Here is a 72089-nt window from a genome sequence, read left to right on the forward strand (position 1 = left end):
AACAGGAAGTTTTCCTTAAAAACGGAATATGTAATTCCACATCAGCCTCCAGACACTCTCTGGATCCTCTTGGAAGAAGAGTTTTGAGCAGGTTGTTGAATAAGCCTAGGCCTCTGATACTATTTCTCTTCTCTCATTTGGGACCATAAAGAGTCCCCAAGTTCCTCCATGGTCTACTGCTTTATCTACTGCTCATGTCATCATTGAAAGCCTGAAGCCATAAATTATTTTTTCCCTAGAGAATATTAAGGTCCTGAGGCCAAAATTAAGATCACCTCTATGGGTTTTGCCCAGCAACAACTGGGCCATTTCTTGCTTGGGCCCCACAAGGAGCCATAGTGAGGGAATTTCAAACACCAGCTATACAAGGTCCAAGCTCTGCTTGATAAGAACAGAGAGCTTGGGTGGTGACCAAGACTCACAAATAGTGAGCTAGATCATTTGGTAATTTGGTGATTTTGTCTTTGTCTTTTGATTTTGATTTGGATTTGGAGTTTCCTTCTTTTGATTTATTTATTTACTTATTGATTGGTCTTTAATTTTGTTTTGTTACTGTTTTTTTCTTTTTCTTTTCTTTTTTTTTGTTTCATTATTTATTATTATATTATTATTTTATGTTGTTTTATTGTTTATTAAGCTAGCATCCTTAGTTGGTGTAGCTACTTAGGCTGGTAATAATAGTTGTCAGAATATTGGACAATTATTATTATGGTAATAATAATAAGTAATAATAATAATAAGCAGCTTCTCCATGAAGAGACCCTCAAATCACATTATAGGGTCCTGAGGGACAACAGACAGGATGGCTCTGCCCAGGTCAAACTAACCAGCCATCTCTCACCAGCACAGAGGTCACTTTGAAGGTCCTGCCAAAAGTCGAACAGAATTTCACTTGCCCTAAATTGCATATAATCACACCCAAACCAGAAATAATGGAGACCATAGGACACCCAATGAGATTGAGCTATTTCAAATTATTGAAATCATTGAAAATATCTACCTGGTGATGGAGAATGTAGGTAGGAGACGCTATGACACCACATCCTGAAGGCCAGGAGCATGCAGGAGGAGGAGACCTGGAGAGGGTTGAGGCAGGTCGCCTCTGCTGTGCCCGAATGCCGTAAGAAGGGCCTCATGCACAGAGATCTGAAGCTGGTGAACATTCTGGTGGATGCCAGAGGAAGCAATGAGTTCTATGACTTTGGCCTTTGGTAGATTCATGGCTGAGCAGAAAGTGGACACAACTGCAGCACTCTCCCATGCTGTGCCCAGAAATCTTCTGTTGGGAAGAACATGATGGCCCTGCAGTGGATGTCTGGAACCTTCGCCGTTGTTTTGTACTTCATGGTCACCAGGTGCCTCCCACTGGATGGGAGCATCATTTTTCAGCTGAAGAAGCAGGTCCTGCATGCAAGGGACAACATTCCCATTCACGTTTTCACCAAAGCACAAAGCCTCCTCAGATACTGACTGGGAACCCCATGCAGAAGCCCATAGTAGACCAAATCATGGGCACCCATGGCTGAGCCAGGGTGAAGAAAATTCATTGAGTCATTCTAGTGAGCTCCTCCCCAACCACCCAGCCCCCAGGATAATGACAATCAAGTTCAACATGGGCTACAACTCCTACAAGACTTGGGAATCTTTGGCAACCAGAAAATTTTGATGAGGCGATGGCACAAATATGATACCCCAGCACCAGACGACTCATGGGATGGGCTGCGTGCAGCCCAAGTGAAGCCTGTGTATCCAGAGGTTGGGACTAGCCATGCCATACAGATGTTCCCACTGTCCTTCCCCCTCCACGGAGGATTACCAGTGAGCCTTCCCTTTGCACCTTCTCCTTCTTGGCCTCTGAGCATCAGTGGAGAGGTCAAGCAGTCAAGGAAGAGAGGAACCAGAAGACCCAGCTTGCCTGCCATTCCTCTCTGCAGCCTGCTTGAGAAGAACCCCACCCCCAGAGCAGCCCCCCAGCATATCTCTGTGTCCCCATATCTACACTCCTAGTCCTTGGACAATCACACAGAGAGCAGCAAATCCTCCCAGGGCACATCAGAAGAAGGAAACTCGCTCTCTCCTGAGCAACCCCGTGGTGGGGCTACAGCCTGAATGTCTGACAACAGCAAGGGCTACGAGGTGGGGCTAGAAGATTAACTACCTGTGTTCTATGAATATGGGGCTGCCGGCTAGCCCCAAAGACAGACCCTTTGTTCAGGAACACAGTGGCCATGATGAGGGTAGGGCAGAAGTGCCCTGGATTCAAAAACCAAGTGGCTCCAATGAAAGCAGATACCTGAGACCCACTCGGGCCATGGGCAGTCAGAGGACCCTGGTCTCCACAGATCCTAACATGTGGCCTGGGCATCAGCCAGGTGTGGACTGCTTTGGGACTCTCCCCACTGACTGCTGTCAGGACGGCATCTGGAGCCACCTGGAGACCCTCAACCCTCACCTGGGAGAGACATCCGCAACGATTTTTCCTGGGACAGTTTCTTCTTCCCTGTTCTTCCCTGCCATTTTCCCAGTGCTTCTGGAATAGGAGTGATGGTTCTTAATAAATTTCTCTTTCTTACAAATTTCATAATAGAATTGATTCTCTAAAGATTCAGAGAGAGAGAGAGAGAGAGAGAGAGAGAGAGAGAGAGAGAGAGAGAGAGACTGACCTCAGGGTGAGGGTAGGAGCCCAGAAGCCACTAGCTACAAGGACTGGTCCACTGTGCCTCCCTCCCCTGCTCAGAGTAGATAAGAATTGGTTGCCTTGAGCCAGTGTAGACAGGGACCCACATAGAGCCAGTGTAGATGGACACTTGCTCACCTTGACCTGGTATAGACAAGACTCACTTCAAGCCAGAAGGAATCCTTCTCCCCGTCTTCAGGCTCCTTCCTGACCTCCTTCAATTTTTATGTTGATCAAAGGACACAGAATTTCAGTCAGATGGGAAGAAAAAACTCCAGGTATCTATTGTACAACAAGGTGACCAAAGTTCATAACAATGGATTCTATTCTTGAAAAATTCTTAGCTGTAGGTTTTAAATCTTCTCACAAACATGATAAGCATGTGCAGTAAATGCATGTTAATTAGCTCAAATCAGCCATTCCACAATGTATACATGCTTCAAAACATGTTGTACACAATAAATATATAAAAATTTTTATGTCAATTAGAACAATTTTTTAAATAAAATTAGACAAATAAAGCTAAAAAATATGTTATTAATCCCCATGATCCACTAAAACTGTAATCTCAGATGTCAAGAGTCTTTGTAGCTATAATTCAGCCACCTTTATTCAGCCCCCTTTTTCTACAGTTTTGGACACATTCCTTCTTGAACCTCTCTCCTGCCTGCAGTCCTGGGGTCTTCATTATCTTTGTTTCTTCTTCCCTTCCTGACCCTTCCACTTTGGTTCTTCCTGTGCCTCCTCTATTACTCAGGTTTTCTCCTTAGCCTTCCCTCTTAAAAAGAGAATCTGTTCACTTTTGTCTGCATTTTAACCTTCAGCTAAAGGATGGTGACTCCTAAAACCTAGCCCCTCCCATACATTTCCTATCATGTTCTATTCTACTTCCATCTCCACGAAACATCTCTGGGTCCTAACTCACCATCAGCCTCCCATAAAAAGGTCCTATCCTGAGATTCTCTGGACAAAGAAAATCAGAGTCATCTTTGATTCCTCCTCCAATGGTGAATGGAGTAACCAAATCTTTATAGGAAATAAAACGAAGAAATCGTCTTTCTCTTCCTACCATCACCACTTTGTTTAAATTTCCAGGCAAATGCAAAGTCTCCTGGTTAGTCTCTATAGCTCTACTTTTCCTCCCTGTACTTGCTGAGTTGCCCAGGCTAGCCTCAAACTTGTGATTCTCCTGCCTCAGACTCCCAAGTTGCTGGGATTATAGGCATGCACCACTACACCCAGCCAAAATTATTACTTTTAAATAACTCCCCTTTTCCAAAATCTTCAGTGGATCTCCTTGACTTACATAGTATTATATCCAAACTCCACATCTTTTCTCTCAAGGGCCTTATTCTAACATTCAGCTCACCTTCTCTCCAATGACTTCCTTCCAAATGCAGACTCTATTCCTCCACCCAGAATGCACTTTTCTGCTTTTAAGTGTTACCTACAGAGCTTCTTCCCAACTTCAAGCTAAAGAATGTCCTCCCCTCCCCATGCTGTGTGTCTGTCTCTTGCCTATTTCAGGTCCTCTCTGTTCAACCTTTACCTTGTGGCCCTTCATGTGCTAATCCTATTGTGATCATCAAGCACAAACATTTTTGCCCCCATACAAACTTGTCAATCATAGATAGATGACTCTTGTGACGTGAAAGCGTGAGTGAGAAGGGGTCCAAATACATGTAAAATACTTGAAGGGTGCCTCACCCATGCTGAGAGATCAGTCACAATCAGCTATTATTAGTATAACCGTTCTTATTATTGTTACTATTAGTACTATACTAATATCCTAGCATCATTCTTGAAATTAATATATTCTCAATAAACACAAACTCTATAAAATAATTTTCTTGCATGGATGCATTGCAAAGCAATTCATAAAGGTATAGAATGAAATGAGTTATCGTGGGCTTAATGATTATGTTTGAGAATAGATTTTGCATTGAAAGTTCTTTTATGAAAATCTTTATCCAGTTTGTGTATACATCCAAATTACAGTATATTTAGTCTCTTCTCAGGGATAACAGCCCTCCTCCTACCCATCTGTCATGTCAGGTTGCACTGAGCAAATGCTAATTTACCTTTTTGATATACCATTTGACAATTTCTAGTTTCAGATATCATACGCAAGGTTGCACATCAATGAACTAAATTTGAATCCATATTGTCAAGTGCATGTTTAGAATAAAATTATGTTGCATCTTTCATAAAAAAAAAACTTAAAAGTGAAGTTGTATATCAAATGAGCATATGCATGTAACTTGAATGCAGAAGATAAAAGCAAGGCACAAGAAGTCATTATTATCTTATTGGCTATGAAATTACTGAATCAACTCTGCTGATTTATGGAAGAAGATCTAAGCAGCTTCGGTTGAACTTTTGTCGTGCAGCTTCTGCATGCCCATTCCATTAATTCATTAAACAAAAAAGAGCATTCTTTTCATTCTCATCATCTCAGCTACCCATGTTAAATATGCTAAAAGCTAAACACAAGCAATAATATTCCTGTCATCTTTTTTTATCTGCCAACTCCTCAGAAATAATTAACCTATATTGAGAGAAGTAATTCTTCACTCAAAATGATTTTTTACCAATGCAAAGCAGCATGCAATAAAAATTCCTATAACCTGGCATTCGGTATAAAAATAGAAATGAACAAGCTCTAACAGCATTTTAGCTCAATACAAAAGAGAAAACGGCTTGTGTTTCATTTCATAGAATAAATACATTTTTTTAGGTTTGATAGATTTTTTTAAGATTTGTTTAAATTTTAGAGACTAATTTCTGTTATCTGGAATACTTGGGTATTTTCAAATTTTTGAATTGAGAATATTGATTTTTAAATATTTTTTTGTGTGTGTGGAGGGGGGTACTGGGGATTGAACCCAGGGCCTTCTGCATGCTAAGTAAAGTCTTCTACCACTGAGCTACATCCCCAGCTCTTTTTGCTGATTGATACAGGGTCTTGCTAAGTTACTCAGGTTGCCCTCAAACTGGCAATCCTGCCTCAGCCTCCTGAGTAACAGGAATTACGGATGCATACTACAGTGCCTGGCCAATTTTTAATATTTTGAAATCCAAAAAATATGTTGCTATCTCTGCCATCTAAAGTGAAAAATTAAGGTAAGGAGTCACAGATATGAGGAACAACTTCAACTGGTAAAAAACCCAAATGGGAATTTTTAAAAGTGCTATGTGAGAAGAGGGATTCAGTTTTCTGGGCACTGAGAGGCAAAACCAAGAACATCCTCAGTCTTTCATTTATGGATTGATTGACAGGAAGACTGATGGACAGAAATGGAAATAAAAACAACTATGATTAATATGAGTCCATAGGGACTAGGGTTGTAGCTCTGTGGTAAAGCACCTGCCGAGCACGTGTGAGGCATTGGGTTCGGTCCTCTGCAACACATAAAAATAAATAAATAAAATAAAGTTATTGTGCCCATCTATAACTAAAAATATTTTTAAAAAATATGGGTCTTGGTCTGGCATTGTGGTTTAGTAGTAGCATGCTTGTCTTGCATGTGTGGGGCACTGGGTTCAATCCTTAGCACCACATAAAAAAATAAATAAATAAAGGTATTGTGTCCATCTACAACTAAAAAAAAATGAGACCCTACAGTGTGGCAGCTCACATATAAGTCACCTTGGTTCATAAATTTTCCCAGCCCCTTTAGCATTTCATGAATCAAATAGAGGCAGATGAACATGACAATAATACAGCTCACGGCTCAGTCCCCCAAGCAGACTATAAGGTGCTTAGTTGCAGGTTTTCGCCCTTTGGTACATCTGTACAAAGCTTAGATCTGTTCCTCTGCCTACTATTGACTGCTCTTCCCTTTCTTCCTAACTCTGAAGCTTCAACCCTCTCTTACACTCACTCCCATGTAGCTACACTACGTTCTCTGTTTCCCCACAGGTGGAATCTGAAATTTAGTGTAGCCTTGTTTTTCTAAGAGGATCGCATTCATATCTGAATTAGGATTAATAATTGACTGTTATTTTCTGTTGTGCATTGGTTATAAAGTTGTATAAGTTCAAATGACCTTCCTCAGCTCTGTTTTTCCATTAAGTCATATTTTAGATACAAATTATAGCAGAAAAAAATGTTTGTATTATACTTTAGAGTTTCTCAACAAAGTACTTCATCCTCACCCTAAAAAACAAATTGCTTATGTTGAAGCTGTAATACATCATGGATTCCTCACCATGCATTTTCAAATCTTCCTTCTTCCCCACAGACTGATGTAGTCCTAGACTATGAAAAAAAATCATATATATATATATATATCACTAGGTTCTTCATAAATCTACTCAGGTGCCAGAGAGTGTTCATCAACAGGGTACTCATCAAAAGTTACTAATATCAAACATTATTTGATTTTAATTGGTGAAGTCACTGAAGCTTTTTATTCTACCAATAATCTGTGATTGACAGCATTCTACCTATCTAATTACAGCACTGTGACTCATCTCTTCTATTTCATTGCACAAGACTTCTTGGAAAAGAGAAAAGGTTTTGTTCACCTGTCGTCTCTCCTTTCAGTGCCTGCTCTTCGTTTCCCATATTGGTCTCCATCATGTGGACTTTAGGATGCTCGTCACCTGCCTGCTACTTGGTGACATATTTTTGCAAGTATTTCTGGCATATAACTGCACACTAAGCTTGCTCTTCTTTTCATGGAGGTTGCATACTTTAGCACTTTCCTCGACTGACCTCGTCCATCTGTCTAATATGCAATTAATTTTCTTCACTCACACACACAAAATAGGCATTAGTGGTAGTTTTTAATGCATCAAGATAATGCCTGGGACCAACTCAAGAGGTACTCCTTTAGCTGTTTTATCCTTTTTATTAAATTTGTTTCATTTTGTTGAGATGTAAACTTGAACTCTAAAGCCAAGCTTTGGAGTTCACAGCTTTTTCCACCATTAACTATGTGGTCAGATTATTTAACCTCCCTGGACCTGTTTCCTCATAGAATATGGGTATATTTAAGTAAGTAAGCATATATATGAAATACTCATCACATCATTTAGCACATAAGAATATATAATTGTGCAATGTCATCACAGTTCCTATTATCATCTCATATTTCTGTTTTTTATGACTCTCCATTCCTTGACATAATTACACTGTATATTCGTGGGTGTTGAGACATAAATGCAGTGTGCTTTCGAGTTTCACACCCCAGGACATAGCAAATCAAAGCAAACATCTTCAATCACACACACACGTGCACATGCACACACAAGTGCACATGAATCTGGTAAAACTGTTTTAAAATCCTCCTAGCCACTCTACCACTGAAATATTAACCCATAACTCAATGCAGTAGATGTAGTACCCTGGGATCTCACACGGTTGGCTTACTCTTCCAGAACAACTATATTATAAAAATATAAATATATTATAAATATATAAATATATTATATCTGTATTATGAGGAAATGTGAATTTGAACTACACTCTGTGACTGGTATGTGAAAATAAGACATTCTTAAAATAAGACATTCATTAAGACATTCATTAATTCACTAAGAAAATAAATAAATGCTTCTTTTCCATCCACAGTGCAAGGAGCCAAGTGCACAAAGATAACAAAAAAAGTCACCATTCTGACTGTCCCTGAGTTTGTAAATAGAGGAAATATCCGAAGAAAACAATGTAGCTTAAGAGCTAAAAAATAAATAATGCTAAACCTGTATGGGTGTGGTGCTCACCTGAAATCCCAGCAACCCAGGAGACTGAGGCAGGAGGATTGCAAGTTTGAAAATAGCCCTTTCAGTTTAATGAGCCCCTCAGAAACTTAGCAAGACCCCGTCTTAGAATGAAGAGGATAAAAAGGGCTAGGGTTATGGCTCAGTGGTAAAGCACTCCTGGGTTCAATCCCTGGTGCCAAATAAATAAATAATGCAATTTTAAAAATTTTGTTATTTGTTCTTTTTAGATATATATGACAGTAGAGTGTATTTTGACATATTACACGTACATGGAGTATAACTTATTCTAATTAGACCTAATTAGAACATGATGTTGAGTTTCACAAGTCTTGTATTCATAAATGAACATAGAAAAGTTATGTCCATTTCATTCTCCAAAGATGTCTATATTGAACTGCGGAGTCAAAGAAGGCCCTCAGAGGAAGAACAGCTGTCTCAACCAGGGACCTAAGGGGTTAATAGGAATTAGTGAATTCCAGGTAAGAAGGTTTCTAAAAAATTAACTACTGAGCCACATCCCACATCCACAGGTCCAGCCCCCTTTTTTTAAGTCAGGCCTTCACTAAATTGCTGAGGCTGGCTTTGAACTGGTGATCTTCTTGCCACAGCCTCCTGAGCTGCTAGGATTACAGGCATGCATCACCATGCCCAGTGACCACGGGAATTTTATTGTTTTCATCTATCCCTCAGAGCAGAAGATTTGTCTGGCCAGTGCACTTGATCTATCCATGCCCTAGTAATGTGAATATCCAGTGAGTGGTGTATAGTAGGAACCCTATAAATATTTGAATAACGAATCAATAAATTTCAGCAGCTCTGTTATTTTTCACATACAGCTTCCAACGAGGATCTCTGGTTGGATTAATCTGGCAATTAAACTTGAAGATTTGCAGCGGTGTCATTTATGCATGTCAAGGATCTACTGCAGAAATAATAGTACATGTCATCTGCGTGTTCATCTCAAAAGTTATGGCTTGCTCTGCAGTGTCATTAAGGGGCAAAGAGACAACAATGCTATGTTAAAAAAAAAAAAAGGATACTTGTATCTCTTGTCTTTCCATGAGCTTTATGAACCCCACAGATTCAGCTCTAAGAGTAGATGTGGTGTGGAAATAGGTGTGTCTAAATGCTTGGACACTAGTGTTCAGGGGCCCTTCTCAACTGTCATTCCATTCTATTCATAGAAAAAGTAAATAAAGGGCCCCCTACACTCCTAAATACTGGTCAGAAAAAAAATGGAGTTGAGTATTGGGTTCAATAATGCAACAATTTCAGCTTTATGTCTTGTATTGAGTGCTGTGATAAGCAGTTTAAAGTTTGATCTGGCTGTACCATTGTGAGATGCCTCAGCAACTTTACATGTGAAAATAGATGTTTTACAGTAGGAGTGACAATGTGATGGGCCTTGTGAAGACCCAGCATATGATGGGATTGAGCATCTGGAATTAATTATACTGTTTGGGACAGACGTGTGAAATTGTGGTGGAAAGCTGGAGTTTTGATGTTATATATTGTTTTTTATGTAATATATTCTGATCTGGTCTGCAATGACCATATTTGTCCAGAGTGACAAATCCAAAATACAAAACCAACACAGAGTTAGGCAATAAGAATATTTGGGTCTTCATAGATACTGAAATGTCACGTAGAAAACAAATTGTCTGTTAGAGAAGATGAGCACACGGAAGTCAGTACCAATCATGGTGCTGTCCAAGGACATTACTCTGTGGTAAGATATGGGCTGTGCTTATATTAACCCCCAATAATGGACTACTTGTGATATTTAGTATAAATGTACTGCACCTCTATTTTCAATGCACAAATTTTTCTTCCTTTTTTTTCTAAATAATTTCTCCAAAATAACTTGGGTAGAATGAATGGTGTAGATGTTACTTAAAGGGACCACAGTACTTCAGGCAATTTGCATAAATATTTTGAGCACAGTAGAGTGGCTTTCAAGTTTGTTTGCTTGTTTGATGACCTAGGGAATACGTAATTATTTCAGAGAGTGTGAGTTAATTTTGAAATAAGATGAATTTATATTCACTTTAATATTAAAATTTATATGTCTTCATGATCATTTAAAAATACCAAACCATGGAACAACCACCTCTAAAGAATATCAACTTTCACTGAAGCTTGACTGTTACCTTACATTCACTCAAGACAGAAATGTTGCCAGATTTCTGAGTCCTGAAGCCTCTCTGAGGAAGCACAATCAAATATTGAGTTGAAGCAAACCTAACCAACAGGAAAGTCAGGCGATCTGGGTTCTAAGAATCAGGAGGATACAAGGCCAGGGGGAAATTGTGAACCAACAAATTTATTTCTGTCATCTTTTTAAACTTCCCCTTTCAGAAACCTTCTCTCTCTGCCCAGACTACCACCACCCTCCATAAGATCCCCACTTATGTTATATCCCTTCAGGCAATACGCTGGACCCTCACCTTGTCTTCTTATCCTCCTATCTTCCAAAGCTTAGCTAATTTGGAGACTTCATTTCTATGTATTTTATGTATGCCTGATAGGCTATCTGACCCAGTAAAGGTCACAGAGTTGAAAACCCAGTTCAACCAGTTATGCACTGGGCAGTCCTGAGCAAGTTACATAAGCTCTATGATCCTCATCTGTGGTAACTGCTTTTTTTAGGAAAGAAAAAAGAGAAGGCAAGGGAAAAGCAGAGCGCTCAGTTGTTGTTGCATTAGGAAATGTAATCAACAAATCTAAATTGCAGAGTTAATGATTAAAATACCCAAAGAATATTTCCAGAAATATCTACACTTTCAAAGGACCCAAATCCAAAGGAAAAAACACAGGAGATTTTCTGCCATTGATAGAAGAATACCAAGGCTAATGACTTTTCCTGAGAACTTTTTCAACCCACATTTTAAGGACAGTGACCTACTTTTGCTTGGTATATGTGGTGCATACAGAAGGTGATTAACAAATAGAAACTGCTAGGTCATCAAATAGTTTCAAATCAATTGCCGAACCAGGATTTAGTTCAGATCTAAGCATGTACTAGGTGCTTTAATATTTGACTAAATGAAATTGACCGCTGACGTACATATTTTAGTGTGCAGTGGCCTTCTGAGTACATTCGGATACTTCCAATCCTGCCAGTACTTTTCATCTATGCTAAAATGCACATTTTCCTTAATTTCATGTCTCTGAAATCAGGATGCCTCCTACAGTACACTGCAATTAGTTAGCCTCTTTTCCTTTCTTCATGGTAACATAATCGATGCAATCTTAGATTCACTAAAACATAACATAAGGAACTCCAAACCATGAATCCTGACAAAAAGTCAAATAGTAAGTACACAATTTAATGACTCCAAGTGATCTACTTTGCTTCTTAGATGATTAGGTCTTTTTAAAAGACACATGAACAAGGTACATATGTAAAAGAGAGTTTGCTTCAGTCTACTCAAAGCACAATATTCAAATCTACTCCAGTAGATGAAGGTAACAGTCAAAGCTTCAGTGAGAGTTGGTATTCTTTAGAGGTGGTTGCTCCATGGTTTGGTATTTTTAAATGACCATTAAGACATATACATTTTAATATTAAAGTGAACATAAATTCATCTTATTTCAAAATTAACTCACAATCTCTGAAATAATTACATATTCCCTAGGTCATCAAAAAAATAAAAAACAAATTTGAAAACCACTCTCCTGCACTCAAAATATTTATGCAAATTGCCTGAAGTACTGTGGTCCCTTTAAGCAAAATCTACCATTCATTCTACCCAAGTTATTTTGGAGAAATTACTTTTAAAAAATGGAAGGAAAATTTGTGCATTGAAAATAGAGGTGCAGTGCATTTATACTAAATATCACAAGTAGTCCATTATTGGAGGTTAATATAAGCACAGCCTCATGGCTTACCACAGAGTAATGTCCTTGGACAGCACCATGATTGGTACTGACTTCCGTGTGCTCATCTTCTCTAACAGGCAATTTGTTTTCTACATGACATTTCAGTATCTATGAAGACTCAAATATTCTTATTGCCTAACTCTGTGTTGGTTTTGTATTTTGGATTTGTCACTCTGGACAAATATGGTCATTGCAGACCAGATCAGAATATATTACATAAATATATAACATCAAAACTCCAGCTTTCCACCACAATTTCACACGTCTGTCCCAAACAGTATAATTAATTCCAGATGCTCAATCCCATCATATGCTGGGTCTTCACAAGGCCCAACACATTGTCACTCCTACTGTACCATCTATTTTCACATGTGAAGTTGCTGAGGCATCTCACAATGGTACAGCCAGATCAAACCTTCAACTGCTTATCACAGCACTCAATACAAATGTCAAATGCAAAATAAAATCCTACACCCATTAAAACAAGGAGAAGCTGGTTATAGTAGCACATGCCTGCAGTTCCAGCTATTCAATTTTGAGGGAAGAGGATTGCTTGGGCCCAGGATGGTGCCAGCCTGGGCAACACAGTGAGACCCAGCTCCACTCCTACCCAAAAAACAAACAAAAACAAACAAACAAACAAACAACAACAACCAAAAAGAGTATTTTCTCTCCTTTTTTTTCCTCCTAGAGAAGACCATAGGCAACACTTATAAAATTGATAAAAATCAATTTTAGAATGTTTATATTGTAAAAAAGCAATGAAAACAACCCAAATACCCTAGGCCTGTGATCATTTATTAGAGATACATGATGCTTACTCACAAAGAGTTTAGAGCAGTTAAAACAAGTCCGGGGCAGTTCTAGATGAGAATGGGAGGAACTGGTACAAGCCCTAAATGACCCCTTCAGTGGTTCATCGCTTTCTGGGTTCAGCATTGTATCGGGCGCTGAGGACTCTACAGGAGGGAAGGTAAACTCCCAGCTAGAGTTTGGAAAAGACAGACAAGTGAAACCATAATAGCAAAGGAGTGCAAAAAATGATGGAGGATGAGAAGATAGTGAGGGACAAGGAAAAGTCCAAGGATCCCAGGAGAGGGGTCAGATGGACAAAGACTCGGGGACAATCAAGAACATGGCAAGTTCAAAGGAACAACAAAGTTTCACACACACACACACAATATAGCAAGTGAAGAATGAAGAAGTATTTTTAAAGAAGCATAGATAAGCCAGAAAATGAAGTTTGTTTGTTTATTAATAGACATCGCATTTCAGAGCATTTGTAGATTTGCAGCAAAATTGAACAGAAATGCAGTTTCCACAGATTCCCTGCATGCACAACCTCCCCTACTATCAACATCCCACACCAGAGGGGCATGTTTGCTACAATTCATGAACCTACTACATTGACACATCATAAGCACCAAAATCCACCATAAGCACCAAAATCCAACATTAGGTTTCCTGCTTGGTATTGTACATTCTGTGGGTTTGGACAAATGTCATGCATCCATTATTAGAGTATTTTATAGAGTATATTCACTTCCCCCAAATCCTCCATGCTCCATCTACTCTTTTCTGCCTCCACAAAACTCTGGCAACCACTGATCTTCTTACTGTTTCCAAAGTTCTGCTTTTTCTGGAGTGATCCTATAACTGGAGTCATATACTATGATGCTTTTTCAGGTTGTTTCTTTCACATAGTAATATGCTAAAACTTTGAGGATCTTTCATGCCCTTTCATGCTTGATGTCTCCTTACATTCTAAGGATGAATAATATCCTATTGTCTGACTATAGTCATGGAGAGCTTTGCCTTGATTTAATAAGAAAATCAAGCTGTTGTCTGGTCAACCTGTTGGATAGTCTTAATCTGCTGACAGAATGGTTAGCACTGTTGAGTGTTCAAGAAGACACATTAAATAAAAATTTAACATGGGTTCTCAATTTAGAGACAAAGATAATTATAAATTTGACAAGTTTAAGTGGAGAGATGGATCAGAATGCAGACTAAATAGGAAATGGGTCAGGGGCGAAGGAGTGGAAACAGTGAATATGCAAAACCCATTTGAGAAATTTGGCTCCAGAACAAAGGACAGAGGCTGGACTGTAATGTGAACTTAAAAGAGTTTTTTCACTTTTGTCTTTTTTGTTTTATAGACAGAAAAAATTGCATATATTTAAGGTATACAACATGATATTTTGATATACATATACTTTGTGAAATGATTGCCACCATCTAATCAACATATCACCTCATGTAGTTTTTTTTTAATTATGAGAACAGTTCAGATCCAGTGTCTTAGCAAATTTCAAGAACATAAAAAAGTATTATTAACTACAGTCACCATTCTGTGCACTAGATCTCCATAACTCATTCATCCTGTATAACTTATACCTTGTACCCTTTGTACCCCATTCCCAGGGGCTGGCAGCCATCACTCTACTCTTTGCTTCTGTGAGTTCAACTTTTTTAGATCAGTTATAAGTGAGAGCATGTGGTATGTGTCTTTCTGAGCCTGGCATACTTCATTTAGCCTGATGTCCTCCATGTTGTCCTATGCTATCAAAACTCACAGGATTTCCTTCTTTGGCTGAATAGTAACCCATTCTGTATGTGCATGCGTGCGTATGTGTGTGAGGTGCGTATGTGTGTATACCACATTTTCTTCACCCATTCATCTATTGATGGATGCTCAGGTAGATCCTTATCTTGATTATTGTGAATAATGCTGCCTTGAAGAAGGGAATACAGATATCGCTCCAAGATATCAGTTTCATTTTCTTTGGATATATACCCAGAAGTGGGATTACTGGATCATATGGTACTTCTATTTTTAATATTTTGAGAAGCATCCATACTATTTTCCATAATGCCATGCGAATTTGCATTTCCATCAACAGTGTTCAAGGGTTCTCTTCCCCCCCCCACCCGCACCACATTTTTTTATTTTTGATATCACTCATTCTAACAGGTATGAGGTGTGGTATGTCACTATAGTTTTGATTTACATTTTCCCAATGAAGAGTAATGTTGAGCATCTTTTTCATATAACTACTGGCCATGTGTATTGTATGTCTTCTTTTGAGCAGTATCTATTCAGGTCTTTTCTCCATTTTTTAATCAGGTTCATTGGGTTTTCCTGCTATTGATGTATTTTAAATCTTAAGACAGTTTTTTTTAATGGAAGAATTTAATGTGTCTAAATGATGATGGGGAGGTCTGTAGAAAGTCAGAGATGGTCCAGAGAAAGGCCGCCCTCAGGGAGATTGGCCTCCTCTTACTTTACAAGATGAGGAAGGAAAACAGGAAGGGGTGTGATTTCTGACAAGACTGTCAATCCCATGGCAAGGAGTTGTAAGTGGTATAACCACCTTACTTTCTTGAGAAGTTGAAGAAAGAATAATTGTCTGAGCATAAAAAGGAACATGGAGCAAGCAGAAGTTCAAGGTAAACGGTGAAAAATGGGCTGCAGGAAAGAATAGAAACGTTGACTGGGAGCCCACTGTGGCTGGAAAAAGAAGACAATAGGATATCACTATCTGTTCACTGAGTAGGTGTTCTTTAAGTTTTAGGAGACCACTTTTACACTCACATATATAGATACACCAATGACAGAAATATCTCAACGCCATGTTTGATGCATTATAAAATTGAAAACATAAAGACCTCCACCTATAAAAGAATAATATCTCCTTCAAAACAGAATCCTCCTGAATAGGAAAATCAATTGGTACCACCCAACTGCTTATCAATACAGAGAATCAAGTTCAATTTACTAATCCTCTATAATCCCATTGTTTATGGTGAGATACTATAAGCATTAGTCTGAGTAATCTAAAACAGCAGATATTCTAAAATGATTTACATTGGGATTTAAAAACAGAATTAGTTACATTAAATTTAGATTCCTAATTTGCCTCACTTGGGCAAATATTAAAACTATTTTTTCCTGAAAAAAATACTCAAGTGCATCAGAGATTAAAAGATCATTAGACTTTAGAGCAAATCCAGAGATTATCAATTAGCAACAAATGATAAAGAAAATGAAGCCTCTCCAAATTGTATTGAGGCAAACTTCTAACCAACCTTTTTTTTTTCAATTATGAAATATTTGATAAATGATCCCTAACTTTTCAGAACCAGAGCTTTCCCATTCTCAGCCTGATTCCACTCTTAACCTGAGCCAAGTCTTGACTTAAACTCCAAGTGAATTCCTTCCAGCACTAAAGCTTACCTAAAATGCTTCTCAGTGATAAATAGTTCCAACATGTGTGAATTGGATGGAGATGCAGCCAAGACCTGTGTCCAGCCACATTGCAATTACATTCCTTTCCCATCCATCATCCACTCACTCATTCATTTAATCAATTCATTCAATCTTGGTAATCGTTCAAGTACTGAGAGCTTACGGTGATCAGGGGCCGAGTTAACTCCTAACATTGCACAGATCAATGACAGAGATGAATTATATAGATCACCAAGGAAAAACTGTGAAGTGTGATTCCTGATAGTCCTGTCCTATCTGGGAAAGCAGTGGACTACACACCCAAGTCTAGTGTTAACTTACGAATAATTCCCAAGATGCCCCTTGAGTTAATTCCTTAAGAATAAGCAAGAGTCAGGGCTGGGGATGTGGCTCAAGTGGTAGCGCGCTTGCCTGGCATGCATGGGGCATTGAGTTCGATCCTCAGCACCACACAAAAGTAAAATAAAGATATTGTGTCCACCTAAAACTAAAAAATAAATATGTTAAGAATAAGCAAGAGTCTACCAGATGGAGAGGGAGGGGATCAGGAAGGTAATAAGGACAGGGGATCAATTTGGACAAAGAGGGAGGATATGTCAAGAAAGTAGTTTCCTCTGGCTAGAGGACAAGGGTCAGCTCTTGGAGAGATGTGTAGCCCAGATAAAGATGTGGGTAGTATCCTTCATGTTTGGGGATATACTGATGGAAACTCTGGAATCATGATGAGACTCATGTTTTAGAAAAACTCTTCTGGATAGAGAGACGGGGTTTGGGAAAATCTTGAAACAACTAAGGAGTTTGACTGAGGCAGATGTGGTAGGAAAAGAAGAGTCGAAATCCAGAAATATTAAGGAAGCAAAAACCATAGCCTTGAGAACAAGCAATGATGACAGAAAAGAAAGAAAGAGCCCAAGCTGATTCTATAGTGTTTAGTTTAGACATGGAATGAATGTGGGCATAATCTCTCACTAAATCAAAGATTATAGCAAGGAAAACAGGCTTGACTAAAAGGCAGTGAATTCAGATTTGCACAGGTTGGGTTAGGAATGTCTATGGGGATACCTTTCTCTGGACAATCAAGAAATGAATTAATTACATAGGTCTCTCACTCAGAAGATAGATCGAAGCTGGAAATACACATTGAGCATCAACATAACACAGGTAGGTATGGATGAAGGCATAGCCTCCCCCCCACCACCCACACCCCCACACCCCCGGGAATAGGGGGGTGGGAGGACGTTTGTTTGTTTGTTTATAACTTGGTTTGTTCAAAGAGCCCATTAGCCAACCTGAGGCAGGCTGCCTGAACAGGGCTTGTCCTCTGGGGCTTGCCCTCTCTTGCTTCCAGGAAACACCCCATCACCATTTGCAGAAGCCCAGGCTAGCCCATTGGAGAGCCAGAGACCATGTGAGACAAAATCAAGCCATCCTGGCTGAAAGGCCTGAACCAAACTTCCCATCTGACAATCAGCAGAATTTCCCATCTCACTGGAGCTGCCAGCTGACTGACCCGAGAGATGGGTAAAACTGACTCAGAACAGAAGACCCTGAAAATTGGGATCACATTCAACATTTACTGTTTGTTACAAAGTTGTGGGACGATTTGGTACACAGCAAGGAATAGTTAGCATTACCACCTTCTAGAGCTGAATAGGAAATCACTTGATTTGTTTGAAATCGTTTCCAAATTATAATCTCTGATATTTGAAGAAAACCTCAAAACAGGCAAACTTTGCGGCCTCTGTGACTTTAACCAGAAAATAAATACTTCATGTAAGCATGTGTTAGAGTACATACACATACCTAAAATCATGACAATTAAGTATCTTGAATTTTAATCATAGTTAATAGCCTGGATTAAATGTGAGTTGAGAGAAAAGCAGTTCTAACAAGTTTTCACCCTGTAGCTACACATTTTTAAACCTCATAATTATAATGAAGGCACATAACAGGGTTTTTTTAATCCAAATAGCACACCAATACTTTTTACTGAACTTTTATTTTATATTTGTTTAAAATTCAAAAGATGTTCTAAAAATGATTTAGAGAAGGATACTCCAGAATTTTCTCAAAAAAACTAGGATGAAAATCTCTCATAAGAGATATTACAATTGGCACAAAAATCCAATGGGTTTCTTTTGGAATACAACCTCAAAGATAAATTCAGTTTTCTTAGGATGATTGTAGACAAAGGTTATGAATTATTCATCTTTGCATTGCCCATAATCCCTCTGGTTCAGGAGGCACTTGATATTTGTCGAATGGGTGAATGAATGAGCATCTGAGTAAGTGATGATTAATAGGCCAATGGAATCCTTTCAGGTTTTCCTGTATGTGGTGGTTGTACTTTGGGGGATGTGATTTGACCCATGATATAACTGACTTGATATAATTAATGAGTCATTCCACAACAAGGTTCTCCTGGTAGAGTACTCATAAATGAAACCATGCTAACGACTCAGGATCATCTCAACGAGGACATCCATCTCTGCAAGTATGACTTCCCAGTTTCTACCCCAATTTATAATCACCCGAAAGAATAAAATCAGTCAATCTCATTTCCACCTAACTTAAAAATTGTGTGTATAGTTATAGATGAAGCTATATGTTTAAAAAAACCTATTTATCTTTATATTTAGAGATAATACTGGTGGCGATTGTTATCTGGGTGAACAGGTGTGGCTGAGAAAACCTTTGCCTGGCCAACTGTTCTTTCCACATTGTACACACATAAAGACTATTCTATGGTTGGCAGCTGTAGCCCTATTTGCAGAGCCCGTAGCTATTTGTGACTGCACCATTTAAGCTCATGCTCCGTCCGTTACCATTATTCACAGACAGCTATACTTCTTCTAACCCATGCAAGTTAAACTGTTCTGCCTATTATCACTTGGAAATCCACAATTACACTGAATCATAGCAAGTTTTCCTTTGTGGGATCTTTATAGTTCTTCTGCTCACTCTGTTTTCGCCTGCCCTCTTTCAGCTCAGCAAACAGCATCTCTGTGAATATTCTACTGTCACACATTCTTCACACCTGCCCAGTCTCAAAGCCTCATGCTTCGGTACGAGTATGCACACACCAGCTAATTTAGCTTCTTGCTGCTTGTCCTGTCTGTTTAAATATCACTCATGAGGGGGTATTAGCTTCTTAAAAAATCATTTATTCATTTACTTCCTGTATACTTATTGAAGCAGCAGGCACCATTCTAGGTGTTGGAATACAGCAATCGGCAGTCACCGCCACAATGGAGCTTCAGCGGTAGTGACGCACATTTCTCTTTCCACTTCAGAGAACAGACTGCATCTCTCTTTCACGTCACTTAGGCCACTGTTTGCATCCAATAAGTACTTAACAAATGCTGATATGCAGGTCAGAATTCTGGAAAACCTCGTTTTATGCTGGACTTCTGGCTGATTCCATGTCTACTCCTGTTTGCCAGGTCTCCGGGACATCCATATTGCCCCATAGAACAAAAATCATCACAGCTCTGAAATCCAAATAATTACCTGGTTACCTCGCTTTCCTTCTGCAAGCTGGGATAGGATTTTGTTCTTTCTAGTCTTCTAACAGGCCTGTGGTCCTGTTTTTACTCTGCCTAGATTTTCATTTGGTTTATTCACATTTTTTCTGAATACCCCCCACCCCATGTTCTGAGAGCACAGTTATGGGATCATAGCATGGATTTCCAGAGCCTTCTCTGTGGGTTGATACACTGCCTCATCCTCTCCGCACATATTTTTTTCAAACACCACTATTCATCAGCACGCCCACATCAGCTGGAGGCAAGACACAGAAAAGGTAAATGGTCAACCTAAGACACAGGATGTCCATTCATTTCCTACTTTCTGTGCTCTATGGGCTCAAGCATCTTAGAGGTTTCTTGGTCAGTGGGTTATTCCCTAGACTATATTTTAGGAATCCCCAAAAGAGCTATTGGTACATCCTTACTAAAAAAGTTCTTTGACAGATCCTACCTACCCAACTTCATGTTTCTTATTCAGTATAAATTATCCCAAATAAGGACTTATTATTTTCAGTTAAATTTCCTAAAGTCAGATTCAAAAAGGTTAAATGTTTTATTACCCAAGTTTCATTTCCCCTTGGATTTCACAAATACCATATAATTTCCAGCCATTACCCTCTGTATAATCTAAGAAAAAGTTGGATGGGAAAAAGAAGAAAACTCTAAGACTCATTAGTGCATGATAAATGAACTCCTGGAGAATTAAGAACTGGGGCTGTGTGAATTGCTTTGTGGCATGGTCTGGACAGCAGATTGCATATGCAAATATTTGTCAAAAATTATTTGAGGGGCTGGGGATGTGGCTCAAGTGGTAGTGCGCTTGCCTGGCATTCGTGCGGCCCGGGTTCGATCCTCAGCACCACGTACAAAGATGTGTCCACCAAGTACTAAAAAATAAATATTAAAAAAAATTCTCTCTCTCCCTCTTTAAAAAAAAAAAAAAAATTATTTGAGTGTGCTCTCTATTGCTCAAGCTAAAACCATGGAACAATCAAAAGGGAGTGTATACTGTGTACCTCTCATGTTCATAGCAATCCACTAGTGCCTATGAAAAGAAAAAGATTATCATTCCCTCCCCCAAGGATCCTTAAATTTTTAATGAAGAAAAAAGACCAATAATTAATTAAAAATATGAAATGGCCAAGAACAAAATGGAATTTCATTGTTTCAGAAAAATCACAAATATCATTTTAAAAGCCAAAACCAATGGCTTATGGAATGGCACCACTAATTAGCACTCAAGGAACTCAGAGACAAAGAGTGTCCTGACTAGCCTGGGTGCTTTGCTCCAAGGTGAGCCCTTTGGGAAAAGGAACCAAATTCACATGGTCGGATCCAGGCTTAAAGCCCTATGGCTGGGTGCAACAATATGAGTTACCAAGACAAGAGCTAATGTGAAAATGACAACTTGTAGGGGCTGAGTAGTGCTACGTGTTAGGTAGGGTTTATCCCACCAAAAATTCACATGCTGGCAGCTTGGTCCTCAGTATGGAGTGTCAAAATGGCAGAAGCTTTAAGATGGTCAAGATGGTGGAAGCTTTAAGAGATGGGGCCTAGTGGGAAATGAATAGGTCATAGAGTGTCCGCCAGAGTGTGTGTGTGTGTGTGTGTGTGTGTGTGTGTATTCTTAGGTTGAGTCATGGAAACCTAAATGTTTCCTATATCATTTTTTATGTTTTTTTATGTTATAGTCCATAACAATTTTTTACTTTCTTAAGGATATCTTTTAGTGAATAAATGTCTTAACTTTAATTTTAATTATTGATCTTTTGTGATGACAGTTTTTAATGTCCTATTTAAGAAATCTTTGCCTGTGTAAGTATATCTTAGTTTTAAAAATATTCTCCATGTTATTTTTCTTTTTTCTACAGTTTTTCTTTTGGTATTAACTTTTTTATTGGTGCAGATTATTTATACAGAATGGTTTCATTGTAGCGCATTCATATATACATAAAAATAAATTATCTCAAAGTTGTATTAAGCTTAGGATTTTGGCCCTCATATTCAAGAGTGAGATTCTATTGAGCCTTTTTTATAACTGAATGTTAGTAATATTTCTTTCTTAAGCATCTGGAGTATTCATGAAGCCTGGATTTTTTTCCCAAGGGTGTTTTAACTGAAGGGCTCTGTTTCTTAAATAAAACTATACAGACTTTGTTTTCTTGCATCACTTTTTATAAGTCATGGTTTTAAAGATACTCATTATATCTGAATTTTCAAATTTATTGTTATAAAATCTTATCTGTTAGCATTCATATAGTTAGAAGAGAATCTTCTCCTCTTCTAAAATGAACACTTGACATCTCTGTGCTAGATAACCTTGCTATCTGCTGTGGTGCGAATATGGCTCCTGTCCCTCAAGAATCCATTCTGATCAGACTTGGTCACAATGTGGCATCATTAGGAGGTGGTGGAACTTCTGGGAGTTGGAACCCAGTAGGGGGATCCATAGGGTCATTGAGAGCATAAGGTAGCTTGCATTCAATCCCCTGGTAGTTCTTACACAACCCCTTAGTTCTTAAGAGAGAGTTATTATAAAAGGAGCAAGCCTGGCCCCTTCCTTCCTCTCTGCTTCCTCACTTGAGATGTGACTGCCCTATTTAACACAAGTGCCTACCATTGGAATCTGCCTTTCCTCATTCACAAGGAGGTCCTCACTAAAACTACACTAATGCAAGCCATATCCTTCACAGCTAAATAAACCTTCTCCTTTTATAAAGCTAGCTGCCTCAGGTATTTCATTACAGTGATGAAAATCTAACTAATACACTATCATTCAGAAACACCTGAGATTAGATATCAGTCTTCTATTTGTAAAACCTAAGAAAGCAATTCCAAAGTGGATGTCTACTTCCACAGCTAGAAGCTACTAATCACTTTTCAATGAACTTGACTCATTGGAAACACAACTTCCACCTAACTTAGTATAATTATACAAGTTATTAACACAGAAAAAGCAACTAGAAACTTAAGAATGCAACTCTAATATTCTTCTTAGCCCGAGTCATGGAATCATAAATATTTTCACATAAAATATCAAATCAGAGTGAGAGAGACTAGAAATAGTAGATGAAGTTAACAGGAAAGAGCTTACACTCCAGAAAACAACAGAGATAAGAAAGTGTCGAGTTTAAAGAAACATGCAGCAAAGAAAATAGGAGTATAGGAGTTGTAGCTGAGTGGTTGAGGGCTTGCCAGCATATACAAGGCCCTGGATTCAATCCCCAGCACTGCAAAAACATAAGTAAAATAATTAAAGTAAATTAGGAAAGGGGGAAGGACAATGGAAATGGTGTCAAGCATGTGAAAACAGGAAAATTTTAGAGGAAAAAGTTGGCCAGTCAAGTACAATTTTAACACTGTATACAATACAATTTATATTCAATACAATTTGCATACTTAGAAAATAAGGACTAAAGCTTTTCACTTTAGGGTAACATTTTAGAGAGTAGTTCTAGGAAAACAGTAGATTCTAGAAAGGCAATGAGTGGCTGGAAATGTGGGTGATAGATTTGTCCTCTTATGTCAAAGAAAGTCCATGGTGAATAGCCTTGGTACCAAGTAGTTAAGAGATTTTGAAATATTTGTGTGAAAAGAGAATATTTCATACTCAGCCTCACCAACCAAGAAATGAAAAAAAGAGAAACAATTTAAGCAGTTACTGGTGAGCCAGGTCTAACACCTAAAGATCTAGGACATCCAATTTTACATCTAAACCACAATCTCTTCCATTGTAAGGCTGATATTTAAAGTTCCACCAAATTTTATATTAAAATACTGCTTTACTTCTGGCCCCTTGTATCACTTAAAGTGTTTCACCAATCTCTATTAGGAAAGAAAAAAAGACAGCAGTTCTAATATGTTAGCTGTATTTACATGAAATCAAGAAGTGCTGTGTACCCTGGGAAGCCAAGCAGAGTGAAGTCCTGGTACTCTCGCTCTGTCTTTAAGGACAATGCAAGGTTAAGGTGTTCTGATCATGTTAAAGATGTAGGACCATCCTGATTAATCTCAGGTAGCACTTGGGTAAGTCTAAAGCACTTTGGGCAGTGAAATTATTGCCCCATGCTGCTTCAAAAAGAAAAAATTTCCAAAGAAGATTCCTTACTTTCCAGGAAAAGTCCCATGTCATAACAAAAAAAATAAATAAATAAAAATGTGCAGTATCTTCAAAACAAAGTCCTCTTTTGTTTTGTATAAAGAGCTTGGCACATGGAAAGCAGAGCGAGCTACCTCTACCACAAAGGTTTTCCTCAGGTTATTACAGAGGAACTTCAGTGCTTCAGAAGACTGATGGAGCCACCTGAATGCTTTCTCTTCTACGGCAGAAATGGGTAACTCTTCTTCCCAGGATTGAGGCTGTTGGGGATGAGGTGGCAGAAGGAATAGACACGAAGAGTCCTCAGGACCCTTTTCCTGGGCACATGTGGTGATTCCAGGTGACCTTTCCCCATCTTCGCTGAAATAGTAGAAAATATAGTAGGACCTTTTCTCTACTCCCCTCAGTCTTGCTGAAAATGGGTTCCTACAACTGAATATATGCATTAAAGTGAAATAATACATACGGGACTTTTCCCTGTTTTCTTAACAACACAGACCAACAGCCTTGGGCCCCATGAGTTACATCATCAATGCTGTGACACTGGCGAGCTGGAAGGGACTTTTCAAAGGTTTTAGTCCAAACCCCATGTTTTACTGATGAAGAAAGGGAGGCCCAGAGATGTGTGATTAATTGCCCAAGGTCACACTGTTATTGGAAAATTAAGCACTAAAACTCTAGTTATGTTCCACAACATTGAACTTTTCTTGCCATAAAAAAATTCTTTTTTCTTCTTTCTTCCATTACTTTTCTTTCCTACTTTAAAAAAAAATTTTTCTCTTCTTTCCTTCTTTCTTTCTGTCTTCCTTCCTTTTCTTCTCCTTCCTTCTTTCCTTCATCCAGATATTTCTGTGTGAGGATTTCTGGAAAAGTTTAGCATTTAAATCAGTAGACTGAACAAAGAACCACCTTCACCCTGTGGGAGGACATTCTCTTATCTTTCCAGGGTCCACACAGAACGGCAAGGTAGAGAAAGTGCAAATTTGTTATTTCTTCTGGAGCAGGGCATCTGTCTTTCCTGCTCCCAAATATCAGAACTCCTCGTTTCGTGGCATTTAGGTAACAGGCTGAACACTGTTGGTTCCCCTGGTTCTCAGACCTTCAGACTCAGACTGAAAATTAACCCACCAATGACCCTGCTTCTCCAGTTTGCTAAGAGCACATCATGGGACTTCTGGCTTCCATAATCACATGTCACTTTCTGTAACAAATCCTCCTGTGTGTGTGTGTGTGTGTGTGTGTGTGTGTGTCTATCTCTCACTGGTTTTGATTCTCTGGAGAGAACCCTAATACTCTCCTTTCTTCTCTCCTTCCTCCCTCCCTTCCTTTCTTTTCTTTCTTTCCTTCCCTCAATAGCAATTGAAACCAAAGATTGGAATTACTGCATGCTTACCCACCCATCCCTCCAGGCACCATTCAGATCCTTTACCATTTCTTGGAGCTGAAGCTTGTCACACAGGTTCTCAGCTTAAAGACATAACTTCATTATTTGTGGGTCTTATTTTTTTCTTTGTAATTTAAAAATAACTACTTGTGTATTTTACATTTTTTTTTCATAACTTGGTTTATCTCTGTACTATTTTAACATAGGCTTCCTGCATTTAAAATGCACCCATTGAAACAGTGAGTGAAATCTCATGAGGCAGGTTACCAAAATTTTGCATGGGTTTCATGCATCCAGATTTCAATTAGCCTGTGAAATATAATTTTAACTAGGCCTTGACACCAACAGAATTTAAAGTTGGAAAACATACACTTGAACACTCGTCCAGTGTTCCAAGCAGCTGTGGCAGAGGAGTTAAGCGGTGTGCATGCTGAGGACCTGTGGTTAATGGACATTAGAACCCAAGTCCAGGGGATGGAAAACCCACTCAAGTGTTCCCTGCCATTCATGTTCACTCCCCGAGAAGCAAAGTTTACAGATGAACAGAGCATTTGCAACCTGCAGCCCTAAGTTTCCTCAACTTTTATCGGTGAGTTTGGCTTCAGTAACTATTCTTCTTGTTTGGGAACGAGAAGGGCAGAGGATGTTTAGCTTCTGTCTTCCTTTCTTGGGTTCCATCTTTTTTTTTTATCTTTGACCTCTTGCCGCAATCACCCCACTGAACTGGAAGACAGACCCCCAGGTTGTTGTCTGATATCATCAGAGGAGGAAGGGAGAAAAAGCAGTTCCTTGGACTTGTAAAATAGCTTTCCTTCCTGACTGGCATAAGCATTGATTTTTGTAAAAGTAGCTACATCAAGAAGTTGGCTGTGCCAGTTCCTTAAGGATTTGGGCACCGTAGTGGGGAGCAGAATCTAACTTTGCCTCTTTATTTACAACACATCCTCTCCGCACTGAATCCCACCCAAGTATCTTCCTTTTCCTATAATCTCATTTCAATCTTCCCCAAATGGCTTCATCTTACTTGATGAAGTACTTACAGAATAAACTCTTTGATCACTGTTAATCACTCCCTTCTTGACAGTCTCAGTCTGTTTAATTACTAAACCACCCTTGTCTCCTGGGTCCCCCCCAGTCCTTTGACTAGTCTTTCATCTGCTTTTGTAAGATTCTCTTCTTCTGACAATCGCTTATACAGGGGACACTCCTCTCTTCTTTAGGCACAAGTTCTGCTGGCCGGCACTCCAGGAAACCAGCACCTAAGTGATCCCTCACGGAACCAGATGACTGGCCCAGATGCGACACATGCGACACAATGCTGCACTGGCCTATACAAAGCCACCGTAACCTGTGGCTACTCAGATTTAAAACTCAAGTTAACACAATTTTGACATAATCGAAAACTCAATTTTAAGTTCTTATTGCCACATGAGACTACCGGTCAGCATATCAGGCATCACAAATAGAACATTTTCGTCAATGTTTTGTAGGACATTCTATACAGGAAGTTCTGTTGGACAGTGCTGCTCTGGAGCCTTCCACAGATGGTATCAAAAGAACTCACCAATTCCTTGAAAATGTCTTCAACTGCTCTTATGGGAGTGTCTAGATCTGCCCATACAAGTTTCGTCTCCTGTCTCTATCCCTCTTGCTGTTGCCCTGGCTTCCATAAACTCTGCCAACAGTACCCTAACTGATCCTCCCCACCATATCCCTGTCCCCTCCATTGTTCGCAATGCCACCAAAAATCTTCTACAACGTCAGTCTGGTTGGTTAAGTTCCTGCTAGGAACCTGCCCATGGTTTCCCAGTGATTAAAGAAGGTGACCACATAATTTATCATCTGAACCTAGGTAATTTTGATAATTTGGTGCTATTAATAATTATACTACTTATAATAGGACTAAATTGGGACTCTCACGGGTAAACCATTCATCTTGTATGCATTCTAAATTCCTGAGGATACTTGATGAGCTCTCATCTGATCCATCCCTTACTCTGTCTGCAATGCTATAAATTTAGGTGCCACTCATCAAAGTGATGTGTTTTGCTCCTGTGTGAATTTGTTTGTTCCAATCCCTCTGCTAGGAACACCCAAATGCTCCTTGTCTTGCCTGCTAAAAATATAGAATTCTAAGAGACCTACATAAGCACCACTTGCAATTTTATTTAACACATATAGAGAGACAGATAATAATTATCAGAGAAATTTGCAAAGTGTAGGAAAGTTCTAAAGAGAATAAAATTATCCATATCCTTACCATTCAGAGAAAACCAGTGAATATTTCATTGTGCATTGCTCTCTATTCATCTGTACATATATAGTTTTCTTTCCAATTTTTTTTCCTATTTTGCAACAAGCTTTTATTAATGTAATGTATAATTTGCATTTTCTCTGTCACAAAAGTGTTTCATATATTAACTAGATATTAATTCATTGTATGAAGATACAATTGTTAATTAACTACTCTTGTATTGGATATTTAGATTGCTTGAAATTCATAAAATAGTATAAAATATTTTATAAATTGTATTATAAATATTATAAAATTTATAAAACAGTTAAATATGTTTTCTTATCACAAAAACCATTCATATTCACTTGCCGGCTTTTGAAAGAGAAATGCACAAAGAATGAAAGAGATTTACCATATCCTGATTTTTATGTTTGAAAGACAATTATCTGTTACTAAGTTTATCAAAAAATATTGCACTTCTAGAAACACAGACAAGCAAAATACCAAGAAAGCAGTATTGGATAAAGGTAGATTGTTTTTCATAGCCATGAATATTTTTCCTATTAATGTTTAAAACTGCCATTAAGCTAAATTCCTCTAAATGTATACCTGTTAAGTATGTTTGTAAGAAATACTCAGATATTTAGCAGCATTCCAGAAATGCTACTTATGAGCATTAAGGTGGAATGTAACCTTTCTGAAAATTTCCACTGCATTTTATTCAGCAATGAAATAGAGATTCGTTTTTCTAATGTTATAAAAAATTCTGACCTGGAAATTTTTGAAAATATAAATTATTTATGCCAATGGTGTAAGACTTAGGCAAGTATAATTGGACCTGAATGTGTGTGTGGTTCTAGGAAAAACAAACATGATTAATAGATCACAGGTAGAATCACTATTTGTCTTTTCAGCGAGTGAAAGGTAGACTTGTGAATAAATGAATACCAGAATATGTGCCAAAAACACCTCCATAATTTTATTACTTGCTGCTGTTCTGCTAATTTTAAAATGACTTCATTCAATCTCGTTTGGACTTTTAATATGCCATATCTTGGCAGGAGAATGTCACAAATTTATTCCACTGGTCTCTACCTACTTACCTATAGCAGAAACATTTTAATTACCTCCTTGGGAAAAAAAAAGATATCAAAATATTTAGAAGAAAGAATTCCACAAGCTAGGACACACAGTGTCTAAGTTATATTAATATGCAATTGAAATTTGGAGAAGGTGGTTCAGGACTATAAAAATACCAATAATCCTCCTCTGCTCCAACCCTAAACACACATGTAGTTTGGGACCAGGAATCGTGGCTGAGGAAACACGCCTTCCAGAGGTTGGGCAGAATTTCAGCAAACTCACCCCAGTATGGAAACATAGCACCCACAAGCTGTCACAGAGAAACAAAGGGGTACAGGGACTGAACTGGGTCCTGGGGAAACATGCATTTCTAGCCTTTGTGGGTGGCATTTTATCTGTGAGTTTGGCTTCAGTAATTATTCTTGTTTGGGAACGAGAAGGGCAGAGGAAACATCAGGTGTAAGAGTGTACCCCACAGGCTGTGCACAGCAAAGACGCCTAGGCTCTTTGGGGAAGAAAGCAAGTTGAGGTGAATGACTCCAGAACAAAGCTGAGTACCCTTAGTGTGCTGATTATTTCAGGAGTTGTCGCCTTAGGAGCTTTACAAGTGCATCAAATGAGGCACATAGGTATGAACATGGCATTGATCCTGATGTCTAAGAGATAAGCCCAAATCAGTTCTGATAAGTGACTCTGCCTCAGCATTGGATTTAACCCGGGTCATTTCAAATGGCCAATGTTTTGATAGTAGAGCCAAACTACAGTTTGCTATGGTAAACATGCTGAGGTTTTCTCTGGCTCACACCAAGGGAGGAGAAGTGACTACTGAGAGCAGATATGAAGGCAGTTAGCAGGGCAATGAAGATCAGTCCCAGCTGCCCCGCACCAGTGAATAGGGATCTCCTGCAACACACTTTCCACCGTGAAAATAGGGCGGCATACTGCTAACATTTTTTTTTTAACTCCACTTATAAACATTTTTTCTGTGCATCGTTATACACCCAAATGTATTTTTTGTCCTTACCACCAAAAATGTTATAGATAAAAGAAATATTCCTGTGTCTCAAACCACATTTTCCTTTGGCTTTCAATATGATTTTCGAGAAGAGATCCTGTGAAGGCTATCAGCCATGTTGGTGACCATTACAGGCAAGTAAAAGAAGGCATCATATTTAATAACAATACTTGCTGCAGGTTTTAAAACATCTTTATATATTTATTCTATGATCACCATAGCCAAGTAAGCAGGACAGGAATTATTATCATTATTGTAGCAATTAGTAAACTATTCTGGGTTTAGAGATGTTTCCTGTGTTGTTCAAGAACCCACGACTACTGGCACGGTGGCGCACGCCTGTAATCCAGGGACTCATGGGGCTGAGGCAGGAGGATCTTAAGTTCAAGGCCAGCCTTAACAACTTAGTGAGGCCCTAAACAAGTTAGTGAGACCCTGTCTCAAAAAATAAAAATAAAAGGGGATGGAGATGTGACTCAGTGGTTAAGCACACCTAGGTTCAATCCCCCATACCAAAACAAAACAAAACAAAAAGATCAGTGTTCAGGTTATCTAACCTGAGTTCTGTGTTCTTTCCTCTATAGTAAAAACTGGAATACCCACTTTTTTAAAAAAATTTCAATAGAAATATCAATAGATAGATATACAGATAGGCAGATGTCTCTAGATATATTTCTTATGTCAGTTCTATATACAGGAATCTAGATAAGATTTATGTAGAAATCTAGATATATATAAGATATATATGTATATGTTGTATATCTAATTATGTAAAACTAAGATATACGTGTATATGATTATTTATTTGTTTGGTCAGTATTTATACACACATTTCTGGAACGGAGAGAACTTTTCTGCATGACCTCCCTCACTCCACCCCTGTCCTGACCCTGGGAGGAAACAGGAATATAACATTTCCTCTGAGATCAAGGAGGAGCTGAATGAGGACCCTCAGCCCTGCCTTTGTGGGAAGAAACTCAGGAGGAAGTAATTTTCTCTCCAGGAAACACACCAAGCATGAGTCATCCATTGTAAGGCAATGGCAGTGGTCTCTGCCATCCAAAGTCTCTTGTACTTGGAGAAAGCGGCAGAGCAACCTACCAGTCAGGAACTTGGGCTATTCAACGTTTTATTTAAATGACCTTTCACTTCAGGAAAGTCTGAATGTGAGATTTCCCTCCAGGCCTGCAGACCTCAGGCTGTAAGTAAACTAGAGTAAAAGAGGAACAAAATGTCAGTGGGAGCTGAGTGAACTCTGGGAAAGCTGATAATACCGCAGCTGATGATTTCCCAGACAGTTAACATACAAACCATGAACACATCCAGTGAAATGGAGCAAGACTGGTGATTTGAATTTCCAAATCCTTTAGCGATAATTTTTATAAGCTGCTAAATCTTACAAAATTTTGAATCGTGTTTATCAGTGCAACATCAACTGGGGCTTCCATTTTGTTTTTCTTGGTTCTTCAAGAGGGCACTTTTGCACAATTATGTCAACACAGAGTCAACCTTTATCAAGAAGGGGAAGCACTTGAATCCTTGTCAGTCATTTCTTTGAGAAAAGGATCTGAGAGTCCAGAACAACAGGCAACTAATGAAGCCTTGGCTTCATTAGTACCTTTATTCTGATTGCTTCCTTTTGACACACTTTCAGGCACATTTGGACAAGTCTGGTTAAACCAAGCCCAGTTTAAAAGGCACTGAAAATTGCACAGTGATGTTCCCTACTTGCCTGAAAGATTTTTTACCCTCTTGAAAGAATGGGAATCAAATACTATTATCTTTCACTTTGAGATTCATTTAGATGCATTTATAATAAGAACAGGAGCATCAAAGCCAGGTTGGGGTTAATAATGAATGAGAAGAAATTATGAATACTGGGTTCAAGATGTGACTGAATTTAACATGAGTAAGGCAGAGCGGTTGACAAGGAGATGAGATCAAGAATAGATTAAATACCACAAATGTCATTAGTTGGTAGCAAGGATAATAAATAGTGAAGTCTGTTGAATCACATTTTAAATGAAAAAAAAGAGCATATATTGGGGAGGGACCACACATTTTAATTGTTAATTAGATTCATAAATATTACCCTTAATCAGTTCACATTTCCCAAAGTAAATAAACACTCAGAGATAATGTGCAAATCTCTGTTGACTAATAATCATGTTAGAAATATTAATCATAAAAAGTCAATTCCTGGAAATAGCATACCTGTGCCTCTCATGCTATCAATATTTTACACGTCTTCATTGCAAAGATGGAAATATTCTTAATTATTTTTCACTCTAATTAGTTCCTTTATGTAATCAGAAATCCTAACTCTCATGGAAGGGCATTAGGAATCAACCTACTGGGAATCATCCTAAGGGATCTTCATTAAATTAGTCTACCTAGGGAGGAATAACCTTACTTCATTGTTTCCAGGAAATGTAGTATATCACTCAATGTAGTGTTACTGTAACAAAATACCTGAGATAATTAACTTATAAAAGAAAAGATTTACTTAGTTCAAGGATTGAGAAATTCCAGTCCGTAATCAAGTGACCCCATAGTTTTGGGCTTGTGGTAGGGATGTCAGATGACATTGGCACTGAATATATGGGGGAGCAAAGAGAAGAAAAAGAAGCCACGATCCTATAATCCCCTTAAGGATATACTCCCAATGACCTGAGGACCTCTCATCAGCCCCCACTTCCTAAAGATGTCACCACCTCCCAGCAGCACCACCCTGGAGACCAAGCCTTTAACACATGGGCCTTTGGGAGACATTGACTGTGCAAACTGTAGCAAGTTGAAAGAATATCTCCATAAGAAATATCTCTGCAACCCCGAGAGACCAAATACAAGAATGAAAATGTCTGCGTTCTTTTCTTATTTTTCTTTTTCTTAAAAAAAGCATCCAGGGACTTAGTACATAACAGTAACAGGCATTTATTTTTCTCCTTCCTACAATAGTTAACTACCAAATTCCCCCACTAGATAGTAAGTCACCAAAGACGGCAAAAGTCTTTTTGAGTTTTGTTCATCAACATAGATTCAGCTTTTACAACAAGACCTGGAACATAATGAAATCTCAGCAAATATTTATGGAATCAATGAGTGAATTGTGCCATGTACTTAAACTTACTTTATCTGAATGACATCTCTATACTCCTTCAGAATATCTGTGGTGAAAGAAGACTCCCGGACCAGGTGCAGCCAGGCTGAGTTCTAATCTAGGCCAACCACAGTGAACTGAGCCTCAGATCCCTCATATATAAGATGAGACATAACCCTCACTTTGTCTGACTGTAGTAGACTGGACAAAGTGTATGCACCTGTGTAAACATAAATACACAAAGTCCAAGAGAATATTTGCTATATATTGTATGTCCAATAGATTAAGAACATTTTTTTATTTTTTAAAAAATATTTTTTAGTTGTAGTTGGACACTAATTTATTTTTATGTGGTGCAGAGGATGAAACCCAGGGTCTTGCATGTGTGAGGCGAGCGCTCTACTGCTGAGCCACAACCCCAGCCCCAGATTAGGATTATTTTTTTACCATTTATTATCTATATCATTCTACCAAAGTAAGTTTAATAGAAAATGCTAAGCCAATGATTAAGGCAAGCTCTCATAAATGGGAAAAAATAGCCTACAAACAATAAGTTATTTGTTGAAGGATCAGAAAGTAGTGCTCTCCAGAACAGTGAGGTCTGTATCAAAGATTTGATTTGAGGGAAGGTTTCGTTGGGTCAATCCTCTGTCTTCATGCACATCAATTATAGTACAATCCAACATAGCTTTCTTAGGCCCCACAAAGCTAACAGAATCTCTTGTTAATATTAATCGTAGCCTGTTATTCTTTTTTTAGCTCCTCTGTTTTCAAAACAAGATAAAGAAACTTGGAAACCACATGGTAAATCTATTCTCCAAATGATTGTAGAATATTTTAATTTAGATTGTCCTGAACATCGGATGAACTGAATCATTTCTTTTTTTTTTTTTTTAATGTATCCCTTCAACATTTTAGACTTTAATTAAGAGCTAAACAATACTGATACACTACTGCCTCACCTTATCAAAACACAAGAAAAACTCAGCCTGTGCCTGAGGCAAGGTGTGATACTGTGAGGTGGCATTCTGCCACTCTGTAGAGGCCTCAGATCACACTGTTCTTTTTTAGCAAATTAAAATTATCCCGAGTGGGTTGCAAACATCTGGAAAAGCCTTCTCTGCTCCCAGCACTGTGGTGTCTTCCTGAGTCTGCTCCCACCACACCTCTTCACTACCTTCTCCACCATCATTTCATGCCTCACTCCGGCCTCCCTGGTCACTCACATCCTGAGCCAATCTGTGTGGCTCGAGTGTCCAAACCAGCAGCATATTCACCTACCATCAGCTGGAGCACCCAGAAGTGAGACATCCAGAGCTCTGAAAAACAAAGGGATCAGGGACAGCAGAGTTCTACGTCATGTCACACACAGGCAATGGTCTCTCCCTGACAATTAGAAGTTCATTTACATTAGGTGGTGATGAAAACACTGGTTCCTGAAATTCCTCTATATTGTGGTCCAATGCTGCGAAAGTGCCCTAAAACTATAAGGGTTCTAGATCTATCAGTTGCTTTCAGCGGCATTACAGAAGCAGCTCCTTTCTTACTTGTGATGACAGAGTTGCAAGGGAGTTGATAACTACTCCAAAATTGAGGTACATCAGTGGATTGGAGTAATTAGAATTAAAGGGTCCAAATATTTTCAATTATCAGAGAGACCCCAATAGATGAATAATGCACTGAACTGAGAATTACATGTAGATTGTTTTTAGGTCCTACATGTTGCCCTATAAACAGAAAGAGTTAACAAATTAGCAATTAATTATGTGCCATGTACTATTCTACATATACAATTCAAGCACATTCTTTTTCATCTTACGGCAAAGTAACTATGATTATCCTTGATTTGCTGGGGAGGACATGGACACTCTGAATGACTTAGAAGCAGGCCAGAGTTACAGACATGCTTAATTAACAGTAGCCCCAAGATTTGGAGCCAGTTCTTTTCCCAAAGGCCTTTCTATCCCTGATTCATCGTGCTACCACTTCTCCTTTCATTGTCTCATCTGTGAATTGAATGGTCACCCAATAGTTTATCTTAGCTCTAAGATGTACCAATTAACTAAAGGCGATGAGTACTTAGGTCAATAATCCGCTCAGATGATTGATTAAAGTGGCTTGATATAAGCCAACCCAGGTGCCTGTGAATAGATCATAAGAAACCTAAACGTCAATGCTTCTAGCCCTCGGGATAATGGGGAAGAGATGAGGGCAGCGGGGGCTTCAGGCCCTGTCATGTGACTACCCTTCTATTACTCCTGCTGGCAATGCAAGTAAGACAATTTTCAGGGTGTCATGACCCAAAGTGTTTGGGAGACTATAATAAATGAACCACATGGTTAAATGCAAAGGGAAAAAAATGTGCTTCATAGCTTCTAACGATGAAATCTGTATCATTCAGCTATTTTCTAAATCTAGAAATGACTTGGTTTCCCCAGCAGAAAAAAAATAGCATAATTTATACATCTTGCAGCTTGTACACTTGGAACAGCAAATAAATTCTAGAAGCAGACAGACTGATTGAGCCAAGAAAACTAAACACCAATTTTGGAGCATTCTTGGTATCTGTATCCATGTGAAAGTTTATTTCAGTTCATCGTCTTGCTACATGTTAAGTCTTTATTAGGTAAACCAGGACATATGTGCCAGTTTGACCTTCTATGGCTGCCCAAATTGAATTTTAAATTTTGGGGTATACTATAAGTTCTACCTAAAAGACACTGAGCTTTTCTGTCCCTCGATTCAGAAAAATTTAACGTACATTACACTGTAGAAACATGCAAGGTAGTTACCACAAGACACATCTCTGACCTAGTTGATATTTAAAAGGTTATCAACTCTGCACATCTGTGAAATATTAAGTTGCCTGGAAAAAACTAAAAATCTGGCACTCCTTTTGGTTTTGAGATCAATTTCTACATTTTATAGCTACCAACTGCCCTTGAAGCAGGACTGTGGAAGTACAGGCTGCTTTGGTCTCTATAACACCCTTCTTTTCCAAGTCATCTTCCAGGAACGAGAAGGATGATAAGGGGCAATGATACACAAACACAGCATCCTCCGGGCAAAACCCTTCCCGTGAAATTAAATGAACCTACAGCTCCTTAAAGGGACATGTGTCCTAAAGAAGCTCTATACTGTACTGTGTCTGCACCCCTTAGCTTCTGTGTAGGACAAGTAGAGAGGCTTACACTGCATGCGTAAGAAACAAGTCTCCGATGCTTCCCTCTTCAGCCTTTTGCCAATCTGTCATTGCCTGACAGTATGACTTCATCTAAAAATTCAGGTTCGCATTTGTTCACATAGGAAGGTGGACTTTTCTCCAACAGAGAATAATAAAATTATTGGTTTCAACTATGATCCCTAGAACATATTCTTCCTTAGATGCACATCATTATTTTTGCTGTCCCAGTATGACTAAAGAGGTTACAGCTGGATGCTCCTATCCCTATTTCGTTTAGAAAAGGAAACCAGTTATTCATAGATAAACAAGATTTCCTTTCTTCTTAAGTCAAGCTATCATCTAATTTTGTAAGCTGTCCTAAAAAGGAAGAAGGTTGATTGGAGACCAAAGTTTACTCTCCCTTACAGCCTGTGCAGATTATAGAATGGAAATAAATTAGTTGTGTACAAATATAAAAGATATCTCTGATTCAGTTTATTTTTAAGAATCAATATTGACTTTTCCTCCTGTGCTCAGGACCCGGCTCAGGATCTTGAGCATCCTAAGCAAGTGCTTTAGCACTGAGCTACACTCCCCAGCATCCCCTGATTTTTTAAATGTAAAATATAATTAACTTTAAAATAAGACCACCAAATTTACAAAAAAGAAAAAAAAACTTAACTGGGATTTTCCAGAACAGTTCAGAAAAGCTATTTCCCCAACCAGTCCTAAAACTAGAATTCCTAATGAGGGCTCTTACAAAGATAATAATAATTCAAATGACAAATATTTCAATACAACAAACCGTAGCAGGGTGATGCTAGCTCAAAGAATGAGTTTTGAAGGATTCCCTCCTCTCCAATTTTTTGAAGAATTTGAAAAGAATTGGTATGACTTTTGTAAATGTTTGATAGATTTCTGCACTGAAGCCATCAGATCTGAGGCTTTTCTTTGATGGAAGAATTTTTTATTACTGGTTAATATCACTGTTCATTCTTGGCCTATTCATGTTTTCTATTTCTTTCTAATAATACATATGTATTGTATGTATTAATATAGTGCAATGTGAAATTTCCATACATATAAACAATATCCATTGCTAAAATCCAATTCTTTATATCCTAAGGTTCTGCACACCCTTCCTAATCCCTAGTAATCAACATTCTACTTACAGTAGGTCAATTTCCTATAGCTTTGACATGAGAAATAGCAGGGGTCTGGGTTATTTCACTTAATCCAATGTCCTCCAGTTCTATCCATTTTTCTGTAAGAAAATGAACGAAGAATGAAGATCTCATTCTTTATGATTGAATAATTTTCCATTGTGTGTGTGTGTGGGTGTGTGTGGGTGGGTGGGTGTGTGTACACACACCACATTTTTATTATGTAGCCTTCATTGATGGGGACCTACTCTGATTCTACATACCAGCTATTATGTGTAGTACTGAAATATGCATCGGAATACAAGTTTTTATTTGGTGTGCTAATTTCATTTCCTTTGTATATATCCAGAGGTGGGATTGCTGGGTCATATGGGAGATCTATTTTTAGTTTGTTGAGGAATCTCTATCATGTTTTCCATGGTAACTGTACTGATTTACATTCCTATCAACAGTATATAACAGCCTCTCCAATATGTGTTATTTTTTTGTTTATTTTTTTAGCATTATCCATTCTAACTGGGGCGAAGTGGTATTTCATCATAATTTTGAATTATATTTTCCTGGTGGCTAATGATATTATTTTTCATCTGTTTATTGGCTATTTCTATTTATTCTTTCAACAAGTGTCTATTCAGATCATTTCCCCATTTTTAATTAGATGAATTTTTTTTAAGTTTTTTTGAGTTCTTTAGATATTCTGGATATTAACCTTCTGTTCGATGAATGGTTGGCAAACATTTTCTCCCATTCTGTGGGCAGTCTCTTCACTCTAGTGGTTGTTTCTTTAGCGCACAGCATTTTTATTTGATGTAATCCCATTTGTCAATTTTTGCTTTTGTTTCCTGTGCATTTAGGGTCCTATCTTGAAAAACTATTGCCTGCACCAATGTCTTGAAATGTTTCCCCTACGTTTATTTCTGGTGGTTCTGTAGTTTCAGGGCTTACACATAGGAACTTACATTTGATCCACCATGAATTGATTTGTGTACAGTCAGTCTTCTCTGTGTGGATATCCAGTTTTCTCCAGCACCATTTGTCCAACAAAGTTGTTTTGGCCAACTTTGTTGAGCAACAGTTGGCTGTCATGCATGGGTTTACTTCTGGGACCTTATTCTGATCCATGATCTATCTGCTTTTATGCCAATATCATGCTGTTTTAGTTACTATGGCTCTGTAATGTCTTGAAATCAGGTATTGGATGCCTCCAGCTTTTTTCTTTCTGCTTAAGATTGCATTGGCTATTCAGGGTCTTTGTATTTCTCTATGAATTTCAGGACTTTTTTTTTCTAGTTCTGTGAAGATAGTCAATGGTTTTCTGATGATGACTGCATTGAACCTGTGGGTTGCTTTGGATAGTATGGACATTTTTACAATATTTTTTCCAATCCATGAAAATGGGGGATATTTCCATCACTTCCTATCTTCTTCAATTTCTTTCACCAGTGTTTTGTAATTTTCATTGTAGAGGTCTTCAGTTTCCTTAGGCACATTTATTCCTAGCATTTCTCTATGTGTGTGTGTGTGTGTATTCTTTTTTTTTGGGGGGGGGGGCGGTGTATCTTTTGTGAATGAAATTGCTTCATGATTTCTTTCTCAGCAAATGTGTTGTTAGTATATAGAAAATCTACTGATTTTTATATGTTGATTTGGTATCCTGTACTTTATTAAATTCTTTTAGCAGTTCTAATAGTCCTTTGGTGGAGTCATTAGGTTTTATATGTACAGAATCATATAATACCTGAATGGAGATAATTTGACTTCCTGATCTCCTATTTTTAAGCCTTTCATTTTTGTCTCTTGCCTAACTGCTCTGCTGAAACTTCTAGTACTATAAGGAATACCAGTGCTGAGGGTGGACACCTATATCTTCTTCATGATCTTAGAGGAAATGTTTTCAATTTTCCCCTGTTCACTATTATGGCTGTGGATTTGCTATATATAGCTTCTTTAATGTCTGGGTATAATCCTTCTATACCTAACTTGTTCAGGACTTTTTTACTTTAGGGAGTTGAACATTATTAAATATTTTTCTACACTCATTGGCAGAATCATATAATTTTTTCTTCCTTCATTGTATCAATGTGATGTATTTTGTTTATTAATTTGCATATGTTGAAACATCCCTTGCATTGGTGGGTGAAAACACTCATGGCATTTGAACTTTTTGATATGCTTTGAATTTGATTTGCTAGTATTTTTTTTTTTTTGAGAACTTTTGCATCTGTGTTTATCAGGGATATTGGTTTATAGTTTCATTTTTTGTTGTGTCCTTCTCAAGTTTCAGTTACAGGGCAATGCAGGCCTCATAGGATGAGTTTAGAAGGGCTCCTTCCTTCTCAATTCTATGAAATAGTTTGAAAGAATTGGCATTACTTCTTTAAAAGATTAGTGAAATTCTGCAGTGAAGTCATCTGGTCCTGAGCTTTTCTTTGGTAGGAGACTCATTGATTCAATTTCATTTTTTGTTATTCAGGTTTTTTATATCTACTTGGTTTAGTTTTATCAGGTTATATATGTCCAGAAATTGTTCCATTTCTTTTAGATTTTCTAATTTGTTAGAGTATAATTTTCCAGAATAATCTGCAATTATTTTGCAAATCTTTGCATTTCTGTGGTATCAATATAATGTCTCCCTTTTCCTCTCTAATTTTATTTATTTGGGTCTTCACTCGTTTTCCTTGATTAGTCTAGATATGGTTTGTTGATTTTATTTACCTTTTCAAAGGTCCAACTCTTTGTTTCATTGACCTTTTGTTTGTTTGTTGTATGTTATGGTATGTGAGGTGTCCCCCAAAAGCTCATGTGTGAGACAATGCAAGAAGGTTCAGAGAAGAAATGACTGAGTGAATGTATCCTGATAGGGATTAACTGAATGGTAACTGAAAGCTGGTAGGGTGCGGGGCTGGAAGAGGTGGGCACTGGAGCACGGCTTTGGGGTATATATTTTGTACCTAGAAAGAGGAGTTTCTCTCTCTGCTTCCTGATCACCATATAAGCTGCCTCGCTCTACCACACTATTCATCTATGATGTTCTGCCTCACCTCCAGCCCAGAGAAATGGAGCCAGCCTTCTAAATCCTCTGAAACTGTAAGCCTCTAAATAAATGTTTCCTCCTCTGTGATTGTTCCGGACAGATCTTTTAGTCAAAGCAGTGAAATAGGTGACTAAAAAATTGTACTAGAGATTGAATCCAGGGCTATTTTACCACTGAGCTACATCCCTAGCATTTTTTGGTTTTTTTTTTATTTTAAGACAGGGTCTTGCTAAGTTGCTGAAGGTCTTTCTAAGTTGCTGAGGCTGACCTCAAATCTGCAATCTTACTGCCTCAGCCTCCTAAATCATTGGGATTATAGGCATATGCCACTGTCCCTGACCTAGACTCTAGACTCTATTTATTTTATTTATTCTCTGGTTTTTATTATTTATTTCCTTCAACTATTTGTGGATTTGGTTTGGTTTTGGTTTCCTCAACCCTTGAGATGCATTGTTAGATGGTTTAAATCTTCCTGAATATAAATTAACAAATATTTTAAAATATAGTTTATGCTTTTTGTGAAAACATACATTGCTATAAAATTCCTTCTTAGTACTGATTTTGAGGTTTTGGTATGTTGTATTTCTTTTTTCATTTGTTTTGAAACTTTTTAATTTTCTTTGACTTCCTTAAGGATCAACTCACTGTTCATTCAAAAGTATGTTGTTCATTTTCTGTGTATTTTTATAATTTCCAAAGTTTCTTTTTAAATTTTTTTAGTTGTAGATGGACAAAATACCTTTATTTTATGCCGCAGTCCGGTTGCAGCAAAATAGCGGGGGCGGGGGGGATGACAAACAACTGTGTAGATTGATACTGCAGCAAAATAGCTGCGGGGGGTGGGGTGACGAACAACTTGTGTAGATTGATACAGCAGGAGTGGGAGCCATTTATTGTAGGACAGGAGTGGTATTTATACATTCCACACAGCTTATCTAATTAACATAAACTAGATACAACCAATAAGAAATCTCCACACTTAATGGCTCGCTGGCCTTACTTCACAAACCACTCCCTCTGGCATTTTGCAGGCGCCATCCAGACTTGTTTACAGACTCTAACAATTTTATTTGTTTATTTTTATGTGATGCTGGGGACTGAACCCAGTGCCTCAAGCATGCTAGGCAAGTGCTCAGCCACTGAGCCACAACCCCATTCCCTCCAAAGTTTCTTTTCTTAATTTTGGTAACTGCTACATCCCTTAGCATTTTATCTTCAGATCACAGTCTATACCACAAAATCTTTAAATTATCACAAAACATATTTAAAGACTGCCTAACACACAGTGGACAAATCTTAGTGAAGGACCATCTAAGTTATTGATGTCACTCTTAGTTTCTGGGAACTTAGAAATTTTGATCTGAGATATTAAAATACTATCCTAATTTTAGAAATAATAATAATATTTCTTTTCTTATCAAATTCTAATTTTATTTTATTGTGATTAAAAAACAGAGGATAAGATCTTGATTTTTTGAATTTGTTAAACTTTGGATTGTGGCCTAATATATGGTGTATACAAGAGAATGTCCCATACACTGATGAAAAGAATGCATATCCTACAACTTTTGGATGAAACATTCTGTAAATGTTTGTTAAATCCAGTTGATCTATAGTATTGCTCACCTCTGAAGTTTATTTGTTTATTACTTCTTGGATGAACTGTATTTGAAATCCCTCACTATTACTGTATTGGAACCTATCTCTCCCTGTTAGTCTAACAGTGTTTGCTTTGTAAAACTGGGTGCTCCAACATTAGATACAAATAGACATGTAATCATTATAGCTTCTTGTTGAATTAATCCCTTGGTAAACATATTGTTATTGCGAGATTGCAATAAATCACTCAGTCAGTCTTGGAGCAGAAAGACGGAACCTTTATTCACCAGTTGGCAGTCAGGATCCTTCAACTTGCAGGCCAAGGGTTAGGCTGCAAGTCTACACCCTTCAACTCTCTCCCAGGGTTTGAGTACACCTTTTATAGTTCAAAACCATATTAATCATAAGTGGCTGTTGCTATGATTCACTACTTTCATAAAAAAATATCATGAGATCTAAAATCATACGCAGAAGGGGAAGTGGGTCAAAACGTCCCTAGTTGAGTACAAGTTAAAGAATAGTTACTAACATCTAGACAATCAGGATACATGGTCCAAGAAAAATAGGAACCAAAGAGAGAACAATTTTACATTGTATAAGATTGCCATTTTGTGTTGCCAAACATGCTATGCTAAGCAACTATTGATGGGTACAGAGGTGGGGCTTTCCCATGGGAGAAGCATTTTTTACATGACATGGAGTCTCAGGGTAAAATGGAGTCTATTTGGTCATTGCCCATCTAGTCTGGCCCATAACAATATAGTGACCTTCCTGTGTCTAAGTTCTTAAAGTTCTTGTATTAAAGTTTAGATATAAGAATAGCTATTCCTGCTTGCTTTAGGTTTCCATTTACTTCTAGTATAATTTTTCACCCTTTACCTTTCAGTCTGTTTGAGGATGTGTATCTTTACTAGTCAAGTAAGTTTATTGTACTCAGCCTATTGTTGGATTATCTTCTCTTTTTCTTTTCTTTTATTTTTTTTAATCCAACCAACAAGTCTGTATCTTTTAATTGGAGAATATAGTCTGTTTACATTCAAGGTTAATGGTTGATAGGTGAGGGCATTTTGCTGATTTTTTTTCCTAATTTTTTCAAATATTCTTTATTCTTTTCTTTTTCTCTTGTTCATTTTGTGATTTAATACTGATACTGTTTCGTTCTTTTCTATTTCTCTTTTTTATGCCCATTCTTCTAGTGGCATTTATACTTCCACAGGTTTTTTAAATCCCTCACTATTACTGTATTGGAACCTATCTCTCCCTGGCACTTATCTTTCTTTCACTTCTGGAGGTGGGATTCCTTTTAAGGCTGGTCTGGTGATTACACATCCCCTTGGTTTTTGCTTAGCTTGAAAATATTTTATTTCTTCTTCGTTTCTGGAGGATATCTTTGATGGTATAGTATTCTTTATAAAATTTTTTATTAGTGATCTGTATTTTTACATACTATTGGGGTTTATTTTTACATAATTAGGCAAACATGAAATATAATTTGCTCCAATTAGGTCCCCAGAACTTCCCCTTTTCTTCTCCTCTTCTCTCCCCCTGTTCCCTTTCCTCTATCTATTGGCCTTTCTTCTATTTATATATAGTGCATTATAGATATACCTAAAGGTGAAATTCACTGTTGTATAATCATATACTACATAAGATAGTAGGTTTATTCCACACACTTTCTCTCTTTTTCTCCTCCACTTCCATCCCCTTCCTCTACTTCATTGATCTCTTTTCTATTTTCATGGAATTTCTCCCTCCCCATTAGAATGCTTACTTGGCAATTATTTCATTTCAGGACTTGTAGTACCTCATTTCCATCCCTTTGGGCCTATAGGTTTTCTGTTATTAGTCAATAGGTACTGCTCCTAAACAAACCTTGGCAAGTTTCTTTTGCATATTTTTAAATTCTTGTTTTGTCTTTTACTCTTAACAGTTTGACTATAATATGTTGTGGTAAACATCTTTTCTAGTCAGGTCTACTTGGCATTTCATATGACTCCTGTACATAGATACATCCATGTTTTCACAAGATTAGGGAAATGTGTGGGGTATACGCTATATGGATATTCATACGATGGAACTAGTGGTCCTTATTGGTCAATGGGGGTTTCCTCGGGTACTTTTGATGTTGGCTCTATTACACGTAAGTCTCTGGCACAGGATGCACCAGTGGTGGTTCAGGGCTTGAAACACTTTTTCTCTGATGAAACAGAGGTACTGATCCAATGCTTCTGAGGGAGAGTGGTGGCAGGAACTACAGAAGCCCTTTTGTGGCATTCACCTAACAGCAAGGACTGGTCAGACAAGCTACTGGGTTGGTTGGCTGTGGGAGAGAGGCAGGTCTGGTATCCATACGAATTGTGACTTTTCTCTCAACTACTACTGAGGGTGTGCCCACTCAGGAGCAGGACCTTGGCTCCCCTATACTTGTGTGCCAATGAGTGGGTCAATAGCCAGGACTTTTCTTCTATAAATTCCTTCAGCTAAAGGTGCTGGCCTGGGAGTGACTGGGAGTGGAACAGGGCCAGAGCTGGGCAAAGTTCCTCTCCAGGACTCTTTTGCCCTTTCATCCAGGGGTAGAGAGACACCGGTGCTGAGATGTTGCTGGAGGCTCCGTCTGACACTCCCACAGACAGGTCAGCATCAGAACTACAGTGTTCTTTCCACACCTGTCAGTAGCAGGCCCCATGCATGGCACAGGAAGAAGGGGTGGTGGGAACCACATGGACAATTGCCTCCAATTCTGGCCCTGATGCAAATCTGCACATGTCCTTGGTTCAAGAGAGCAAGCTCCCCAATCTCCTGATTCCCAACACCCATCCCCTATAGTGCAGAACACCTAGCAGGCTTAGGTAACAGTCACCTTGTTGGCCACGTTGGATTACAAAAGAAGCTACTTCCTTTTAAACCAGTGAAATGAAATGTCTATAGTTTCAGAGATGGGAATATGCAATAGTTTCTTATCCCTACCAAACTACTGAGTTTAGCAGTCCAAATTCAGATAATAGCTCAATTGTCAAAATGGTTCCTCCCTATAGCACACTGGGGGTTGGCTGGAGATGATGAAATCCTTTTCCAAAGTAGGCTACTATGAAAATTTCAGGTTACTTTTCTTTCTTTCTTTCTTTCTTTATGTGGAGGGCTTGAACCCAGAGGCATTTAACCATTGAACCACATCCCCAGCCCTTTTTATTTTTTATTTTGAGACAGGGTCTCACTAAGTTGTTTAGGGTTTTGCTAAGTTGCTGAGGCTGGCCTAGAACCTGCGATCCTCCAGCCTCAGCCTCCTGAGCCACTGGGATAACCATCATGCCCAGCAGATTTCAGATTACCTGTTAAGTGGGTTACAAGCCCATGAGGATTGTGAGACTTTCCACTGGAAAGTCTATCAGCTAGGATTGCTGATAGTTTGCTGGGACTCTCTCTTTCACCCTTATTCCTCCAAAGGAGAGATTTGCCCTACTACCACTGTGGAGCCAGGGTAGCAGATGCTGGAATATTTCTATGCTATTGTCTCAAGTGTCTGAATCTTATAAGATTCCAGTCTTTCTCTGGCTGATTTCCAGTGCTTTTCATAGTTATTCACTGCAAGATGCAGTTATGCACCTATTCCTCTGGTCCTCTATAGAGGAGGTAAGCACGGCAGCTCCATTTAACCATCTTAAACTCCCCCTTCTATTTCCCTTGTATTTGATAATTGTATATGCCCAGTAATTTTATTTTATTTATTTATTTATTTTACGATGCTGGGGATGGAACACAGGGCTCTACCTATTTGAGGCAAGTGCTCTACCACTGAGCTATGACATAGCTCCCAATGCCCTGTAATTTAATTCACTTCTTCTAGCTTTTCTAATTTATTGGCATATAATTGTTCATAATAATTTCTTATGACCCTTTGTATTTCTTTGCTATCAATTAAAATGTCCTCTATTTTCATTTCTGATTTTATTTCCTTAAGAATTCTCTTTTTCCTTAAGAATTCTCTTTTTCCTAAGGACTCAACAATAAAAAGAAAACTACAGGCCAATATTCCTGATAAACACAGATGCAAAATCCTGAAAAAAATATTGGTAAATCAAATTCAACAGCATATTAAAAAGGTCATTCACGGGGCTGGGGCTGGGGCCGCGATAGAGTGCTCACCTAGCATGTGCGAGGTGCTGAGTTTGATCCTCGGCACCACATAAAAATAAATAAATAAGATAAAGATATTTTTTTAAAAAGTCATTCACTTTGATCAATTGGAATTCACCCCCAGTTGCAAGATTGGTTCAATGTACATATTTCAATAAGTGTGTTATATCACATTAACAAAATCAAGCATAGAAACCATATTATCATTTCAACAGACAGAAAAATCATTTGATAAAATTCAGCACCCCTTTATAATAAAAATGTTCAACACACTAGGAATATAAATATTATACCTTAACACAATAAAGGCTGTATGTTACAAATCCATAGCTAATACATACTGAAGATGGAAAATTTGAAAGTTTTCCCTCCAAGATCTGGAAGGAGACAAGGATGCTGATGTTCATCACTTTTATTTAACATGGTACCAGAAGTCCGGGCCATAGTAATCAGACAAGAGAAATAAATAAAGCTCATCCAACTGGAAAGGAGCAAGGCAAACAGTCCTTGTTTGCAGATGACATGACCTGGTATATAGAAAATCTTAAGACTCCACTAAAAAACCACTAGAACCAATATTTTTAAAAAGCAATGAAGTTTCAGGATATAAGATCAACACACAAAGACTGCTATTATTTCTATGTACTAATAGCTATCTGAAAAAAATATATCAAGAGAATAATCCCATTTATAATGCCTACAAAAATAAAACACCTAGGAATAAATTTAACCAAAGTGGTAAAGTAAAATAATATAAATACCCAAAACAAATAATAAAAACCACCAAAACTCGATGAAAAAAAGAAAAGAATACATGTTTCTGAATTGAAAAAATTAGTATTGTTAAAATTCCCACATTATCCAAAACAATCCACAGATTCAGTATAAGCCCTATCAAAAATGTCAGTGCAATTCGTCACGGAATCAGAGAAAAATAATTTTTAAATTTGTATTGAACTACAAAAGAATACAAGCAGCCAAATGATCCTGGACAAAGAGAACAACCTGGAGGCATCATATCACCAGACCTCAAAATATACTACAAAGCTGTGATAAAAGGCACGGCATGAGTATAAAAATGGACACACAGAAAAGTGGGACAGAAGAGAGACACACATTACAGCCAAGAATACGCAATGGGGAAAGGACAGTCTCTTCAATAAATGGTGCTGGGGAAGTTAGGTAGCCACATGCAGAAGGTGAAACAAGATGCTCATCTCTCACCAGCTACAAATTATAAATATCAAGTCAAAACGGATTAAAGGTTTAAATGTAAGGCCCAAAGCTATGGAAATACTAGAAGAAAATATAGGAGAAACACTTCAGATCCTTGGTCTGGGCAATGTATTTGGTTTATTTGTTTGTTTATTTTTGGATATGATCCAATATGCACAGGTAACAAAAATTGACAACTGGGACTTCATCAAACTTCAAAGCTTCTGTGTAGGAAAGGAAACAACCAACAAAAGTAAAGGGAAAACCTACCCAATGGAAGGGGAAAATTGCAAACTATGTATCTGGCATGGGGTTAAAATCCGGAAGATAGGAGAAACTCAACTACATAGCAGAAAACCAAATAATCCAATTTAAAAGTGGGCTAAGGATCTGAAAAATGCAGATGGCCATCCAGCATATGGAATAATGTTCAATGTCATTAATCAGTAGGGAAATTCAAATCAAAACCAAAATGAGATACCATCTTACTCCCATGAGAGTAGCTATTATCAAAAAGATAAGAAACAAGAAATACTGACCAGAATGTGGAGAAAGAAGAATACGTGTGCACTATTGGTAGAAATGTAGTTTAGTACAGCCTTTATAGAGAATATTGTAGAAGTTCCTTAAGATACTAAAAATGTAAAAATCATCTGATCCAGCAATCCTACTTGTGTGTATACCCCTGGGAAAAATAACATCAGTCTGTCAAAGAGACATCCGCACTCCCATGTTTATTGCAGCAATACAAAAGTCAGATGGAATCCATCTTAATGTCCACAAATTACAAATAGATAAAGAAATGAATTTATATATATAATACACACACACATACACACACACACACACACACACACACACACACACACACGGAATACTATTCAGCCATATAAAAGCAAGAAGTCCTGCCATTGGTGTATAGAAAATCTGCAAACCATGTGCAAACAATGTAAATGGACATTATTGTAAATGAAATAAGCCAAGCACAAACAGACAAGCACTTCATGATCTCATTCATAAGTGGTATCTAAAAAGTTGATCCCTCATAAGTTGAGAGCAGAATAATAGGAGAAATTAGAGAGAACAGGGGAGGAGCAGACGGGGAGAGGGCAATCAATGAGTAAAATGAGTACAATCATATTATTAGAGGAGCAAGTTCTGGTGTTATATGGCACAGAAAGAATAGAATTAACAACAATGCATCATACAACTCAAATAGTTAGAAGAGATGAATTTGAGTACACTCACCATAAAATAATGACAAAAGTTTAAGGCAACAGGCATACTAATGACCCTTCGTTGTCACAAACTGGTGGCACACACCTATAATCACAGCTACTCAGCTACTCAGGAGACTGAGGCAGGAGGATCACAAGTTTGAGGCCGGCATTGGCAAATTAGTGAGACCCTGTTTCAAAATAAAAATGCAAAGGACTAGAAATGTAGCCCAATAGTAGACTGCCCCTGTGTTCAATCCCCTGTACCAGAAGAAAAAGAAAAATTACCCTGAGTTGAATACTATCAAATGCAAGCAGGAATCAAAACATCCAAATGTACCTCATAAATTTTACAAATATTATGTGTCTATCAAAAATAAATTAATTAATTAATATAAAAGCCCTTTTATTCATTGGGTATTTGGGGTTTTTTTTTTGGTTTGTTTTCTTTTTTGCAGAGAGAAAGAGAGATGTTCTGGAGCTACGGTGAACTCTGAGGCTCATTTCAGTTTTTCCCTGAATGTGTCATGCTGTCACATGCCTCCCTTCTTTTCCAAGCCTGTCCCCTCTGTCCTGAGTGCCCAGCACTTCCTCCTAATAAGAAGGACAAGGTCTGATGTGACCACCTTAAGGAAACCATCTTAAGTACTGCTGAAATTCACCCACGACATTGGCAGTGATCCAAGTCCATAAGAACTGGCTAAAATGGTCCATGACGTTAGGTACTAGTTAAGTTGATCCGTGACATTGACCCATACACAGGTCTAGTCTAGCTCTTCTCTGGTTGTTTGATTAGGGAGGTCCCTGTGGGTAGGCTTTTTCCTTCTGAGCAGGAGGCAGGTTAGACTCAGCCTGAGTTTTTGTGAGCCCAACCACCTAGCACAAGATCACATTTTGTCCATGAGAAACAAATGCTTTCAGACATTTCGACGTCCTGATCAAGTCACACAGCTCACAGGGAACATGGCTAAAACTGAGCTTGCACAGTCACACTGGGCTTTTGAGGAGCGCTGGCCAGGCACTCCTGTGGGTGGTCACCCAAGTCCTTTGCTCCCTACCTGTGGTGGGTGTCAGAGAACTGAGGCTGCAGATCAGTGAAGGGAACTTTCCCATGCCCTCAGTCACACAAAGCACAACCTATTTTTATCCAATTCTCACAGACATCTGGTAGAATCCCATGTTTACCTGGAATATAGAATGGATGTTTCCTTTTTTTAACTACTGGTATCTCGTGAATTATGAATCGATTGATATGTGACCAGGCTGATATATTTAGGAAACCTAGACACTGTTGATCATTGCTATTATTTGTTCTGTGACAAGGACAAAGTTTTTGGTATCAAAAATTGCTGCAAATTGATTTGGGAAGATGATGCAGAAGGAGCACACATCTAAGGCCCCCTCAGCAATGCCGTGAGACGGTGCCTTAAAATTAGAAAAGGGCTGGGGATATAACTCAGAAGTTGAATGCTTCTGGGTCAATCCCAAGCAACAAACAAAAAGAATAGCAGTAATCTCAATAAAAGAAACTCCTTAAGCTTTAGTCATTGGTTTGAAAATTTTGATAACATGAATGTGTGGCTTAACAATGAAAGGTCTCACAAACCCACACAGATACAGTTATCTTATCCTTGACCAAGGTACTAAAAGCATACACTGGAGAAAAGACAGCCTTTTTTTTAAAAAAAGATGCTGGAAAAAACTGGTTATCCATATGTAGAAGAATGAGACTAAATCCTTATTCTGCATAAAAGTCACCTCAATAGGGATCAAAGACTTGGAAATTAGACAAGAAACTATGCAACTCTTGGAAGAAAATATAGGGTCAACACCTTCCTCTAGCTTTCCTATTTTGTTGTTGTTGTTATTTGGTGCTGGAGGTGGAACCCTGGGCCTCCTGCATGCTGGGTAAGTGATCTGAGCCACATCCCCAGCCCCTACAGACTTCTACACTTCTATTTCCCCTGCATTAACAACTGCAGAAAATCTCCCCTGGTGGGCTTTAGAAATGCTGCTCTCTCAGTGATGGAACCCAGTGGCAGAGTGCTTACATAGCAGGTCAAAAGCCATGGGTTCAATCCCCAGTACCAAAAAATAAAATGAAATTAACAAAATGTTGCCCTCTTCTAATATCAGTTTTCCTTTTTGTTGCTTTTATAAAAAAAAAAATAAAAATAATAAGAGGCCTGCACTGAGCTGTCTTGTAGGCTGACTTACTCGTACAGATGACAGCTGAGGTCTACACAATCTGTGAAAATGAAAAGTTTCACATCTGTCTTGTCATAGCAACCAGGAGGAGAGCAGGAATCCCTCCTAAGAAACAATGAGCGACGTCATGAACTAAAAGGATGAAGAAACTGGGTGAGGTTCATTACAAGCTCTTTAAATGTCTTTCAGGATGTTTGTGTTTTACTTTTCTCATCCGCCCCACGTTCCAGTCTCCTTACAAGTGTCAAAATGAACCCCAAGCTCTTTCCTGGCAGGAGGAAGACCGACATCAAGAGAGAGTTGGTGGGAAAAAAAAATGTGACTTTTGTCGCCAGCATGATCTTCCTCATTTGTGACTCAGTGGTCCTGATTTTATCCAAAGTTGGGCAAAACTACTATAGGGAATCTCAAAAATTCAGTGACATTCTAGAGTCAAGCAAACATGCAAACATGTATTAGTAAATTGGTTTGTCTTAAGCTGATGGTGTAGCTCAGTGGTGAGCACCTGCCTACCATGCACAAGGCCCTGGGTTTGGTCCCCAGCACCACCAAAATAAAAATAAATAAATAAATAAATAGAATTTTTAAAACCCACATAACTGAATTGTCAGAATATAAATTAGGTAAGCAGAGTTGAAAATGTTTTCTAGCTAAGAAAGCTGATCAACATTCATACTAGCTGTATATTTTACTTACTGCTTTGAACAAGATGGATGAGATTACTTTCTGTCTTCTCTGGTACTATCAGGATTTCTACATTCAGGATTTTTCTATTAAACAGATACTTTGCATAACTGCTTTTTTGTAAAATTAAATAAAATATAAATCAAATGTCATCATTTTTAAAAATTGTCATGTTAAAACGGTTATCACAAAATTTCCCCCACATTAATCTTTTGTAGAAGACTACTGTCATAGTTTTTAAAAGAAGTAAAGGGTGAAATAACACAATCTGGGGGGATTTGCTTCAAGATCATCCAGGACTCATTTAGGGAAGGGATGCTGTGGGAAATGAACCAAGAGTGACCATGGTATGTTAATTGTAAAAGCTTCACCTTTATGAGGGCTCATTATATTATCCTCTCTATGTTTGTATATGTCTCAGTTATTCTTCCGTGAAAAAAGCTGAAAATAAGAAGCAAAACTTTAAAATTGTATTTAAGATTTCTTACAGGAAAAAAAAACCCCAGAGACCAACAATAAATATGATAGGAAGGTAGACTTATCACTTTACTAAAGAACACTGGACAAGTGTCAGGGTGATCCAGAAATTTCCAGCTATTTCTCCAGCTAAAGTGTTCTGAACCCCCAGGGAATCAGGCTCTTTTGTCCTCTCCTGTCATGATTGTGAAGGCTGATGGGTGTGTCAGTCACCCCTGAGAGTGGCACTTTGGGGAATAACATCACTGTGCCAGCTAGTGCCAACTGGTGCTCATGCTGTTTTTGTATTCTCCAAGGTCTTGTCAATCAGCAGCTGCACTTCTGAGAAGAATTTAAAACCAAACCCCAGTGGCAACTCTCCTTGCCCTGATAATCTAATAATGGGGTAGAGAAATAGCAAGAAGCAAAGAGGCAGGTTGTTCCCTTCTATGGACCTTGATGTTCTGGGTCTGAGGCTGGCCACTTGCCTCTTTCAATTTTAATCTTTTAGGATTGCTGAATGAATATAATTCATTCTAGAATGATCTATCAAGTGGTGTGGAGAACTATGCCAGGTGTTCCCAGGGCTACCCAGAAGCATCAGCATTCCCTCTTCCTCTAAAGAGCCACAACCGAGTTAGAGTTAGGAGACACAAAAGTGAAATGAGTTTAAAAAGCAAGGCAGTGTGGGATATACGCCCACTGATTAATACAGATACTGTATTATTACAGATATTGTAGAAGTTCCGAGTAGGGAAGAGCCCATAGTTGAGGAAGTCATTTGAAAAGTTGTACGGAGAAGATGGCAGGTTTAACCTTCTCAGAATTCAAGGACTGAGCCACAGGCACATACTGCAGTAGAAAGAGCCAGAGTATCATGTTAGACACCTCTGCTTTCCATGTCCAGCTGTTATCTCTGAGCCCCCATTCCCCAATGTGTAAAATATGCAAGGCTGTTATAAGGATTTAAAATATATGTTAACCCTGGGGGGAGATGCCTGTAACTGAATAGGACCCAGGATAAAAAAAAGTAAACAAAAATTATAGCCAGAGTATAGAGACTTTGAGTATCAGACTAAGGGATGTAGACTTAATTCTATGGATTTTCAATGGCCTTCAACAGAGACAGTCATAGCAAAAGCAATATTTGGGGAAATTATTACAGCAATTATGCAATCTGGTTGAGAGGATAGATTGATAAAGAGAAATTCATTAGGAGGCTAATGTAATAGTCTGAGCACATGGAATTAAAGGCTAAATCCAGAGTGGTGGCCAAAAATTTACCATGAGCTAATGAAAATTTAATGGATTCTTTCAAATTCTCATAGACTCCCCGCAAACCCTAATATAGTCACGTGGTTTCATCCAATTTGCAAAAAAAAAAAAGAAGAAGAAGAAAAAGAAGAAGAAGATATCAATGGGTTAAGAGCTCTGTATCTTCCCATCTCTACTTTCCTTCTATATCATTTTCTTGTGCTCTGTAATGGCAGTGAGCACTTTGTGAACCAGACGCAGGGGAATTTGAGTTGGAGAAAGATCTAGTTTGTAGTTAGTGAGGTATGCTTATGTGGTTTCCAGTCACTTTCCTGGATGGTTAAGCTATTGCTATCTTTATATATGCAGAAATGGTTTTAGAACTACTCCTTTGCCCCTGTGCCAGCTCACATGTAAATGCAAACCCACAAGTTGTACTGCAACATAACATGCCCAAGGCCCCTGGACCCCAAACGTGGTAGGTAATAGAAGACAAATGCTGAAATGAATGCAGCCAAAATAGATATTCTTGATAGTTTATCAAAATAGATATCCACTTCTGACAAAAATATATTTCACAATGCATCAGATACAATAAAACTGTATAGCTGCATTGTAATGATATACATACACACTTTGTTTTTTTTTATGTTAGAATTGTAAGAAATAAAATTTATCAGAATTCCTATTTTATAGAACATAAACCTTTTGTCCCATTGTCTAAAGGAGCTTATTTGTAAAAAGAGATATGTTTTTTACAGATTTAAAAACAATTTACATGACATTACCAATAATGAAATGTAACATTGATAGAAACTTTTCTAAACTATTAATATTTTTTAAATGTCAATTCACTGAGTTAGAGAAAAGTTGAGTTGTCCTTCTATTCTCATTACAGAAAAATATTATACAAGTTTAAAGAGATAATCAACCATGATATAGTCAAAAAAGTCAGGAAAATTTGAGTTGGAGTTATATTGGATAGTGAGTTAATGAAAATGTCATGGTACTTTTACCGATTTTTCGGTGTTCATTACGGTGTTTGTTAGCTAGGATTCCTTTTCCCCAGTCTAAATTATAATTAATTTCTATACTTGATTTTGTATTTACATTTAAATTTTCTTTTCTTAAAGGGGGCCCCCAAACATGGGTCTACTCCCTCCCATCACGACATTGAAAATAAAACAAAAAGGACAGACACAAGAGGTTTTAAAATATCTTAGGAAATCAGAGTTGTTATATAGGAATTATGAAGAAGGAAGAGGCCCAACATGGGAAGTGGAGGAACAAAACATTTTTCAGATACGTCTGTTGACGTGATGGAGTGTGATACCAACATCCAGTATAGTGCTAGAGCTGGAGACAGAGTTCAAGCTAAAGAGAGCATCCTCCCTGGGATGCTATTGAATCATGGTTGTCTTTTCCCTCCAGGTCTCTATGTGTGCTAGGGTTTGAATATGGGCAGTGTCCTCCAGACGTCCATATGTGCAGGGCTTAGTCAGGACATACTGTGGACTTTTTAGAAGGCGGGGCCTTATGTGATGTACTTAGTCCATTGGTGGAGGGTACCCCCAGAGGGATTATGGATCCCTGGCTCATCTCTCTCCCTCTCCCCCTCTTTCTCTCTCTCCTCCTCCAGTTCAAATTATGAGCATTTTACTTGGGTAAATGGCTCCCCGCCATTGCCTTCTGTACCATGAGGTGATGTAGTCAACAGGTCTCTTGCCAAGCTTGTGCTACACTCTTTGAATTTGAACCTCCAAAACTGAGCTAAATGGAACTTTTCTCTTTGTAAAGTTAATTGCCTCAGGTATTTCATTGTGATAACATGAAGTTCTCTAATACAGTGTGGTATTTTCAAACTGCAAAGCCATAATTCTGGGAGTTGTTCAGAAGTATTATCTGAAAATCTTCTCTATCAAGTATATGTGGGAAATTCAGGGTCAAAGAAAATGGGACTTGTTTTCTTAACAAAATTTCTCAGATGCTTTGATATGCTAATTTGCATTATTAATCTCCCAGAGAAAGACAACTTTGTTGACCACAAATGCACTTTTCACTCCTCTTTGGGTATCAATCTTTTGGAAAATTGTTCTGGTAACAGATTTACAGCACTAAATTCTAATGAATAAAACAAAAATGAATAACCCGTGCCCTCAATATCCTCGACTATCACCAGCATTTTCTTTCTTACCTGCAGTAAGGTTCCGATTTAGCTTCTTCTCTATGACCTATCGCTTCCTCCCTTTACCTCAAGCCATTCCCCAAACTCTGGACAAAGTTGTCTCTCTAATAAGCAAATCGGACTCCATTACCATCTTATTAAGACTTTATCACTTGTAGGAAAAAGTACCCGTCCTTAACATAGAGATATGGACATTAAATTGTCCCAAGTAGTTGCTCCCACCCATCTATATGGCTTCCATGGAAGCTGCATTATTCCTCCAGTCAGAGCTGTTTTCTCTTTCCCTGGATTTTAAAACTGGGGACTGAGGGAGCCAGTGGTTATGTAACTCTTAGAAGCAGAGGTGTCTGAAGAGTGAAAGAAGACAGATGCTCAAGTTTGAACCCTGACAAGAGCATGTGGATGGTATGACAGTTCAGATGCCTCTGTGATCCAACCCCACCCATCCTTAAACTCTGTAGATGGTGCCACAAACCATAAAAAGCACTTTCTCCCTTGAGTTGGTTGAGATGGGCCCTTGCAACTAAGAGTCCCCACAAATGCAATGAGTTTGCAACTCCTCTAATGATTCATACCCTCTTTAACAGTCCAGTCTCATCTTTGGCTACTTTCCACCTCACCTTTTAAGTTCATTCAATACCACTAACTGAGTAGGCCCCTCTCATCTTCAAACCCTTCTTTGCGCATGCACTTCTCTATTTATCTTCTGGGTCTCTGTTAAGGTGTTTTCCTCACAGAGATCCTCCTAACTTCCAAATCTGGGCCTTTATTCCTACTCTGAGGGGTTTCATCTCACTGGGTATCATGCCTTGTCTGTCCCCTCCACTGTGCATTTCTTTACCACAACCGCTTCTGCAAAGAAGGATCAATGACTCGAGACCATCATGGTGAGCCAAATAAGCCAAACTCAGAAAATTAGGGATCAAATTTTCTCTCATATGCAGAAGCTAGAAGGTAAAAAGGAAAAGAAAATTGGGAGTAGACTTTCTAAATATCAAAGGGAGGTCAGCAGATGAAAGGGACCAGGGCGGGAAAGGCAGGGAAGGAGGGTGGAAGTGCTAGGGAGTGATATTGGCCAAATTACATTGTTATATTGTGTGTGTGTATGAATATGTAAAAGGAAATTCCATCATTAGGGAAAACTGTCACGCACCAATAAAAACAAAATGTGTGTGTGGTGGGGGAGAAGGATCAATGACCATCTTATTGATTTTTCAGTGTTCCCTGACTAACACATGTCAGGCACTGTCTAGACTTTTGATACAGATTTGTTGAACAAATAAGTGAAATAATCTCTAGGTCAACATGTACAAGATAGCAGTAAATGAATAGTGATGTGGAACACTCAGGACTCAGGCCCATCTTACTAGTGAGCACTGTTGGAGCCTAGAAATTCCCTATGTGTTCTGCTCTGTTCCTTCAACTAGCCACCCATAACCCCCAAAGGTAACCACTATTCCATGGTTTTCTTTCTCATTGGTTTGATTTTTTTTTTAAGTCATAGCACACATGCAAGTATCCCTAAACAATAAAAATGTGTTGCTTATTTTGAAATTTATAAAGATGAAAGCATGCTGTTAAGCATACTGTGAATTCAACTCTCAATAACACATAGCATTTTGAAGCTTCATCTATATTGATGTGTGTAGTGGTGGTTCACTCATTTCACACTGCTCTATGGTATGGTTTGAAGAATCTTACCAAAACTGACTTGTCCACTTCATCCCCATTTTTTTGCAGTCACCCAGCTCTTAGATTCCTTTCATAATCTCTATGAAAAATGTTATTTTTCAAAAATGGCACAATTTTCCTCATACAACAGGCTCTTCCTCTATTTGACTATGACACCATCTCACCAGGAAGTGGAATTTAATTATCCTCTCCTTGAATCTGGATGAGCTTTTGACTCTTTCAACCATAGAGCACAGCCAACCTGACACTGTATGTCTTCTGAGCTGGGCTGAAAGTGTGCCAATGATGAAATTTCCATGCTGTTCACTGGTACACTCATGGCCAGAGCTCTGAGCCACCATGTTAAAAGAGGAAGTACCCCAAGGCCACCCTATTTTAGGGAAGCCAAAGCTACATGGGTACTCCAGTTGGCAACCCTTGTCTTCAAACTCAGTGCAGCTTAGATGTCAGGCCTATGAGTGAGGTACCCTGCAAATGATTGCAGACCCTATACAGTGAGTCACTCCCAGCTTTTGACTCTCCCCAATTGAGGTCCCAGACATTTTAGAGTAGAGACTAGCTAGCCTCCATATGCATAGTTCAAGTTCCTAATCCATGGCACAATAAAATTGGTATTGTTTTAAACAATGAAGTTTGGGGGTAGTTTGTCGTACAGCTGTACTAACCAGAACAATCTTTAGCAAATACCCTTCCTCTGGGCCCCATATCTACCTCGGAAGGCCCTTGTTTTTCAAAGTGCTTCTAACTCAATCAAATAATGTCCTTTTTTTTTCCCTGATACCCACTGTAGCTCCTTCTAACTAAATCAATTCAAAATTCTTTATTGACATGTTTTTAAAACTCTTCATTAAAATCCTTTTTCTGTCCCCACCAATAACACAGAATTTCAGGCTTCTGCTCAAGCAGAACCGCCTGTTAACCACTTGTCCCATTACAACATTCAGCTTCTCCAAAGACTTTTTTACTTTTGAGTACCTCTGTCCAAAAGGTGTTCCTCACAGTGTGGTCCACAGACCACCTACCTCAGAAGCATCTGTATTTAAAATACAGATTCTGGGCATCACCCAGACATACTGAATTAGATCTCCACAATGGGAGCAAGCACCCTAGGTGTACGTTAAGCATTCTAGAGTTCAACAATTAAGAGTCTCCTGGGAATGATGAGGAAGATTGGGTGGCAGGGGAAGGTTGATGTAGCACTTGGTGTAAACTTGAGAAAAGAGACCTGGGAGAATTTAGACAGAAATCCTTTTCTTTTTGCCAACTAAAACAATTAAAGCCCCGGTGTTCTATGTGTTTAGGCCTGCTTCTTTTCCCAGGTACTATAAACCATGACCCCAAAGTTATATAGCAGATGCTCACAAAGCATAGCAAATTTTTAAGTTAAAATGCTAAACAAATGAATACATGAAAGAATTAGAACTTACCGTTCCAAAGATCATTGCAAAAGAGATTTGGTATCTCTTGGTATCTCTAGACTGGGAAATATTTTATAACTTTTAATGATACCTGAACTACACAATGGCTACACATACAAATGGACATGACTGAATATTCTGGAACTTGCCTCCAGGAATAAGTATTTCATTAGTGCTTAAAAAAAAAAAAAGTTATTTAAAGTTATTTAACTCCTGTGTGATAGTGCTCTCTTTGTGTACCTTTATGAACAGTCTTTCAATTCTGTTTTTCTATTTCCAAAGTTTGTTGTCTATGTGTTTGTATAGACCCTGCCTCATTTCACAAAGGATTTTGAATATTTATTTGTTCCATGTATGAATAGAAACAAAACAAAGTGTTTCTGTACTTAGGACAACTAACTGTTCCCCAATATTAAGGGGACAGATGCAAAGAGCCTTGTTCTCCCCACCCATTTATCTGAGAAAAATATAAAATCTGACTACAGCTTGAGTTGTCAACAAAGCTATATACTAGTGTTTGAATTTCACTTTAAGGAATGCATGTTAGGCTGGGCACTGGGTGCGGTGGTGCACACCTGTAATCCCAGCAGCTCCAGAGTGTGAGGCAGGAGGGTTGTGAGTTCAAAGTCAGTCTCAGCAATTTATCAAGGCCTTCAGCAATTCAGTGAGACCCTGCCTCTAAATTTTAAAAGGCCTGGGGTGGGGTGGGGGTGCAGGGATGTGGCTCAGTGGTTAAGTGCCCTGAGTTCAATAGCATTTTTTTTTAAAAAAGTGCTTAGCTGTGTTCTTGTGAGTGTTAAAGTTCCTCTTTCTCAATTACTATTTATGGTTTGAATTCTTATAAGCCATCACAAAATTTGCATGCAAAAGACAAAAAAAAAACAAGAAAGAGAGGAAGGGAAGGGAAGGGAAAGAAAGGGAAGTGAAGGGAAGGGAAGAGAAAGGAAAAATGAGGAGAGAGAGGGAGGGGGAAAACCAATGTAAAGAGAACTATTGCCTAAGTAGAGAAAAAGATGTCTAATGTCACAAGAGGCACTGAATTCTCGATTCTCAAATCTCAGAGATGATGCACTAGTCTGATGTGTCACCTCAATGTGTGCCCAGTGTTGTTTTTCTCTTGCACACTCCCTCTTTATCCAGACAACTTCCGGCAATGTAAAAATTCATGGAAGGTGCAAATAAAGTGGGTTTTCACCAGGGAACCTCAAGATTATGGTTCCTCCAAGTCAAGTTCTCTGTCGGAGAATTTCTCTCTTTTAATGAGACATGAAATAGTTCACTTTGCAACAGTGAGCTATAAAAACAGTAACTACAAAAGCAGCAAAAATGAATTCAATACATAACAATAAATCATCCTATATTACTTCATTGGATCCTCATAGCAACCCTACAATGTAGGGGAAAATGAAATAATCATAGTTTCTCTAGGTTTCTCACACGGGCCCTTCCATTTTCCTGCAACATACTTTCCTCTGCTATCTCGTAGCTTTCTCTTACTCCTTTCAAACGTTCACTTCTGTGTCATGGGATCAGAATCCTTCCTTAACTACCAGTAAAATAGGACCACACCCTCATCCCCCTCACTCAGTTTAATGTTCTCCAAAGTTTTGTCAACTGAAAAAAGTATACTTTTTCTTTGCTTTGTCTATTTGAATGCAAGATCCACACAGGTAGGATTTTGTTTGCTACCATTTCCCCAATCCAAAGAGTACTTAGCATACAGTAGGTACTCAATAAATATTTCATAAATTTGATAAATAATCTTTGTTAAATAACAAGCCAGGACAACAAGTTGAAGGGATTTGACCAATGTGGCACATTTAATGAATCACATATTAGGGTCTGGATCACAGGTGTTCATTCCAAGTTCCCCTGTATTGTCATGACCATCACAAAGAAATCGTGCTAATTTGATGTACACTATTGACTTCACTGGAATTAATTTCTGGAGCAATGCAAGATCTGGGACCCTCTTTTACCATTTCATGAGTGTTACCTGAAGCAAAACAGGAAAAAATTCAAGCAAATTACGTTTACTGATACTGGATGGGACAGTAGGAAAATGTCTATAATATGGCACAGGCTGAGAAATCTATCAATCTACACCACATTGAGAACCGATATGGATTTCCTTGGGTGTCACTCTGATTTCCATAGCCCCTGAACATGCTCTTTGCAAACCACTTCCATGTACTCTTTGCCAATGAGCAAATGGTTATTTCTGCTACAATAATTGCATCTTGAGAGATGATGCTATTAAGATAGCAAAACCCATTGGCTACTCTCAGTGGTGGACCATTTAGCAACTTGACAGGTATGTGATATCACGTGGGCACTGGAGAGGGCAACAGCCTTTACAAATGGGCCCATAATTGTTCTGCTTCAGTCTGATTATAAGTACAGCCATAAAGAAGATCTCACATAAGTTTGTATAGGCCTTTCCTTTGACTTTAAAGGATGACTAACATACATCTGATACTAAACACAATTTAATTTAATGCACTCAGAAATAGTACACTGTCCATTGAGTGCTATTAGCCTATTAAGCAAATCTTATCCCCTTTTAACCAACACTTTCAAACAGATCCTAGAAGTGAATGCTAAAATTATAAGAAGACTAACAGATCATTCATTGAAAGCCTGTCATTTTAAAGGTGAATATTTTTCAATGAAAATGTCTTGTCAGTTATACCCAGCCAGAAAATAGGGCAGTCAGGCCTGATGCCCCAAATGCTCTTTCTACTACACACCATAGGGTTGAATTTTTCACAGGATCTGCATTTTCCCAACAAACCATTAACTGGATAGATTTTGAAATTAAAGGCCTTAAGGTCTGACCATATGATGAAGAAATGTTGAATGCTTTGAGAAATTGTGAGGAATATACATTAAATGATGCTTATTAGCATTCTTTGTATAGTGGTTGATTTCTGAACATATATAAGTCAGTAAGAAGTTATAAATATGAACCATTATTAATGAAAATATTTTTTTAAGCAGTACAATCAACTTCCTGACCATGTCTACAGGTATAAGTTCATTTTTCTGAAATTACAATGTTGGAAGCCATAAAGAATCTGAAAGGATGGAGCCTGTATATACAACTATGCCAGCTAGTGCCCATTCTGTAGTGATTCATTCATTCCCTTTACAAGAGACTAACCATTCCCCCTGTGTGAATGTGGGAGACTTTTTCTAGTCATTCCCCAACCATTTCCCTTTTTCTCATGGGCACAGCTAGACTACTGTTTTCAGCCTCCATTGCCAACAGCAGTGATATGTGCCAGAAAGCCCTATTCTGTGTGATTCCCTATCCTATGTGATCCCCTTTTACCTCCTTCACCTTCTAACCAAATACAGAAGATCTAAGGACATGCTCTGAGGTCCAGGATATGGCAGAGCCACAAGACAGAAAGAGCCTGGGTCCCTGAGTCACATCTGGAGGGGAGAGAGAGGCACTATGGAAATCCACCTAAAACACTGAAGAAAGATTTTTCACAAGTTGTGGCATTAGAGACAGACACTGAATTAAGATTTAAATTGGAAGAAAAGAAAGTAAAGTGGCTTTAAACAGAAGAGGAAGCACACACAGAGTTTCAGATGTGTCATGTTTAGATGAAGTTCCAGAACGAGATGTCAAATGTAACTGGTGTACACAGAAAACATAGGCAAAGCTTTGAGTCTTAAGACAAAAATTGAGATGCAGCGAAATTATGCATCATGTCCCAAGCTAAAGACTTTAGACTTTACCCTCTAGGATGTAAAGTCCAGGAAAGTTTCCATAGCTGGAGAGTGACATAAACAATACTATCCATCAGAAGGTGAACTCTGGTATCATGCAGATAATAACTTGAAAGGGAAAGCAAATCTGAGAGGAGATCAGAAACTAGACCATTGAGAAAATTAGGCAAGAGACAGTGCAAGTTGATCTAGGCTGTATCAGAAAAGAAACTGATGCAAAAACAGATTTAAGAAACCATTTAGAGGGGCTGGGGTTGTAGCTCAGTGGTAGAACGCTTGCCTGGCATGTGTGCGGTACTGGGTTTGATCCTTGGCATCTCATAGAAATAAATAAATAAAATAGGGGTATTGTGTTCATCTATGACTAAAAATATATTTTTTAAAAGAGAACACTCAGAGACCATAAAAATGTTCTAGTAGCTATTAGGTGTAAGAAATTATAGGTAACGTTAATGGGGATAGGAACACAAGTAAAGATACAAGTTAAAAGTAAAGGATGATAAGTTTGATTTTAAATATGTTGAATGTGAGGTCCAAACTAGAGAAGCTATCCAGTGGGCAGTTTGCATTACGTATGTAGAAATGAGGGGAAAAAAACTCAAAATTGGAGTTATAAATTTGGGAGTTGGCAACATAGAGTTGATGTTTAAGCCAATGGAGTGGATAAGATCTGCCAAGAAAAGGGTATAGAGGGAAAAGAGGAGAAAGAGGAGATTTCACAAGATATTTAAGAGAGTAGTTAGAACTGTATAAAAAAGCATCGGGAGAGGAAAGTATTATGAGAACCAAGAGAGGGGGACTTTAAGACTCCTACCTACACAGAGGAGGTCAGATCAGACCCATCTGAGAAACCAAATATGCTAACCAGCCACAGAGTAGGGTTATAGAGCCTGGAACTACGTCAGACACTGTGGGCATGTTCCAAAGATTTGCCAGAGAATGCAAATCTGTCACCAGATGGGGTAAGTTCTGGCTGGCACTCAGAGAGGGAGCAAGAAGTCAGAGGATTAAGACAAAAAAAAAAAAAAAAAAAAAAAGTCCAGGATTTTTGGCAGAGCTCCTACTTACCAAATTCTGGCCAGATGGTAGATTGAGTCAGAATAAACACAAGAGGTCGCCAATTGTTTCCAGTAAGAGGAAGCCTAAAGGGTTAGTGGGGATTGGCAATTAGGTATTCAAGCAATTTTGTTCATTTTAGAAGAGGATGTCACCTTGCAATGGCTGAAGAAGAGGTTAGTTCATGAAGGCAGTAAATAATATCTTCTCCAAGATTTCTGAATATTAATGAAATGTCATGTGGAAGTTTAGGCAGTAGAGTAAAAGAAAACGTTTTTTAGGATGTTTGTAAGCTAAGGATAATAATCTATTGAAGAAGGAGAAATAAAAGACTAAAAGAACATATTGTTTAAGGAATAAAGGTAGAAGTCAGATGATATGGGACCTTAAGAAGCTAGTTGTGGAAACAATTCCTTAACTTGCTTTATTATCTTAGTCAGTTGGTGCTGCTGACACAAAATGCCCGAGATGGAGTAATTTATGAAAAATAGAAATTCATTCCTCACAGTTCTGGTAGCTAAGACATTCAAGATTCAGGCACCAGCAGATTCAGTGTCTGGTGAGGGCTATTCTCTGTTTCCAACATGGAATTTTCCCATGGTAGAAGGCAGAAGGGAAAAAGTCCTTTAGCCCAATTCTGACATCACTAATCCCATTCAAGAGGGCTTTGCCCTAATGGTTTAATCACCTAATAAAGGTCCCACCTTTTAATGCTCTCATATTGGTTATTAAGTTTCAACATATGAAGAATTCCGGGGAATGCATTCAGACCGTAGCACTTGTCTTGCCTCATTTATTTTTGAAATAGGAGAAAAACTGAAAAATCTCACAAGTGGTGACTTATTTTCTTAGTGAAGCCAGATTGGGTCATCCCTTGGAAGAGTAGAATGTGGAAAACACAGGACTAAGGAGATAGTGAAGTGTTGGAATGGTGGTTGCAGAGGAGGAGAACTGTCCTGGGTATATGAGTAAATAGATGAACACCGAAGGCCTAGCTCAGGTGGGGTGTCACAAGGAGACAGGGTGTTTTCTATAGGTGATTAGAGCCACAAAGTTAAGAACGGGGAAACAAATAACCAAAGTAAATATTTCACCTGTTGGGAACAAAGGAAAGAAAATGGTTGAATCCAAAAGGGTCAACCAGAGGGAAAGGATGAACTGACTATTCTACCCTGAGCTGCCTCGGGTCTAAGGTCATGGTCTAGTATAGTTCCAGTCACATGAAAGGTGCTCAATAAATGTGGAATGAATGAACAAATAGATGCTTGACTTTGGGGCTGGTTATGGGGGAAATGAAGTGGAAGGTTATTAACAGGCTTGAAGTTTAGGAAGGATCAGAGATGCAGGAGTGTGTGATGAGGCAGAAGAATGAGTTTTGTGGAAATGAAAGAGTTGAAGAAGAGAAGGAATGCAAGATGGTAAGCGGAGAGTCATCTGAAAATTCAGATTTTCAGAGGGGCAGTTTCAAGTGATTCAAAGGTCCAAAATGTGCTCCTGCAAATGGGATTAGTTAAGCGGAATGGAGGCCAATGTCAGTGTGAGGACAGGCCATTTGGTGGCTCATCAGCATATATCATGACCTCACTTAAGATGCCAGCAGATGCTGGAGGAAAGGCAGAAATCATGGGCCAAGGTCCAATGTCCTTAAAGATTAAGAAGAAATGCCCAGAGGTAACAATAACAAGAACCTGAGAGTATCACTGGGAGACTAGTGCTGCCCCCACCTCGAATTCTCATGAGGACAAGGGAAATGTTCATCTTTTTTTGTTTGTTTGTTTGTTTGTTTGGAAAAAGGGAGTGCAAGTGTCCTTCAAATGAAGAGAGATTGTTAAGTGAAAACTACTTAAAATGGTCAGGAAGAAGTTGTGGGGAACCAGATAATGCAGAGTCCTCTTTAAGAAGCCAAAATATAGGAACAACACCCAGAGTATTGTGGGGAAGATAGTACTCCCTGGAGAAAAGCTGGGTTTCAGTTAAAGGAAAGAGCCGAGAAAAATCATTTCAGCTACTCCCGTTATGCTAAATCCAGAGAAGGCTATCTGTATCATCTTGAATTTCCACGGCAACCTTTTGAGGTAAGATATTATTACCTTCAGATTCCAATTGAGGAAACAGGGCCTCTGGGTAAGTAACTTCCTTTAAGTTGCAATTATTAAACAGAATAGTAGGGACTTGAACCCAGCTCAGGCAGTTCAAGTTGATGCCCTTGTGCTACAGGATGATACATTAAACCTTGATGCACTCAGTGCTTTATAGGGGAAATGAAGACATAAAAATTAGAGTTATATGCAAACTAGCCAAGGACGTAGACAAAAGGTGAAGAAAAGTAAGCTGAAAGAGGATCCCCTATTATGAGGGATGGGATTGGAAGTGGATGAGAAGAGAGCAAGTGAAACTAACCAACCTTGAGCCTTTAGTGTTCACTCTTGTAGAGGTTAAGTGACTGGGGTTTTTTTTAATGTTTTTTTTTTCTTTTTAATTTACATGAACAGTCAAGCAGCCGTCTTCCATTTTAACAAACACCCTTGAGGAAATCAATTAAAAATTCCCATCTCAGAGGACTTACATATGTACAGTAACAGCTTGGGTTAATTTACTAATTCATCTAATCAGCCTGCCATATTATTAGTCAATTTCCCTAACTCTTGTTATAATTCACACATTAAAAAGGAAGTGTCTTGGAATTATCTGTCTGCACTATTTAGAGAAAATATATAGACACATTCCTTTAGATGACTGGTCAAGACTCGAAATGTATTTTATGAAGAATGATTGATTAAATTATGATGCTAAAGTATCCAGGGTGTTTGAAAACTGTTCTTCCAAGCGTTTTGAGTTTTGTTTTTATGACTTTAATTGTGCTCTTTTTTTTTTTTTGCCCTTTATCTTTTCTTTATATATAGTACTGATATGTATCAATCAAGTTCCAAATGACTCATTAAAAATCCTGAGTTTGAGAATTTAGAATAAAGCAAGTTATTATTTACGATAAATGTTGTAAAGTGGGGGCAGCTTTCACAGCCAGAGATTTTGAGACATGGAAGGACTTTTATGTAACCTGCATATGACTGGGAGTTTGGGGGCACTTTCACTTCTCACTAATGGTAGTTGATGGGAAAATGTGCAGCCTACCAAAGAAAAATCCTCCAGTTCGTCCCACTACACTTCTTTTGTTATAACACCTTCTCGTGCGTGCGCTCTCTCTCTCTTTCTCTCTCTCTTCTCCTTCTCCCTCTCTCTTTTCCTCACTTAGACTCTGAGAAACCCTATTTTCCTCTGTAATTCAGCACTTCTAACCATCCTTTAGAATGCAGGGAGGAATTAATTTTTAGAATTGCCCTCTAATACGAAGAAGTCACTTATCCCAAACTCTCATTTTACTGACCAAGGAGGCAAAGCTAGAGATAGAACAAAGTTCCATATATACTACTGCTTTTTCACTACCTCATCCCTGCCATACTGTTTTTCATAATGTCACTTCCACAGTTCCTTCCAACTCTTAGTTTCAGTAATTTAGCTGCTTGGTGGCTCATGATGAATTTGGGCATTTATATAGGATGGCCTAAATAAAATTATAATAATGAGAACGATTTGGGGTGGGGTATATCACATCTCTACTTTTGTTTTTCTTTAGCTTGAATTAACAAATCATTTATTTATGATATTCAACATGATGCTTTGGCATATGTGTATGTTATGGAATGACTAAATGGAGCTAATTAACATATTTGTTACCTCATATACATATCACTTTTGTGTGTGGTGAGATCATTTAAAATCTACTCTTTTAGCAGTTTTCTTTTTTTTTTAGCAGTTTTCAAATATACCATACATTGTTATTGATTATAGTCAGCATATTGTACAATAGAGCTTGTGAATTATCCCTCTCATTTTGCTGAATTTTTTAATCCTTTGACCAACACTTTCCAAATATTTCCTCTGACAACTAGCCCTTCACAATGACTTTCTATTCTGCTTCTTTGAGCTCACCTTTTCTAGATTTCATATGTGAGATCACATGGTATTTGTCTCTCTGTGCCTGGCTTATTTCACTTAGCATAATGTTTCCCAGGTTCATGAATGCTGTCAAAAATGACAGGACTTCCTTTGTTTTAGAGGCTGAATGATATTCTATTGAGTATCATTTACTTAATTCATCACTCTGTTGATGGACATTTAGGTGGATTCCATATCTTGGATTTTGTGACTAACCTAATGCTGCATTAAACATGGACATGCTGATATCTCTTTGAAATACTGACTATATTTCCTTTGGATATATACTCACAAGTAGAGTTTCTGGATCATACAGTAATTCTATTTCTAACCTTTGAGGCTATACCAATATCTATTTCTACCAACAGTGCAGAAAATTTTCTTTTCTCTATGCCCTTACCAATACCTATTACCTTTGATGTTTTTTTCTTTTTCTTTTTCTTTTTTTTTAGGTACCAGGGATTGAACTCAGGGGCACTCCACCACTGAGCTACATTTCCAGCCCTATTTTGTATTTTATTTAGAGACAGGGTCTTGCTAAGTTGACTTTTTGTTTCATTTTTTGTTCTGATTAGTTATACCTGGCCCTGGAATGCATTTTGACACACTGTACACAAATGAAGCATAACTTCTTTTACACATCATACATGTGTATAGGGGAAGAATGTCTGTTTCATTCTACTGCCCTTCCCATCCCCACCGCCCCACCCCACCCCTCACTCCCCTTTACAAGAAAGCAACAATCCTAAGTTCCTCCATTCTTCCCAACCTCCCCCCTCCCCATATGGATCAGCATCTACTTCTCAGAGAAAACATTTGGCCTTTTGTTTTGGGGGGATTGGTTTATTTCATTTAGCATGATATTCTGAGTTGACTTTTTGATAATAACCATTTTTATAGGTGTAAAATGGATTTAATTTGCATTTACCTAATGATTAGTGATGCTGAGTATTTTTCCAGGTATTGGTACTCCACTTGTATGCCTTCTTTTGAGAAATGTCTGTTCTGGTCTTTTGCTTATTTTTTTAATTGGGTTATTTGTTTTCATGATATTGAGTTGTTTTAATTCCATATATATTTTGAATTTTAACCTTTTTGAATATAAACCAAATATTCAAATACTTTCTATCCCTCTGCAGCTCTTCTCTGTTGATTCCCTTGCTGCGCAGAAGCTTTGTATTTTGCTGTAATGCCATTTTGGGGATTTTTGTTTTGTTTTGTTTTGATTTTGATTTTGATGACCATGTTTTTGGGATCATAACCCCCAAAAAATATTTTCCCAGAACAATGTCATGAATATTTCCTCCTGTGTTTTCTTCTAGAAGGTTTACAGTTTCATTTCTTACATTAGAGTCTTTAGTACATAGTGAATTGATTTTTCATATGGTGTGAGATAAGAATCTAATTTCATTCTTTATATGGATAACCAGTCTCCCCAACACTATTTATTGAATAGGTTGTCTTTTCCTTGTTGGGTAATTGCCAAAATTGTTTGACAAGTGCATGGATTTGTTTCTGTTCCATTTGATACATGTCTGTTCTATGCCAGTTCCTTGCTGTTTTACTGTAGTTTTGTAATATGTTTTGAAATCAGGTAGTGTGATGCCTCCAGCTTCGTTCCTTTTGTTCAAGATTGCTTTGGCTCTTCAGGGACTTTTATGGTTCCCTACAGATGTAAGAATTGCTTTTTCTATTTATGTGAAAAATTTCATTAGGATTTGATTGAGATTGCATTGAATCTGTTTATTGCTTTGGGTGGAATGAGTATGTTAATAAAATTAATTCTTCCAGTCCATGAACACAATTTATCTTTCTTTTTAATTGTGGTTCTCCAATACATCAGTGTTTTACCCCCATAGTTAAATTTATTTCTAAGTATTTTTGTAGCTATTATGAATAAGATTATTTTCTTGATTTTTTTTGAATAGTTTGTTATCAGTACGTAGAAAAGCTACTGATTTTTTTCTATGTCAATTTTGTATCTGGCAACTTTACTAAATTTGTATATTAGTTCTGACAGCTTTTGGGTGGAGTTTTTATATATATAATTATGTAGTCTATAAACAGATTACATTTGAACTTCTTCCATTCAGATTTAATGCTTTAATTTCTTTCTCTTTCCTAATGATTTGCTTAAGTATAGGATTTCCAATAGTATTTCAAGTGGAAGTGGTGATTGAGTATAGTTCGCTTGTTGATGATCTTAGAAAAGCTTTCAGCTTCTCACCTTTGAGTATAATAATAGCTTGGGCTTAACTTATATGGCCTTCCTTGAGTACAGGTACATTCCTTCTACATGTAACGTGTTGAGAGTCTTTATCATAAAAGGGCATTGAATTTTATCATATGATTTTCTGCATCTCTCCAGATGATCATATGTGTTATGTACATTCTGCAAATGTAGTACATCATGTTTATTGATTCCTGGATGTTGAATTATCTTTGCAACCCAGGAATAACCTCACCCTTTGGTGTTAGACTTTGGTTTTGGAATGATGCTAACTTCATAAAATAAGTTTGAAAGTATTCCGTCCTCTTCAATTTTTCTGAAGAGTTTGAAAAGGATTGGTATTAGTTCTTTAAATGTTTGCCAGAATTCTGCAGTGAAGCCATCAGGTACTGGGTTTTTCTTTAATGAGAGTTTTTATTACTGATTAAATCTCATTAATCCTTATTGGTCATTTCTCTGTCTTGATGGAGTGATCCTTGACTGATCTGAAATGCCCAGATATCAGAAAAAAATGATGACTATTTATAGCATCATGGATACATACATGGCCAATTGTGTAAACACCTGCTTAATTGTTTGGCTTTAGTGAGTATGTAGAACTGGTGAAGTTCATCTGTTTTTGGTTTTCAACTTTTAATTGTCTACTATATGAAACATGACAATCAATCATAAACCCATTTTTATATAGTTCTACACATAAATGTGTTTTTTATACCAGAAATAATTCTGAAGAGTTATGAAATGTAGTGTCTATCAATTTGATTTATATACCGTCTTGCAAAGTGCTCAATATGTAGTTTAAAAATGATAGTCCTTGGGGCTGGGGATGTGGCTCAAGCCGTAGCATGCTTGCCTGGCATGCGTGTGGCCCGGGTTCGATCCTCAGCACCACATACAAACAAAGATGTTGTGTATGCTGAAAACTAAAAAGTAAATATTAAAAATTCTCTCTCTCTCTCTCTCTCAAAAAAAAAAAAAAAAAATGATAGTCCACAAACAGGTGTGGTGTAATGAGTTTATGTCTTCAAGTTCTGAATTTCTTGACTTACATATCAGGTGTCAAAGAGCTAATTGAGGATAATGGAGTATTATCAAATTACTACATATTTGTATCCGTTAGTTACTAATTTAGCTCACTGCAATGTCCTCTAAGTTCAGCTGGACATTTTTTCACATCTCAGCTGGGCCTCTTAGTGCATCTGTGGTCAGATGCAAATCAGTTCCCTTGATCCTGGCTGGGCTCACATACATGTAAGAGGCCTCAGTTAGAATAACTAGGCTAATCTGGCTCTGGCCACTGTGGTCTTATCCTGGAGCTATATAGCCAGGGCTTACTTAGGTGACTGAGGAAGGGGTCCCAGAGAGAAAAGCCTGCAGAGTTTCTAAAGTCCCAGGCTGGGTAGCACACATCACTTGGGACACATTCTATTGGTGTAAATGTATCTCAAAATGAGCTCCAATTAAAGCGGTAAGTAGCTAGGCCCTGTCCACCTCTCCATAAGCAGATCTGTAAGATCACATGGCTAAGAGCACCAATACAGGAAGATGTGAAGTATAGCTATTATATTTGTCTAGTCAGTGATGGCTTCAATAAGGAATTCAGTAAATGCAAATGACCCTTCCACCCCAGTATTATCTAATTAATCAGAGAGAGCAAATTAAGTAAATTCTTCACTCCTATTAAATTCTATTTCACAAAAAAGAACACGGAATTGAAATCTTAGGAAAAATGTACCCAGTCCTTCCGATTCCTGTGTCTTAAACTCTGGACAGGTGGGCATTTCACAGTAGGCTGTGGGTTTCCTTACGCTTTCCTGAAGGCAATGTGGAGAAGTTATCAGCAGTGCTGGATTTGATGCAAAGCTGGCTCTGGAAATCTCTGAGGGGACAATCTCAAAGCAACTTATTCACCTTCCTGGAAGGAGATCTGTGCACTTTTATCAAACAGAGGTTGAAAGAAATAAAATACACCCTAAAACACTTTCTTGTAACAGGTAATGGGATCCCTGGTTCTTCAGTCTATAATTTATCCTAAATAGTGTTCAAAACCAGCGTTTCATTAAGTGCCCCATGATAAGTGATTTGTTCATATTGAGTTTTGAAATTATTTTCATTCTCATTCCTATGATGAGCAAGATAAAACTTGAAATCAATTTTTAAGAAGCAATTTCTATACCACACAGTTTTATTCATCCTATTTGTTCCTGACAGCAGTGTTGAACTGGTAATGCAACACCACAAATGTCTATTTACCTGCTATTTGAAGAGTGCATTGCTATCACTTTTCGTACACACACAAAAATGTGAAAGTACTTTTCTAAGTAGCTTGTCTTATATGCTTCTCATTTTTTGAAATCTCACTCTATGGAGTTCTTTCGTTTCTTTGTTTGATTGTTTTATATGCTTATTCTGTTTTTGTTTTTGTTTTAACATTCAGATTTAGCTCAAATGATGCTGAATTCGACAGATTTCTTTCCTAAATGTTCAGATATAAGGAGATACAGTGGTATTTGTTGGACTTTTTGATGGACACTGAATTATACAGGAATGGAGAGTAGCTTTTCACTAGGGCTTTAATTAGAATCTCACTCATTTATCTAGTTGTCTTAATAATTAAATGCCATTTAATTTAATATAATAAGTTTGCCAAACTGGCTGCTGATTT

This window comes from Callospermophilus lateralis, chromosome 8 (assembly GCF_048772815.1).
Source record: "Callospermophilus lateralis isolate mCalLat2 chromosome 8, mCalLat2.hap1, whole genome shotgun sequence".
Classification (NCBI taxonomy): Eukaryota; Metazoa; Chordata; class Mammalia; order Rodentia; family Sciuridae; genus Callospermophilus; species Callospermophilus lateralis.